At 46.1% G+C, this 65,795-nt stretch overlaps 2 protein-coding genes and 1 long non-coding RNA gene across 14 annotated transcripts; 1 reads left to right on the forward strand and 2 right to left on the reverse strand.

The window, feature by feature from the left end:
• Nucleotides 1-8,652: 8,652 nt before the first annotated feature.
• Nucleotides 8,653-26,514, reverse strand: LOC147959437 (uncharacterized). The gene is made up of 2 exons (XM_087532654.1): nucleotides 26,137-26,514; nucleotides 8,653-9,156 (listed from the first exon to the last, which is right to left on the reverse strand). The coding sequence occupies exons 1-2, from the start codon at nucleotides 26,458-26,460 to the stop codon at nucleotides 8,653-8,655; spliced, it is 828 nt and encodes a 275-aa protein (XP_087388780.1). The 5' UTR covers nucleotides 26,461-26,514.
• A 1,908-nt stretch (nucleotides 26,515-28,422) lies between these two features.
• Nucleotides 28,423-30,984, reverse strand: VAMP727 (vesicle-associated membrane protein 727). Of its 5 annotated transcripts, none has more exons than XM_048685047.2 (7): nucleotides 30,830-30,942; nucleotides 30,690-30,717; nucleotides 30,356-30,602; nucleotides 30,043-30,244; nucleotides 29,828-29,948; nucleotides 28,941-29,003; nucleotides 28,423-28,840 (listed from the first exon to the last, which is right to left on the reverse strand). In XM_048685047.2, the coding sequence occupies exons 3-7, from the start codon at nucleotides 30,552-30,554 to the stop codon at nucleotides 28,697-28,699; spliced, it is 729 nt and encodes a 242-aa protein (XP_048541004.1). In that variant the 5' UTR covers nucleotides 30,555-30,602; nucleotides 30,690-30,717; nucleotides 30,830-30,942; the 3' UTR covers nucleotides 28,423-28,696. The 5 variants fall into 5 exon arrangements, with proteins under 5 accessions (XP_048541004.1, XP_048541007.1, XP_048541001.1 ...); XM_048685050.2 differs by having other exon boundaries at nucleotides 30,690-30,733; nucleotides 30,830-30,912; XM_048685044.2 differs by lacking the exon at nucleotides 30,690-30,717 and having other exon boundaries at nucleotides 30,830-30,984.
• Nucleotides 30,985-44,190: 13,206 nt separating this feature from the next.
• Nucleotides 44,191-54,434, forward strand: LOC147959438 (uncharacterized). 8 transcript variants are annotated; one of them, XR_015611675.1, is made up of 13 exons: nucleotides 44,191-44,545; nucleotides 44,782-45,992; nucleotides 46,509-46,831; nucleotides 47,168-48,919; nucleotides 49,639-49,760; nucleotides 49,878-49,989; nucleotides 51,052-51,191; nucleotides 51,743-52,060; nucleotides 52,725-52,794; nucleotides 52,876-52,926; nucleotides 53,810-53,893; nucleotides 54,001-54,058; nucleotides 54,144-54,434. It is a non-coding gene; the product is annotated as an uncharacterized LOC147959438 (long non-coding RNA). The 8 variants fall into 8 exon arrangements; XR_015611677.1 differs by having other exon boundaries at nucleotides 51,052-51,123; XR_015611678.1 differs by lacking the exon at nucleotides 51,052-51,191 and having other exon boundaries at nucleotides 51,743-51,844; nucleotides 51,958-52,060; nucleotides 54,144-54,433.
• Nucleotides 54,435-65,795: the final 11,361 nt, after the last annotated feature.

Consider the following 65,795-nt stretch of genomic DNA (forward strand, 5'->3'; position numbering starts at 1 on the left):
GGGAATGGCTACACTTCTTGATCCTCATTACAAGAGTTATATGTTGACAACTTGCTTTGCCATGCCGCATGGAATTGATCCATCTTCTTATGAGTGTGTGGAGTTGGTTGGTGTATTAGTTGCTAGACTGCATTCATCCTTAGAGGATTATGAAGTGGAACTAGATGAATATAAACCATGTGAAGAACTGATTTCTTCAGTGAAAGCTCCAGCCATCATGAACATCTTCAATGACATTGTTGCCTTTTGCTATTCCCGTGACAATAGTTGCTTCAGAGTCGGCCTTTAGTACAAGTGGCGGAATACTTAGTGAGAATAGGAGCCACCTAACTCCTCATATGGTGGAAGTTTTGATATGCTCCCAAGATTGGCTTAGAAACAAACAAAAAGGTGAGAAAATAATGTACTTTGTTCAAATTTACAATTTATTTAACTATTGCTAATCACTATCTCGTCATGTGTACAAATTGTTTGTTCTGGATGCTCATAAAGGAGATGTTAGCTTTTGGACTTGCCTTCAAGACATTCAAGAGGGGATACAGGTTAGTACTCACCAACACATTTCCTTGCCAATTGAGTATTTGACTGTACTTTCTACAAGGAAAATCCTAAACATTGACTATATTCATGTTTCCAACTAGGACTTGGCCCTTTGAGATGTAGAGACATGGTCTCGTCGAGTTATATTCAAGACCGAAGACTTATTGCACTACTGGATTGATCAAGTTTTGAACTTGTTACAATGTCAAAACTTTATTGTGATGCTTAATTTGTGGCCTTATGTATGGTTAAATTACCTCCATACTTTATCGTGAGTTTGTGAACTTAAAATAAAGGACTATGCATTGTTGTTTATGTGTTGTTGTTGTTTTTATATGTTGTTGTCTATGCGTAAGTGATGCTATTTGGGACATGTTGCTGTTTACGAATTACAATGTGTTGCTGTCTACAAGTGCTGCTATTTATAAGAATGTGTTGCTGCTTATGACGTGTTGTTGTTTATAAGCATATGATGTTGTTATGACGTGTTGCTGATTATAAATTGTGATGATGGTGTTGTTTGGTTCCTCGCCATAGTTTGCCAAGCTAAAATTTAGCAGCCACAGTTTAGTTGGCATGTGTTTGGTTTTTGCCACACTTTATTGCCCCTATGGCCCACTTGTCATAGAGACAATTTTTTTGCCAACTTTTGCCAAAGTTTGGCGTCCAATTTCTCAGCCACACTTGTGTGGCTTGCCATACTTGAGTGGCTAGCCACACTTTGGCTTGGCCACACTAGTCTCCAACCAAACAAACCCGATATATTGTCGTTTATGACTATTTGTTGCTCAAGTTGATGTGTGCACATGTAGGTATTTTTACCTGTGGATACCCATTTACCCTATCGTGTGATGGGTATGGGGAAAATTTGTACCCGTTGACGGGTGTGGGTACGGGTGATGGGTAAGATCAAGGAGGATGGGTAAGGGTATGGGGTAGCTCCACCCATACCCAAACCCAGCAGGTGCCATCCCTAGTTTCAACGCAATTTGCCGGATAGTCCGGCAATTTGGCCGGACAAATTTCTTCTCTGAATATTTGTTTGGCGTTTCGTCTAGCTAAACATTAAGGTTGTGTTGCTCGGAAGTAATTGACTTTATTTGTTTTGGATCTTTTGAAGATGGGGGTAGGCTTTTCTGGCATTGTACTTTTAGGTAGGAATAGAATGTTGTGGTGATAATGAGTTGAGAAAATCCATCGCAGCCCCCTTTGATCCCCTCTTAATAGTGCGAGATCACTATAACTATAACTCAAGAAAAAACATGCATCTCTATGATGTTGCATGTCTTGAGTCATTATTGGGGGGGGGGGGGGGGTTCTCAACAGTGTACATTTACTTAGTACACGTTATTATTGTCCTATGAGTATATTCTCATCAGTATCAAGATATGATAAAAGGCATGGTTGTTGTCATCGATTGGCCTATGATCTACACAAGTTACTAGTCTCGACGGCGTAAATTTACTAACACAAATGTTACTAGTCCCCTATAAGTATATTGTCATCAATATCAAAATATGATTGAAGCCACGATTATTGTCATGGATCAGCGCAAAAATATGTCGACGTTATTGGAACCCACCTCCTCCCCTCTCCGATCCCTTGTGGGAAATGCTCTGTTACTAGCCACGCCATCATCATGTCATCATTCAAAACTGGAGTAGGCCCCACGAAGGATGCAATCAGTGGTCGCCCAACAACCGAACTCCTAATACTTCACTCGAATCGACAAAATGCAAGCTCCAATCTCCACCCGGTGACGCGTGATCGCGTGAAGTCGATCACCACCATCTCCCCCTCCTGTAGGTATCTCACATCAATGACGACCTCTTCATCAAATCAACTAATCCAACCAACACTTAATCAATAAAAAAATTCAAAACGTAGGCATAAGATTTGCCTCATCCATTAAATAAGAAGAGAGTTTAGAGTGTTACAGGTGACCCACATACACGGCATGACAATTACTCACGCAAAATAATTATCCCTAACTTTTTAGCACCCGCGGTAACCAAAAGCTTGGCCTCCTCTAGGATGATGTTAAGGAGAATGGGCGGCAGTGCACACTTGTGTCGGAACACCCGAGCATTTCGTTTGTTCCAAATAGTCCAAGACACAAGCATAGTGAGGGAGGCCGTGGCTTGTTTGTTGGGGTTATGATTGTCGATTCTCTTATCCCACCATTCATTGACGGAGTCTGCAAGGTGCTAATTGGAGGTGTCCATGTGAGCAAGACCAAGCTTCTGAATGATTGATCTCCAAAGCCTAAGCGTGTAGTGACACTTGAAGAAAAGATGTGCACCCATTTCTTGTTCTCTTTTGCATAGCTGGCAAAGGCCACAGTTTGCCCAACCACGCTTTTCCAACCGTTCGGCGGTCCAAATCCTATTTTGTAATGCCAACCAAGCAAAAACTTCACTTTTTGGAGGTGCCCATACTTTCCAAACCATGAGATCCATGGGGTATAGAGCCACGCCAAGAAATTGAGCTTTGTACGTTGTGGACGTTGTGTAGATCCCATCATTGGAGTGCTTCCAAACAATATCATCTTCGATCTGCTCGTTAAGGTGGAAATCATGCACAAGCATCCATAAGGTGAAAAATTCCCGGATGTGGTCGATGGAGATTATGGTGTCATGCTTGATCTTGAGGATCCATGCATTCCCATTGAGGGCCTCACGCACCCTCCATTTTTTTTTCTCCTCGAAGCATCAAAGATAAGCGGTGCAATATCCTTTGGCTTGCGACCAAGGAGCCAAGGGGAATCCCAAAAAGGCGTTTTGGCACCATCCCCAATGATGATAGTAGTAGAGGCATAGAAGAACTCGCGGTCGTCGTCGGTGCAAGGGTTGCCAAGACCCACCCATGACTTGTGAGGTTCCTTCCATTCATACCAAAGTCATCGAAGACGTAGAGCACGAGCAAATTTGTCGGTGTTGAGCACTCCTAAACCCCCATACTCCTTTAGTCGACAAACCGTTTCCCAATTTATCTTGCACTTGGCCCCGGTCGTCTTGTCCGAGTCGGACCAAAGGAAGGCCCTCTCAAGCTTGTTAAGGCTATCAAGAGTGCTTGACGGAACAATTAGTGGTGTGATGGAGAACACCACTTGAGATGAAATGACCGACTTGAAGAGGGCCGTGCGGCCGATGGCGGTGATATCCTGACCTTCCCAAGTGACCAATTTGCCGGCTGCCTTGTCTTAAAGATATTAGAAATCCACCCTCTTGAGTTGACACACAGAGAGCGGTAGACCAAGATATTTCATGGGGAAAGATGCCCGAGCTGCCATCACGCTTTCAAGAATGTGCTCGAGATTAAGATGATTGCATCAGATAGGCACAACTAAGCATTTCTGGAAGTTTGTGTGAAGACCCGTCACCTCTCCAAAGCATCTCATGATCGAGGCGATGTTGTCAATATCCCTCTTGACTGGGCTGATAGGGGGGCCGGGCAATCTGTTAAGCATGATGTGCGAGGATGATGAGGATAGAAGCGCGGCAATCCAATCCCGAAATTTGGGGGGGAACCCCAGTCATTGTAGAAGGTCAAGGATATAACCCCACTTGACCGAGTCAAAAGCCTTTTTAATGTCAAGTTTGAAAAGAAGGGCAGGGGTCTTGCTCTTGTGAAGCCGCCTCGCAAAATTCTGAACGTACATAAGTTGTCGTGAATGCTTCTCCTTTTGATGAATGCACTTTGGGCGTTGGAGATGAGGTCGTCCATGTGGGGGGCTAACCGAAGCGATAAAATCTTAGCAATGATTTTGGCGATGGCATGGATGAGGCTAATTGGCCTATAGTCAGAAATGCCTTCCGCACCCTCCTTTTTGGGTAAGAGAACAACATTGGCGGAGTTGAGCCATTGCAGGTTGGAGGTGTGTCGGGAATCGAAGCGTTGGATAACCCTCATAATATCATGCTTGATAACTCCCAACACTTTTTTAAAAAAAGTGCCCGTGAAGCCATTCGGACCGGGCGCCTTATCACAAGGCATATCCTTTATGGCCGCCCAAACCTCCTCCTCGGTGATTGTATCAGCAAGGTCATGCAAAGCATGGGGCTCGGTGCCAAGCTCCTCCCAGTTAAAATCCATGTTGCTCGAACCCCCTCTACCCATGACCTCGGAGAAGTGGCCATGAATGATCTCCTCCTTTTCCTCATGCCCGGTTACCCAACCATGCCCGTGCTTGATCCGATGGATGTGATTTTTCCGTCTTCGTGCATTTATGCGGCGGTGGAAGAATTTTGTGTTTGCATCACCCTCTTTCAAATTTGTAATCCTAGCGCATTGGCTCTTCCTAGCCCTCTCAAGCACCGCCAAACTAATCACCCTCCGCTTGAGCCTAGAGCGGAGGTCTCGCTCCTCGGGAGAGAGGGCCCTCTCCTCTTGAGCAATGTCAAGGCGGAGAATCACAAGAAGGGCCGCGTGAAACTGGACCTTTGCCCTGGAGAACAACCTCCTGCTCCACTCCATGAGACGAAGCGATGTTTTCTTTAGCTTGTGATGAAGGACTTGATAAGGCTCTGTGTGGTCCACCCACTTGTCCCAAGCCTTTTGAACCACTTCGTTGAAGCCGTGCAAGGATACCCAGAAATTCTCAAATTTGAAAGACCATGGCCTCCTAGGACCCTTGTCATCCGCCAGTAGTAGGGGGCAATGATCGAAGAGCGAAGACGACAAGGCATGAAGCACATGCGTGTTGAATGTTGCATCCCAAACCACATTGCAAAAGAAGGAGTCTAGCTTGCAGAGGGTCAGATTCTCCCTCTCATTACTCCAGGTGAAGCGCCTATTTTGGAGGTGGATTTCCTTGAGCTCGCAAGATTGCAGCGTAGAACGAAACCGGTTGATCCTACTCAGATTCACATTTCTCTTGTTTTTGTCTCTAGCCCGGTAAATTTGATTGAAGTCCCCAAGAGCAAGCCATGGCACACTCGGAGAAGGCTTGTGGGCGACAAGCTCGGTGAAGAACGCATCTTTGCACGAGTGATCGGTGGGCCCGTAGACGGAGGTGAGAGAGAAGCACACGTCAGTCGCGCAAATCCGAACCATGGCCGAGAGGCAATAAGTAGAGGTTGTTACCCCGGAGACATCGACCACACTATCATCCCAAAGTAAGAGTATCCCTCCTCTAGTCCCGTTCGCTGGGCGCTGGGCGAAATTTTTTAGTTTGTTGCCCCCAAGGAAGGCAGCCACAAACTTGTCCACATTGTCGAGCTTTGTCTCCTGTAAGCAGGCGAGCTAACACGAGGAGGCAGCGATTGTAGCACTGACTGTTGCCCTCCTTGCAGGGCAATTTAGCCCGCGGACATTCCAGCTTAAAGTGTTGACGGGTTGTGACATCATGGAGAACTGAGACAAACACATTGAACGGCAAGGCATTGATGAAACTGCCACATACAACCCAACCAACTACGCAATCTGGTGCCTCTGATACAACTCACGCAAAGGAAAGCAAAAACTAAAGAAGCCACCCTGGGCCTAATGGAAAGCTGGTCTAACATAGCAACTAGGAACTCCCAACAACGTAGTTGACAACTTGGGCTTCCGTCGGCTGTGAGCCCAGGGCCCTGTCCTGGTCGGCCACAAGCTCCGTGGCACCCTCGCCACCATGGTCGATCAAGGCGTCCTCGACGCCGTTGTCAGCAGCATCATGAAGATGGAAGAACTCCCTCATGGCCATAATCACTTCTGGAGCTAGCTGGTCCTTGAACTTGGCTGTGAACTTGTCCAGCGTGTCCACTGTGACATCTTCCTCGTCCCTGATGATCCTGAGACTGCGACACACGAGCTTTTCCGCCTCCTTGGCCGCTGGAGCAGCAGCCTTCTTGTCGCCGGAGCGCCTAATCCGTTGCAGCGAAAGGCCGCCTCTAATGGAGATTTTAACACCGGCAAGCGTCTTACGGTGAACTATGGGTGCCCTGGGCGGAGATGATGCAGGCAAGGCGAGGATGCCCATCTGCCGAGCCTCAAAGATGGGCGCCAGCGTAGCTCCGGCGCCCTGTAGGCTATGGCCACACGACGGAGAAGGCGTGCGGTGCAACGGGCCGTCAGCAACCAGTGGTGGAGTGGGGGAGGACTCGAAGCCAGGAGTTCTGGCAGGCGATGACAGGGGCCGAAGCAGCGTCACGCGTGAGCAGAGCTCGAGCAGGGATAGGCTGGGCTCGCTGAGGAGCAGGGGAGAGCTCCTGTCTTCAGCACACTTTGACCTCGAACTTGCCGGCAGGACTGTTGTAGGAGAGAGCGGGGGGGACACCTGGGGGGTGATGCTCTCCGCTGATCGGCGCCTGGCAGAGCGGGGAGAGGCCGAGCGCAAGGGGCTGCGACCGCGAGCACCAGCCACCAGGGAAGGCAACAGCTCGAGGGTGCGCTCTGACTCGCCGCTGCCCGAGCCTGAACCACGCAGGCGAAAGGCAGCGTCATCTACAGGGGGCGCTGCCAGCGCGAGGGCCGCGGCAGGGTTGTGATACGTCTCCAACATATCTATAATTTTTGATTACTCCATGCTATATTATCTACTGTTTTGGACATTATTGGGCTTTATTATCCATTTTTATATTATTTTTAGGACTAACCTATTAACCGGAGGCCCAGCCCAGAATTGCTGTTTTTTTGCCTATTTTAGGGTTTCGAAGAAAAAAGGAATATCAAACGAAGTCCAAACGGAATGAAACCTTCGGGAACGTGATTTTCTCAACAAACAAGACCCGGGAGACTTGGACCCTACGTCAAGACATAAAAGGGGAGGCCACGAGGTAGGGGCGCGCCTACCCCCCCAGGCGCGCCCTCCACCCTCGTGGGCCCCCTGTTGCTCCACCGACGTACTCCTTCCTCCTATATATACCTACGTACCCCCAAACGATCAGATACGGAGCCAAAAACCTAATTCCACCGCCGCAACTTTCTGTATCCACGAGGTCCCATCTTGGGGCCTATTCTGGAGCTTCGTCGGAGGGGGCATTGATCACAGAGGGCTTCTACATCAACACCATAGCCCCTCCGATGAAGTGTGAGTAGTTTACCTCAGACCTTCGGGTCCATAGTTATTAGCTAGATGGATTCTTCTCTCTTTTTGGATCTCAATACAATGTTCTCCCCCACTCTTGTGGAGAACTATTCGATGTAATCTTCTTTTTCGATGTGTTTGTTGAGACCGATGAATTGTGGGTTTATGATCAAGTCTATCTATGAACAATATTTGAATCTTCTCTGAATTCTTTTATGTATGATTGGTTATCTTTGCAAGTCTCTTTGAATTATCAGTTTGGTTTGGCCTACTAGATTGATCTTTCTTGCAATGGGAGAAGTGCTTAGCTTTGGGTTCAATCTTGCGGTGTCCTTTCCCAGTGACAGTAGGGGCAGCAAGGCACGTATTGTATTGTTGCCATCGAGGATAACAAGATGGGGTTTTCATCATATTGCATGAGTTTATCCCTCTACATCATGTCATCTTGCTTAAGGTGTTACTCTGTTTTTAACTTAATACTCTAGATGCATGCTGGATAGCGGTCGATGAGTGGAGTAATAGTAGTAGATGCAGGTAGGAGTCGGTCTACTTGTCTTGCACGTGATGCCTATATACATGATCATACCTAGATATTCTCATAACTATGCTCAATTCTATCAATTGCTCAACAGTAATTTGTTCACCCACCGTAGAATACTTATGCTCTCGAGAGAAGCCACTAGTGAAACTTATGGCCCCCGGGTCTATATTTATCATATTAATCTCCTACTACTTAGTTATTTCCTTTGCTCTTTACTTTGCCTTTATTTTACTTTGCATCTTTATCACAAAAAATACCAAAAATATTATCTTATCATATCTATCAGATCTCACTCTCGTAAGTGGCCGTGTAGGGATTGACAACCCCTATTCGCGTTGGTTGCAAGGATTTATTTGTTTTGTGCAGATACGAGGGACTCGCGCGTAGCCTCCTACTAGATTGATACCTTGGTTCTCAAAAACTGAGGGAAATACTTACGCTACTTTGCTGCATCATCCCTTCCTCTTCGGGGAAAACCAACGCAGTGCTCAAGAGGTAGCAGGCTGCCGGCGCGCCGCCGCCCACCAGAACGGTCCCTGGTGCGCGCATCCCGCTGGTGCTCTCACGTGTTGCGGGAGAGAGAGCGTCGCAGCATGGTGCCCCATCCCTCGCGCGAGCGGTCTCCGGGACGCCCACGGCGGCCATCTCGGTCACCTTCGTCGTCATCACGCCTGTCTGGGCGACGTTCGGCTCGCCCCTGCTCAGCACGCCGGTCCCTAGGGGCGATGGTGCCGTCGAAGACACGCCGGTACCAGGTGAACTCGTGGACATCCGGGGGTGGAGGGTTGTCGTCGTCGCCGGCCGCCTTGGAGTGGTCCTCGTGGAGATCAAGATGGATGAGGACGCAGTGACGAAGCCCTCGCCGTCCACGGCGACGGTGCCCACAAGCCAGAAGAGTGAGCCACTTCACCTTCGGCATGGCGCTAGGATCAGCCGTCCATGCCCAGAGCGCCAAATCCCTTGTGTCTTCTTTGTGTCGAGAGCGCGGCTCGATGTAGTCGAGTGAGCAGCTGCGACCGATGAGGAAGGCGGCGATGTACTCGTTCCACCCGTGCAGAGGAACACCCTTTGTCGGTGTCAAAACCGGCGGATCTCGGGTAGGGGGTCCCGAACTGTGCGTCTAGGCGGATGGTAACAGGAGACAAGGGACACAATATTTTTACCCAGGTTCGGGCCCTCTCGATGGAGGTAAAACCCTACTCCTGCTTGATTAATATTGATGATATGGGTAGTACAAGAGTAGATCTACCATGAGATCAAAGAGGCTAAACCCTAGAAGCTAGCCTATGGTATGATTGTCGTTCGTCCTATGGACTAAAACCCTCCGGTTTATATAGACACCGGAGAGGGCTAGGGTTACACAGAGTCGGTTACAATGGGAGGAGATCTACATATCCGTATTGCCAAGCTTTCCTTCCACGCCAAGGAAAGTCCCATCCGGACACGGGACGAAGTCTTCAATCTTGTATCTTCATAGTCCAAGAGTCCGTCCAAAGGTTATAGTCCGGCTATCCGGACACCCCTTAATCCAGGACTCCCTCAGTAGCCCCTGAACCAGGCTTCAATGACGATGAGTCCGGCGCGCAGATTGTCTTCGGCATTGCAAGGTGGGTTCCTCCTCCGTATACTTCATAGAAGATTTTGAACACAAGGATAGTGTCCGACTCTGCAAAATAAGTTCCACATACTGCCATAGAGAGAATAATATTTACACAAGTCTAATCTGCTGACGTATTCCGTAGCGTGTCATCACGCCACAGGCAAGCCTTTATTTGAACCGTTTTTACTGTCCCACCTCAGCGCGTTTTGCGAGGCGGTTTCCTTGGCACGTCTTGTTGAAGCAGAGATCGTGTCCCCTTTATTTATGGGATTCTCATCAATACGGATGTGGGTAACCCAATCGTGCCCATTGGTGTGTCTCCTCGATCAAAGGCGAGTCCCAAACGGTCACGGGGAGGGCTCTTGGTATTCAACCTTTTATAAAGAGACCAAGGCCTTACTCCTTTCTTTTGATCTCAATCGAATTCGCCCTTCGCCTCGAGTTCCAACACCCAAGGCCCCAGATTTCAGGCGCTTCGGACCTTCGACGATGTCCGGCTCTGACCTTCCAGGCCGATGGACGCCTTCCTCCGTCACGGAGGAAGACGTGCTAAAGTTGAGAGAGGCCAGGTTTTTGACCGGCGAAATCTCGCATAGGCTGTCTGCTCACGGGCAGGTTATTCCTACTCCCAAGCCTGGTGAGAGCGTGGTGTTCGTGTCTCACTTCCTCCGAGGGCTAGGCTTCGCGACGGATCCCTTCGTGAGGGGGCTCATGTTTTATTATGGGCTGGAATTTCACGACTTAGCCCCGGAGTCCATCCTTCACATCTCATCGTTCATTGTCGTGTGCGAAGCCTTCCTCCGTATTACTCCTCACTTCGGACTGTGGCTTAAGACCTTTAAAGTAGAGCCGAAGATGATTGAGGGACAGCACACGGAGTGCGGAGGCGCTGTTATAAGCAAGAATGCTGACGCTCCATGGCCCGATGGCTCTTTTCAAGAGAAGTTCGGCTTATGGCAACAAGAGTGGTTTTATATCACAGCTCCCAGGAGCACCAAGTGGGTGGCGCTGCCTGCTTTCCGCTCGGGTCCCCCGCCACGACTGGCGTCATGGGTCAATAAGGGGCTAGACTGGGGGTCGGCAAAGGACGTGCCCCTATTGCAGGGCCGCATCCGAGATCTCCTAGAAAGAGACATCAGTCTGGTCGTGGTGACACAGGTTATGTTAATTCGCCGAGTTCTGCCATGCAAACGTCGCCCCCTCCGCCTGTGGGAGTTCAACCCGGAGGACCACGAGTTCTCCAACATTTTCTTGGCATGACGCCTGTGGAGATGTACAAATTGTTCTTCGGACTACAAGTAGTGTGTCCGGATTCTACGCAGGACGCGGGTCTGAGTTGCAATCATCCGAATACTCAAGTAAGTAGCCATGTGCCCGGACACACCATCCGTTAATTTATCACAACATCACCCTTAAAAGAGGTGTCTTTGAAACAGGAGTGGGTAGCGAAGGCGAAGTTAATCAGGTGTCCGGCCCCCCTTCCCAAGACCTCGCCGGATCCCGTGTTAACCAGGATGCTGGAGATCGTGCCTTCGGAAGGAAGCGAAGGGGGGCAAAGAAGCTGCTGCATCCCCGAAGGAGGCTGTCTGGAAAGGAGGAATCAAAAATTCCTCTACTCAGGGGAGGAAGAAGACTGCCTCTGAAGACCCAGAGTCCATGGTCTCAAAGCAGGGGAAGAAATCTTCGCCAGAGGGTCCTGTGCCGGGGGATGCCTCGGCCGTACTATGCCCTCAAGGGGATCAGCCCTCCACCGAGCCGTAAGTAGAGAGGGGAGGTTTAAAATGAGAGAAATCCTTGTTTTATTTCTGAGGAAAATAACCGAAATTTTACCTTGTAGTTCGGATCTCAGCCCTTCTCAGCAGAGCTCATCTTCGGGGGATCTTCTTCCGGAGATGATGGAGAGCGGAACGCCTCCCCTGCCGTACCGCCTTACGAGGCGGGCGATCCTGAGGTATCGTCGCGGAGGGTTTCTCCGAATCCGGTAGGGCCGGAAGGCAGTCATATGGCCCCCCAAGGCCATCCGTGTCCGGTCTTTGAAAAAGGCCATCGAACGAGTCCGGCACCGCCTGGTGCTCGGTTGGATGAACTGAAGGATCTGTTAGGGCGAGCGTCTATCTCAGAGGAACACCGTACGTTGATGGGTATGGTAATTGAAAGGATTTCGTCCACTGAAAGCGGGTTGCACGAGGCCGTCAAGAGTTTACTTACATGTTTTGAGGTACGCGAGGTGATGTACCTTTTGATAGTTCCGCATATAAGATGCGCCCTGTGTAGATAGTAGCCCCTGAGACTCTGTGTGTTGTCGAAGACGACAGCACGCAGAGGATCATAGTCCCAAGTGTAATTTTGCCGCCTTCCTATGTAGGTGGCGAAGTGTCCGGTGGCCAGTCGGACTGATGAATTTGCCGAGCTAACGCGGCAACTTGACGTGGCAGATGTCGACATCGCGCTTGTCAACAAGCGGCTTGATGAGGCACAAGGTATGTAATTTCTCCGGAGACACCTGGTAAGAGGAGCTTGATGCCAGTATCTTACAGCGTGTGTGCTTGATGCAGATGGGGCCGCTGCCATGGAGAACCTTCGGGCGGAACTTGCCCGAGTCAAGGAGCAAGCCAGGAGAAGTGATGCGGCTGCCGTAAAGGCAATTGAAGAGCTGAAAGCCAAACAGGCTGCTCACTACCGAAGCAAGAAGGAAATGGCCGAAATGGCTGTGAAGTTAAAGAACGCTGCTGATGCGGCAGAACATTTCCGAGATCAGAAAGATAGCGAAGTGGAGAAGCTCTTCTGGTCACAATTCAACAATCCGGAGCGTCTGCTTCCGTTGACCGATCGTTTGGCCGAATGGGCCGAACTGAATAGGTTGTCCGGACTCGCCATGAAGGATGTCGTTAATCATCTGTGGCTGGAAAGGCCAAAGCCGAACAGTTATTTTAGCTTGGTGTAGCAGTCCCTTGGTGCCGTGTCGCATATCAATGCGATGAAGAGGTCAACATGCATAGAGGGTGCGCGGATGGCCTTTGCCCGTGTCAAGACATACTGGGCGGAGATGGAGGCCGCCGCTGTTGCAACCCAAGATTCGGACGGAGGCCGAATACCTGCTGAGCACTATTTTCAGGAAGTTCTGCAAGGCGCTCGTTTAATAGATACGCAGTGCTCGAAGGATATTATGTTCGAATAACGTGTATTGTTGTAAAACAATATTTTGATGAATTGTAGAAGCTTTTTATACTTGTGCCTGCAAGTATTATAATGCCTCATGTGCGGCCGTTGAGGTATATGTGTATATAATCTAAAAGATGGCAGTCGTCGGCTTCAGCCCCCACGCATATAATACGGGGGTGTTCGCAGAAGGCGCATTCTCACACTTGATCCAATGTCTTGGTCCATGAAGGAGGTGATAGCGCAGCAAACTAGGCAATCGTACTATAATGCTTTATCACTTTCACTTAGCCATAGGAGTTTGACAGGGGGGCTACTATATAGCCCCTGGTGGCGCCGCGCTCGCCCGAACTCGGGGCGCGTGTGTGCATGGCCGGGAAACGACCCTTCGTTAATGCGGAGGAATCCCGAAGACTCCGATAGGTCATCAAGTGGTTGACCAGTCTCACGCTATATCATGACAGTCAGTTTTTGGCTTTCTCTACTGAGGTGCTCGCCTGGCTGAACCGGGGCACAATCGCAGTAGTTCTCCTAGTGCCGCCTTAGCCGATAGAGCGGAATGTAAGGCAGCAAAACACAGGAGCCGGGAAAACCCAACATTTGACCAAAGACATGATTCGGAGCTGATGCATATAAGGCCAAACTTGCGACGACGAACACTCCCTAAGGTATTCGGTCTTTATAAAAACGGGCTGAGCAGTGCCCATGATAATAAGCCCCTGGTGTCTAGGTACGTGCGAAATTCTGACGTGGCCACATGCCAAGACGCCAGCCTCCTCCTCGGTTATATTGTGAATCCGGGGGATGTGCATCAACAAGAGATAGTGAAAAAGGTTTACGCAGGGTCTTAATCTAAAGAGAATCCTTGGGACGGGTCCCTGCTACACGTCTGCGCCTGTGTCTCCGTTGCGCCGTGTCCTGGACGGGTGTAGCACGGTGTTCATCTGTAAAAGAGAGGAACTTAGTTGAAAGAAGAATAGCCGTGCGAAATATATGTTGTACTAAGTAAACAAAGTATAATTCAAGATGGGGAAAATTGAGCCTTATTGTCGCTTATTTTACATATGCGGAGCCCCTTGTATAGGGGTGTACGGCTACAAAAACCTTTATCAATTATAAGTTTGCTCCGGACTCGCCTAGCCGTGTCCGTGGTCTTAATGACCTGTTAGATGCTTTTGTTGGTGAAGCTGTTTTAATGTGTGGCTGTCAAGGCAGCCGTATAGTCTTCTGCGCGCGAGGAACATTCAATGTTTCCCTTTAGTGAGATGATGCCTCGTGGGTCGGGCATCTTAAGCGTGAGAGATGCAAAATGCGGTATTGCGTTAAAGCGGGCGAAAACTTCGCGTCCCAGTAGTGCTTGATAGCCCCTTGAAAATGGGGCGATGTGGAGGGTTAGCTTTTCGCGACGGAAGTTATCGGGGGAACCGAACATTACTTCTAGCAGGAGAGAACCCATGCAATGGGCATCCGGGCCTGGCGTTACTCCTTTAAAGGAAGTGTTGCTATGGCGAATTTTTGTTGGGTCCATCCCCATTTTGCGGACTGTGTCCTGATATAGCAGGTCTAGACCACTGCCGCCGTCCATCAGGACTTGTGTAAAGTGGAATCCGTCGATTATCGGATCTAATACCAAGGCGGTCCAACCTGCGTTCCGGATACTTCCGGAGTAATCCTGATGGTCGAAGGTGATTGGTTTTAACAACCAGTGGCGAGACTCCTTTGTGATAGGCCGCATGGCGCATATCTCTATAGGCGCCACTTTGTTTTTCCCTTTTTTCACGTGAAGTAAGTTTACTGTTTCGACTTCTTGTGGGAAATTATTTTGTTTCCCGGTGCTCTGCTTGTGGGGTTCGTCATCGTCCTCACTTGGTGTATTGAGCCCCTTGTGTTCGGTGTTGAGTTTGCCGGATTGCTTGAAGACCCAACATTCTCTGTGGGTCTAGTTTGCAGGCTTCCCGGGAGTGCTGTGGATTTGACATATTTTGTCCAAGATTTTGTTTAGGCTAGATAGCCCGCCCCTGTTATCCTTGAGGGGCAGCTTTTTCTGACCCTACCGAGAGCTTTTGAATCCGGTGTTAACTGTCGTGCTCTTCGGGTTGTTTCCCTTATTCCGGCGCTGGTCCTTGCTGCGACGCGGTTTCTCGTTACCATCCTTGACTTCGGATGTACTTGGGTCGCTGGTGCTGCATCTTGCCAACCAGCTGTCCTCTCCCGCGCAAAAGCGGGTCATGAGGCTTGTTAATGCGGCCATTGTTCTTGGCTTTTCTTGGCCGAGGTTTCTGGCGAGCCATTCGTCTCGAACGTTGTGTTTCAAAGCTGCTAAGGCTTCGGCGTCCGGACAGTCAACTATCTGGTTCTTTTTAGTAAGAAATCTGTCCTAGAGTTTCCGGGCTGACTCTCCGGGCTGTTGAGTTATATGACTTAAATCGTCTGCATCCGGAGGCCGGACATAGGTCCCTTGAAAATTTGCCCGAAAAGCATCCTCGAGATCTTCCCAACTTCCAATGGTGTTTTTGGGAAGGCCTTTAAGCCAATGCCGGGCTGGCCCTTTGAGCTTGAGGGGTAAGTATTTTATGGCGTGGAGGTCGTCTCCTCTGGCCATATGGATATGGAGGATATAGTCCTCAATCCAGACTCCAGGGTCTGTCGTTCCGTCATATGCCTCTATGTTTACGGGCTTGAATCCCGCTGGAAATTCATGGTCCAGCACCTCATCGGTGAAACATAGGGGGTGTGCGGCACCCCTGTATTTGGGTGTGCCGTAGTGTTCGGATGTTTGTTGTGTTGCATTGCTTACTAAAGGTTGCTTTCTTGGCCCGTAGATAGATCTGGCTGGGCCATCTTTTTGATGCGAATCCTTGAGTGGGTCGCGTGCTGGCTTGTGTGCAATGCCTCTTGCCGCTCTATATTGGCCATGGGGTCGTTTATCCGACCGGGTGGCTTCCTTATTTGTTGATTGCGGAGGTTCTAAGGCCTCCTCATCAAATTCAGGCAGGAGCTTTCGCTTCGGGTAGCTTTTTGTGTGGCGACTGTCGCCGTATTTGTCTGCGGTGTTGAGTACTTTGCTCCACCTGATTCTGAGTGCATCTTCCGCAGTTTTGAGCTTCCGCTTCTGATTTTTCAGGCTACGCGTAGTGGCGACGAGCCTTTTGTGGAGGTTCTTCTACTCCAGGAACTTGTCCGGCGTGAGGTCGTCCGGACTGTTATCTTCGCCGGGGACGGGTTGTGTGGTTTGTTTATCCAAGTTGCCTTGTTCGGACGGTTGCTCGATGCCATGTTCATCGTTCGCCGGCTCACCCTGCTCTGTGGCTGGGTCTGTATGACCGCTGTCTCTGTCGAGGCGGGGCTTGGAGCGGCGCTTACGCCATCGCTTTGACTGCTTTTCGGAGGAACGACCCTTCGTTGCGTCCTCCCGTTCATCCTCGTCGTTTCCTTTGGGTGTGTCCACCATGTATACATCGTAGGATGGGGTGGCTGTCCAGTGCCCTATGGGCGTTGGTTCCTGTTTGCCTCCTACATCGTCGTCCATGCCGTCGATGTCTTCGGAGTCGAAGTCAAGCATGTCGGTTAAATCGTCGACAGTGGCTACGAAGTGGGTGGTGGGTGGGCGTCGAATTTCTTCGTTGTCCGCATCCCAATCATGTTGGCCATAATCCGGCCAGGGCTCTCCTGACAAAGAGAGAGACCTTAGTGAATTCAGAATGTCGCCGAAGGGCGAGTGCTGAAAGATATCTGTGGTGGTGAATTCCGGCGCCCAATCGGATTCGATTGGCAAGGGCGCGAAGGGTTCGGAGTCCGGAGCAGGGTCCGGCACCTTGGAGTCACGGGCTTCGCAGAGGATAAAGCTGGTGTTTGGCTCGATCGCCGTTGAGACTCCAACCCCCGAGGCGGTGTCTAGCCACCCGCCCTCGATCGGCGTAGTTGGCTCCGAGCTAAGGGTCGGAGCTGTTGCGGGCGCGGCCTCCAGGGCACTGTTCAGCGGTAGAGCTAAGTCATGCCCATCGTGACAGTGCGGCGCGCTTGGTTGTGGCTCGGATCCATCGAAGATCAAGTCTCCGCGGATGTCAGACGTGTAGTTCAAACTTCCAAATCTGACCTGACAGTCAGGGGCGTAGCTTTCAATCTGCTCCAGATGGCCAAGCGAATTAGCCCGCAGTGCAAAGCCGCCGAACACGAAGATCTGTCCAGGGAGAAAGGTCTCACCCTGGACCGCATCGTTGTTGATGATCGGAGGAGCCATCGGGCCTAAAGGTGACGACACAGAGGAACTCTCAATGAAAGCACCAATGTCGGTGTCAAAACCAGTGGATCTCGGGTAGTGAAGGAAATATGCCCTAGAGGCAATAATAAAGTTATTATTTATTTCCTTATATCATGATAAATGTTTATTATTCATGCTAGAATTGTATTAACCGGAAACATAATACATGTGTGAATACATAGACAAACAGAGTGTCACTAGTATGCCTCTACTTGACTAGCTCGTTAATCAAAGATGGTTATGTTTACCTAACCATATACAAAGAGTTGTTATTTGATTAACGAGGTCACATCATTAGTTGAATGATCTGATTGACATGACCCATTCCATTAGCTTAGCACCCGATCGTTTAGTATGTTGCTATTGCTTTCTTCATGACTTATACATGTTCCTATGACTATGAGATTATGCAACTCCCGTTTGCCGGAGGAACACTTTGGGTGCTACCAAACATCACAACGTAACTGGGTGATTATAAAGGAGCATTACAGGTGTCTCCAAAGGTAGATGTTGGGTTGGCGTATTTCGAGATTAGGATTTGTCACTCCGATTGTCAGAGAGGTATCTCTGGGCCCTCTCGGTAATGCACATCACATAAGCCTTGCAAGCATTGCAACTAATGAGTTAGTTGCGAGATGATGTATTACGGAACGAGTAAAGAGACTTGCCGGTAACGAGGTTGAACTAGGTATTGGAATACCGACGATCGAATCTCGGGCAAGTAACATACCGATGACAAAGGGAACAACGTATGTTGTTATGCGGTTTGACCGATAAAGATCTTCGTAGAATATGTAGGAGCCAATATGGGCATCCAGGTCCCGCTATTGGTTATTGACCGGAGACGTGTCTCGGTCATGTCTACATTATTCTCGAACCCGTAGGGTCCGCACGCTTAAGGTTACGATGACAGTTATATTATGAGTTTATGCATTTTGATGTACCGAAGGTTGTTCGGAGTCCAGGATATGATCACGGACATGACGAGGAGTCTCGAAATGGTCGAGACATAAAGATTGATATATTGGAAGCCTATGTTTGGATATCGGAAGTGTTCCGGGTGAAATCAGGATTTTACCGGAGTACCGGGAGGGTTACCGGAACCCCCCGGGAGCTATATGGGCCATAGTGGGCCTTAGTGGAAAAGAGAAGGGGCTGCCTTAGATGGGCTGCGCGCCTCCCCCTTCCCCTAGTCCTATTAGGACTAGGAGAGGTGGCCGGCCCCCTCCTCCTCTTTTCCCCCTCCGCGAATCCTATTCCAACTAGGATTGGGGGGGGGGGATCCTACTCCCAGAGGGAGTAGGACTCTCCTGGCGCACCCATTGTGGCCGGCCAGCCTCCCCCCTTTTGGTCCTTTATATACTGAGGTAGAGGCACCCTAGAACACACAAGTTGATCCACGTGATCTATTCCTTAGCCGTGTGCGGTGCCCCCAGCCACCATATTCCTCGATAATACTGTAGCGGAGTTTAGGCGAAGCCCTGCTGCTGTAGTGCATCAAGATCGTCACCACGCCGTCGTGCTGACGGAACTCTTCCCCGACACTTTGCTGGATCGGATTCCGGGGATCGTCATCGAGCTAAACGTGTGCTCGAACTCGGAGGTACCGTAGTTTCGGTACTTGATCGGTTGGATCGTGAAGACGTACGACTACTTCCTCTACGTTGCGTCAACACTTCCGTAGTCGGTCTGCGTGGGTACGTAGACTACACTCTCCCCTCTCGTTGCTATGCATCACATGATCTTGCGTGTGCGTAGGAAAATTTTTGAAATTACTACGAAACCCAACAGTGGCATCCGAGCCTAGGTTATTTATGTTGATGTTATATGCACGAGTAGAACACAAGTGAGTTGTGGGCGATATAAGTCATACTGCCTACCAGCATGTCATACTTTGGTTCGGCGGCATTGTTGGACGAGACGACCCGGACCAACATTACGCGTACGCTTACGCGAGACCGGTTCCCCCGACGTGCTTTGCACATAGGTGGCTTGCGGGCGACTGTCTCTCCAACTTTAGTTGAACCGAGTATGGCTACTCCCGGTCCTTGCGAAGGTTAAAACGGAGTCTATTTGACAAACTATCATTGTGGTTTTGATGCGTAGGTGAGATTGGTTCTTGCTTAAGCCCGTAGCAGCCACGTAAAACTTGCAACAACAAAGTAGAGGACGTCTAACTTGTTTTTGCAGGGCATGTTGTGATGTGATATGGTCAAGGCATGATGATAAATTTTATTGTATGAGATGATCATGTTTTGTAACCGAGTTATCGGCAACTGGCAGGAGCCTTATGGTTGTCGTTTTATTGTATGCAATGCAATCGCGATGTAATGCTTTACTTTATTACTAAACGGTAGTGATAGTCGTGGAAGCATAAGATTGGCGAGACGACAATGATGCTACGATGGAGATCAAGGTGTCGTGCCGGTGACGATGGTGATCACTACGGTGCTTCGGAGATGGAGATCACAAGCACAAGATGATGATGGCCATATCATATCACTTATATTGATTGCATGTGATGTTTATCCTTTTATGCATCTTATCTTGCTTTGATTGACGGTAGCATTATAAGATGATCTCTCACAAAATTATCAAGAAGTGTTCTCCCTGAGTATGCACCGTTGCGAAAGTTCTTCGTGCTGAGACACCACGTGATGATCGGGTGTGATAGGTTCTACGTTCAAATACAACGGGTGCAAAACAGTTGCACATGCAGAGTACTCAGGTTATACTTGACGAGCCAAGCATATACAGATATGGCCTCGGAACACGGAGACCGAAAGGTCGAGCGTGAATCATATAGTAGATATGATCAACATAGTGATGTTCACCAATGAAACTACTCCATCTCACGTGATGATCGGACATGGTTTAGTTGATTTGGATCACGTAATCACTTAGAGGATTAGAGGGATGTCTATCTAAGTGGGAGTTCTTGAGTAATATGATTAAATTGAACTTAAATTTATCATGAACTTAGTCCTGGTAGTATTTTGCAAATCATGTTGTAGATCAATAGCTCGCGTTGTTGCTTCCCTGTGTTTATTTTGATATGTTCCTAGAGAAAATTGTGTTGAAAGATGTTAGTAGCAAAGATGCGGATTGGATCCGTGATCTGAGGTTTATCCTCATTGCTGCACAGAAGAATTATGTCCTTGATGCACCGCTAGGTGACAGACCTATTGCAGGAGCAGATGCAGACGTTATGAACGTTTGGCTAGCTCAATATGATGACTACTTGATAGTTTAGTGCACCATGCTTAATGGCTTAGAATCGGGACTTCAAAGACGTTTTGAACGTCATGGAGCATATGAGATGTTCCAGGAGTTGAAGTTAATATTTCAAGTAAATACCCGAGTTGAGAGATATGAAAGTCTCCAACAAGTTCTATAGCTAAAAGATGGAGGAGAATCGCTCAACTAGTGAGTGCCCAGATTGTCTGAGTACAACAATCGCTTGAATCAAGTGGGAGTTAATCTTCCAGATAAGATAGTGATTGACAGAATTCTCTAGTCACCATCACCAAGTTAGTAGAACTTTGTGATGAGCTATGATATGCAAGGGATAACAGAAACGATTCCCAAGCTCTTCGTAATACGGAAATTGACGAAGGTAGAAATCGAGAAAAACATCAAGTGTTGATGGTAGACAAGACTACTAGTTTCAAGAAAAGGGCAGAGGGAAGAAGGGGAACTTCAAGAAGAACAGCAAGCAAGTTGCTACTCAAGTGAAGAAGCCCAAGTCTGGTCCTAAGCCTGAGACTAAGTGTTTCTACTGCAAAGGGACTGGTCACTGGAAGCGGAACTACCCCAAGTGATTGGCAGATAAGAAGGATGGCAAAGTGAACATAAGTATATTTGATATACATGTTATTGATGTGTACTTTACTAGTGTTTATAGCAACCCCTCAGTATTTGATACTAGTTCAGTTGCTAAGATTAGTAACTCGAAACGGGAGTTGCAGAATAAACAGAGACTAGTTAAGGGTGAAGTGACGATGTGTGTTGGAAGTGGTTCCGAGATTGATATGATCATCATCGCACACTCCCTATACTTTCGGGATTAGTGTTGAACCTGAATAAGTGTTATTTGGTGATTGCGTTGAGCATGAATATGATTTGATCATGTTTATTGTAATACGGTTATTCATTTAAGTAAGAGAATAAATTGTTGTTCTGTTTACATGAATAAAACCTTATATGGTTACACACCCAATGAAAATAGTTTGTTGGATCTCGATCGTAGTGATACACATAATCATAATATTGAAACCAAAAGATGCAAAGTTAATAATGATGGTGCAACTTATTTGTGGCACTACCGTTTAGGTCATATTGGTGTAAAGCACATGAAGAAACTCCATGCTGATGGGCTTTTGGAATCACTTGATTATGAATCAGTTGATGCTTGCGAACCATGCCTCATGGGCAAGATGACTAAGACTCTGTTCTTCGGAACAATGGAGCGAGCAACAGATTTGTTGGAAATCATACATACTGATGTATGTGGTCCGATAAATATTGAGGCTCGCGACAAGTATCATTATTTTCTGATCTTCACAGATGATTTGAGCAGATATGAGTATATCTACTTGATGAAACATAAGTCTGAAACATTTGAAAAGTTCAAAGAATTTCAGAGTGAAGTGAAAAATCATCGTAACAAGAAAATAAAGTTTCTACGATCTGATCGTAGAGAAGAGTATTTGAGTTACGAGTTTGGCCTTCAGTTTAAAACAATGTGAAATAGTTTCACTACTCATGCCACCTGGAACACCACAGTGTAATGGTGTGTCCGAACGTCATAACCGTACTTCATTGAATATAGTACAATCTATGATGTCTCTTACCAATCTACCACTATCGTTTTGGGGTTATGCATTAGAGACAGCTGCATTCACGTTAAATAGGGCACCATCTAAATTCGTTGAGACGACACCATATGAACTATGGTTTGGCAAGAAACCTAAGCTGTCATTTCTTAAAGTTTGGGACTGCGATGCTTATGTGAAAAAGTTTCAATATGATAAGCTCGAACCCAAATCGGAGAAGTAAATCTTCATAGGATATCCAAAGGAAACTATTGGATACACCTTCTATCACAGATCCGAAGGCAAGACTTTTGTTGCTAAATTCGGAAACTTTCTGGAGAAGGAGTTTCTCTCAAAAGAAGTGAGTGGGAGGAAAGTAGAAAACTTGATAAGGTAATTGTACCTTCTTCCTTATTGGAAAGTAGTTCATCACAGAAATCTGTTCCTGTGACTACTACACCAATTAGTGAGGAAGCTAATGATGATGATCATGTAACTTCAGATCAAGTTACTACCGAATCTCGTAGGTAAACCAGAGTGAGATCCGCACCAGAGTGGTACAGTAATCCTGTTCTGGAAGTCATGTTACTAGACCATGACAAACTTGCGAACTATGAGGAAGCGATGATGAGCCCAGATTCCGCGAAATGGTTTGAGGCCATAAAATCTGAGATATGATCCATGTATGAGAACAAAGTATGGACTTTGATGGATTTGCCCGATGATCGGCGAGCCATAGAAAATAAATGGATCTTCAAGAGGAAGACGGACGCTGATAGTAGTGTTACTATCTACAAAGCTAGAATTGTCGCAAAAGATTTTCGACAAGTTCAAGGTGTTGACTGCGGTGAGATCTTCTCACTCGTATATATGCTTAAGTCTGTCCAAATCATGTTAGCAATTGCCGCATTTTATGAAATCTGGCAAATGGATAAACAAAACTGCATTCCTTAATGGATTTCTTAAAGAAGAGTTGTATATGATGCAACCAGAAGGTTTTTTCAATCCTAAAGGTGTTAACAAAATATGCAAGCTCCAACGATCCATCTATGGACTGGTGCAAGTATCTCGGAGTTGGAATATACGCTTTGATAAGTTGATCAAAGCATATAGTTTTATACAGACTTACGGTGAAGCCTGTATTTACAAGAAAGTGAGTGGGAGTACTACAACATTTCTGATAAGTATATGTGAACAACATATTGTTGATCGGAAATAATGTATAATTTTCTGGAAAGCATAAAGGAATATTTGAAAGGAATTTTTCAAAGAAAGACCTTGGTAAAGCTGCTTACATATTGAGCATCAAGATCTATAGAGATAGATCAAGACGCTTGATAAGTTTTTCAATGAGTACATACCTTGACAAGATTTTGAAGTAGTTCAAAATGGAACAGTCAAAGAAAGAGTTCTTTCCTGTGTTGCAAGGTGTGAAATTGAGTAAGACTCAAAGCCCGACCACGGCAGAAGATAGAAATAGAATGAAAGTCATTCCCTATGCCTCAGCCATAGGTTCTATAAAGTATGCCATGCTGTGTACCAGATCTATTGTATACCCTACACTGTGTTAAGCAAGGGAGTACAATAGTGATCTAAGAGTAGATCACTGGACAGCGGTCAAAATTATCCTTAGTGGAATAAGGAAATATTTCTCAATTATGGAGGTAACAAAAAGGTTCGTCGTAAAAAGTTACGTCGATGCAAATTTTGACACAGATCTGGATGATAAGTCTCGATCTAGATACATATTGAAAGTGGGAGCAATTAGCTAGAGTAGCTCCATGCAGAGCATTGTTGACATAGAAATTTGCAAAATACTTACGGATCTGTATGTGACAGACCCGTTGACTAAAAATTATCTCACAAGCAAAACATGATCACACCTTAGTACTCTTTGGGTGTTAATCACATAGCGATGTGAACTAGATTACTGACTCTAGTAAACCCTTTGGGTGTTGATCACATATCAATGTGAACTATTGCTGTTAAATCACATGGCGATGTGAACTAGATTATTGACTCTAGTGCAAGTGGGAGACTGAAGGAAATATGCCCTAGAGGCAATAATAAAGTTATTATTTATTTCCTTATATCATGATAAATGTTTATTATTCATGCTAGAATTGTATTAACCGGAAACATAATACATGTGTGAATACATAGACAAACAGAGTGTCACTAGTATGCCTCTACTTGACTAGCTCGTTAATCAAAGATGGTTATGTTTACCTAACCATATACAAAGAGTTGTTATTTGATTAACGAGGTCACATCATTAGTTGAATGATCTGATTGACATGACCCATTCCATTAGCTTAGCACCCGATCGTTTAGTATGTTGCTATTGCTTTCTTCATGACTTATACATGTTCCTATGACTATGAGATTATGCAACTCCCGTTTGCCGGAGGAACACTTTGGGTGCTACCAAACATCACAATGTAACTGGGTGATTATAAAGGAGCATTACAGGTGTCTCCAAAGGTAGATGTTGGGTTGGCGTATTTCGAGATTAGGATTTGTCACTCCGATTGTCAGAGAGGTATCTCTGGGCCCTCTCGGTAATGCACATCACATAAGCCTTGCAAGCATTGCAACTAATGAGTTAGTTGCGAGATGATGTATTACGGAACGAGTAAAGAGACTTACCGGTAACGAGGTTGAACTAGGTATTGGAATACCGACGATCGAATCTCGGGCAAGTAACATACCGATGACAAAGGGAACAACGTATGTTGTTATGCGGTCTGACCGATAAAGATCTTCGTAGAATATGTAGGAGCCAATATGGGCATCCAGGTCCCGCTATTGGTTATTGACCGGAGACGTGTCTCGGTCATGTCTACATTGTTCTCGAACCCGTAGGGTCCGCACGCTTAAGGTTACGATGACAGTTATATTATGAGTTTATGCATTTTGATGTACCGAAGGTTGTTCGGAGTCCCGGATATGATCACGGACATGACGAGGAGTCTTGAAATGGTCGAGACATAAAGATTGATATATTGGAAGCCTATGTTTGGATATCGGAAGTGTTCCGGGTGAAATCGGGATTTTACCGGAGTACCGGGAGGGTTACCGGAACCCCCCGGGAGCTATATGGGCCATAGTGGGCCTTAGTGGAAAAGAGAAGGGGCTGCCCTAGATGGGCTGCGCGCCTCCCCCTTCCCCTAGTCCTATTAGGACTAGGAGAGGTGGCCGGACCCCTCCTCCTCTTTTCCCCCTCCGCGAATCCTATTCCAACTAGGATTGGGGGGGGGGGGAATCCTACTCCCAGAGGGAGTAGGACTCTCCTGGCGCACCCCTTGTGGCCGGCCAGCCTCCCCCCTTTTGGTCCTTTATATACTGAGGTAGAGGCACCCTAGAACACACAAGTTGATCCACGTGATCTATTCCTTAGCCGTGTGCGGTGCCCCCAGCCACCATATTCCTCGATAATGCTGTAGCGGAGTTTAGGCGAAGCCCTGCTGCTGTAGTGCATCAAGATCGTCACCATGCCGTCGTGCTGACGGAGCTCTTCCCCGACACTTTGCTGGATCGGAGTCCGGGGATCGTCATCGAGCTGAACTTGTGCTCAAACTCGGAGGTACCGTAGTTTCGGTACTTGATCGATTGGATCGTGAAGACGTACGACTACTTCCTCTACGTTGCGTCAACGCTTCCGCAGTCGGTCTGCGTGGGTACGTAGACTACACTCTCCCCTCTCGTTGCTATGCATCACATGATCTTGCGTGTGCGTAGGAAAGTTTTTGAAATTACTACGAAACCCAACAGGTAGGGGGTCCCAAACTGTGCGTCTAGGCAGATGGTAACAGGAGACAAGGGACACAATGTTTTTACCCAGGTTCGGGCCCTCTCGATGGAGGTAAAACCCTACTCCTGCTTGATTAATATTGATGATATGGGTAGTACAAGAGTAGATCTACCACGAGATCAAAGAGGCTAAACCCTAGAAGCTAGCCTATGGTATGATTGTCGTTCGTCCTATGGATTAAAACCCTCCGGTTTATATAGACAGCGGAGAGGGCTAGGGTTACACAGAGTCGGTTACAATGGGAGGAGATCTACATATCCGTATTGCCAAGCTTGCCTTCCACGCCAAGGAAAGTCCCATCCGAACACGGGACGAAGTCTTCAATCTTGTATCTTCATAGTCCAAGAGTCCGGCCAAAGGTTATAGTCCGGCTATCCGGACACCCCTTAATCCAGGACTCCCTCACCCTCCATGCACAGGCAGACGTGGTGGAGCATGTCTTCGTTTTCGGCGTGCGCCTCAAGCCTCCACTCGTGCACGTAGATGCGGTAGCCGGCGCCGGGGAGGTTGCCGCGGGACACAGCGTCGGCGCAATGGTGCTGGTGCATGAACCGGATGAAGAACTGCTCCGGATAGTGCTTGACCACCTCGACGTCGGCCGGGCGCGCGCCCAGAGCCAAGGCCAGCTCCGTGGCGACCTGCCTGCACGGGACGTCCTGTCGCGCGCCCTCCAGCCATGCCACAGTGGCATTGGTGGAGAGCAAGGCAGACTCCGCCTGCATGTCGGGAGTTGCGGGGACGACGACGTAGTCCACCTCCGGCCTGACAGAGGCGTCTCCGAGGCGTGGCATGGCTGTCCGAGGAGGAGCAGCCTGCGGAAGCGGACGAGGAACCTCCCAGCCACGACCAGGACGCGGCACCGCCAGACCTGAAGCAGCGGCAGGGCGAGGCAGAGGTGGTGGTGGTACTACTGGGCCGTCAATGAAACTGAGCGGCTTCCACTGGTTCTTGCAACCACACGACATGTGCCCATTAAGAAGGCAGCGAGAGCAGCGGATGGGCTCGCGGCAAGTCGAAGCTCTGTGTCCGCGGGCGATGCACCGACAACATCTGCCCAAGAGCCAACGAGGGATGGGAGGCGGCTTGAATGCCGGAGCGGCGAAAGCCGAGCGGCGCGGACCATTACGTGACACGACGAGCTGCCCGCCGCCGGTCTCCTCGCCAGTCGCCTCGACCTCGCGCCCCGCGCACGTCCTAGCTGCCGGCATTGAAGGCGCGGCCACAGCAGGACAGGAGGAGGCCAGCTACCCCGTCTCCCCGCGGTAGACCTGGCCATGGGCAGCCCGGCCCGGCCGGCCCGGCCCGACGCTGCTCCCGGGCCGAGCTCGGGCCTAGATTTTGAGCTCGGTGGCCTGGCCGGGCCGGGCCCGGGCCCGTCATTTTTGCAGTTTTTTGAAGGGGCCCGGCCCGAGGCCCGAGGCCCGGCGGGCTTTTGCATGTTCGGGCCGGGCTTGGGCCCAAAAACTAGGCCCGATGGCCCTGCCGGGCCGGGCTCGGGCTTGGCTAGGCCCGGCCCGAAGCCCGGCCCGGCCCGAGGTTTGGCCAGGTATACCCCGCGGTTAAGGTGAGGCTCGATTTGAAAATGCGAGGTGCCCGCGGCAGAAGCGGCGCGCATGGACCCAGCCAGGGTGCGGCCCGGAGGCACCACAGCAGGCTGCGAGTCGGGGACGAGCTTCACTTGGGTAGAACCACTGATGAGGCCATGACCGCGGGCGGCGGATCGAGATCTGAAAGCGCCGAGGTCGGGGGAGCCGGCAGAGCCCGCGGCGGCGCGGGCCGGGCCGGAGCACCAGCCGGGGCTCCGATGGGCGGCGGCGGCAGGGGCATGAACCAGGAGGCGTTGAAGCTACCGCAGCGCGACCCGGCCGTCGCCGCCGGCGCGGGCGCGCGAGGGGAAAGCGTGGGTGGGCACATGTGGAACTCCGCTGTAGTGGGCACTTTTTATCTTCAATAACATTTTGGAATAAGGGAAGAAAGATAAAATGTTCATGTGATCACACGACGGACAAAGCTTAGACCCGTGAACTAGAACGTACAACCATCCTATGACCAATTGGATGTCTCATGAGAACTGACCGTCGCTCGGGTGGCTAGCAACGCGGGTGCACTCACTGCCCACCAGCACTCAAGTCCTGGACTGGTGTTCTTCACAAAGGTTGATGTCACCAGCGAGGGTTCGAGTCTCTCATCCCCTATATAAGACACGGTGGAGTCCCCCATCTGTTCACTTTCACTTTCTTTTTGGGAGTAAGGGTCAGCTCCCTCGATACCGCGATGCATATACTCATTAAAAAAATGAACACAAGGAAGGTGCCATCAAGCGCCAAAGTTTCATTCAACTCATAAGCAGAATACAGCATGAATTACAAAATCCTGCAGCTGAAAGGCGAGGAGATTGCAGAAAGGGGCAAGAACTGTTGCCATGAGTAGAAGAAGTACAGTAGAAAACAGGTTCTGTTCTTGAATTGAGAACCTGATGAGCACAACTATAGGCAATGCCATTAGTATTCCTAGAGATATGGTAGGTAGACAGCATGCATATGACCGGAGGTATCCTGCAGAAAATTGCTGATAGGCGCTCGACTTCTCCAAGTTATACTCATAATTTTAATATGAAATCCCAAATACACCACCGTGATATATCTTTGGCGCTAGGTGCAACATGGATCGTCGTCAAGAGGATCTGAGCAAAGCAAGGTCCAGGCAATAAGCTTGTATTTCAGAATGTACATATAATCGAGTGACGTCCCCCTCTCTCATAAAGCTTACACAAGTACTCCAGATCCCTATGGTCTTATGGAACATAAGGATGGTCTATGAGGAATTAAGGGTCTCACACCACATAACTGTGTTCGGAACATAGCGAAAGCATAATTTGGTGGTCATTATATGCACATGACACGGTAAACAGAACATCAAATGACAAGGAAAAAAGGGCAAATGAAGACTCTGAACTCTCTAGCACTTGAAGCCCCTGCAAACCATTAGCCAGAGGATGAGGATCAAAAATGCGATGCCACCACCGACCATCAGCTTAAACCTCAGGTTCTGAAGCCACATCTTGCGCCTGAGCTCTCTGCCATGCCTATGGAAGCTGTCGGCCTGAAGTAAATTTAACAATGCAATCCTCAGTCAAAGTTGCTTACACATATAGGATTTTAAACAAGAGGATACATGTACACAAGGCTTGTTATATCCATACCTGCGACTGTAAGGTTTCGGTCTTGCCCACCAAAAGTTCAATCTTCTCGCCACGATCTAATATCTAAGGAATGTCCAGCACAGTCAAAGTAAAGTCAATGACATGAAATATATGAAGCATGAAAAAGAACTGTTGAATTGATGATTTCAGTTAGATGATATGAAGTTGTGGCTATTTTCCGCTTTGCATTGCTTGATCTCTTGCAAAACGGTAACTGAACAGGGCACTAGACTTGGATCTTTGCACATCCACCCATAATAATATATGCCCCAGGACATTGCAGTTTGCTTGCCTTACGTGCAGAGTGAAGATATATATGAAATAAATATTAAGAAACCTCAAAGAAAGGCATAAAATCAATGGATAGATTAAAGAACACAGCGTAACTTTGTCAGAGGAACATCGATTGTATATAATCCCTTGCCAGGAAACGGTATATCTTCAAATAAAATAGAGGACAAGATCCAATAATTACTGTTCATATTGTACTAAATCTCATCACCACCTATCACTGCCTATTTTAAGAGTACTTATTTTCATTTGAAAGTGCATCAACTCCAGCTCACAGTAATATTAATGAAGTATTACTGTAAGACATAGTTTCTGCACAAAAGCACATGTTACTTTTATGAGACCCATGTACTTAAAAATGCTAAAATATAAAAACAGCACGTTTATATCACACCCTTGTACAGCAAACTGTACATAAAAGAACATGTGATAGTCCCTAGTTAGCTTTATATTCCACTTAAACAGTACAGATTAAAATTCCAGTGTACAGTGTAATAGATTTAGAAATTTGAGATAACTGAGACTAAATTTCCCAACAGGGAAGTGTGTGCAACAGACCATCGCTCCGGATAGAACATGTTGGTTTAAATGCATACCTTCTCGATGTTGTCCATCATGATCCCTTTAACCTCTGAAAGATGTGATTTCACCTTAGAGAGCTTGCTAATTTCCTCTGGATGATTAATACAATACTGCATGTGATCCTTCAACCTTGGCCTGAACTCAGGACAGAGAGAAAATAATAAGAAGCACTTCCATGGTAATGAGAACACCAAAGTATATATAACCCAACAAGCAAACAATTCCATACCCGAATTCCCGGTCAAGATTGTAGGCGATGCTAAACCGGTCCTCAAACAGGAAATCGTCCTCATCCGCATCATCAGCAAGCGGGTGTTGTCCCTCCTCATCGATACTGGACCCATACCTCTGCATGAAGTCTTCCCTAACCCTCTCTAGGAACACAAACGGCACGCTCCTTCCCAACGCCTCTTCGGCCACCACAAGAAACACTACACACATCCGAAGTCAACTCAACAGGTTCGAGCGACACTGACACCGCACATGCTTTTCACAAGCAGGCTTGCAGATGCAGTGAACAAAAGAGGGATTCGTGAGCATACCAAAACCACGGTCAACGAGGAAGTTGAAGGTGTGGCCATCGCAGGAGTAGGTGGACCTGGTGCTGTTGGAGGGCAGCTTCTGGAGGCACTGCACGGCGATGGTGCTGAAGTTGCCGGAGAAGGCCGTGTGCTCGGCCAGCACCACGGAGCCCTTGGCCACGAAGCTGTATATCAGCGTTTGCTTGCTACCACCGTTCATGGCTCCTCCTCCCTCTTCTACCTCCCGAAATTAGCCACCGCAGAAGCCCTAATTCCCAACAGCACTAATCAGCACAAAGATTGGCACGAAACAGGAATCGTATAATTTGGTACCGCGTGGCACCCAGAAACTAACCTCGATTGACCCAGATTGATGGGGAATACTAACACAGGATTTCACTCAAACCAAAATATGAATCGGATCAGATCTCGGGGTGGGGGATCAAACTCGAAGTGAAGGCGGACAGGGAGCTTCGAGGCGGGGTAGGGGAGTACCTTGTAGAGGCTCGTCTAGCGCAGGGGTTGGCCGTCCTCCTCCTCCTCCCCCTCGCAGTGAACGTGAATCGACCGGAAGAGGGCGCAGCGGTTGCGGGTCTATTCCGTCTTGTTGCGTTGCCTTAGTTGAGAGTTAAGTTACTTGTTTGCCCTTCCCGTGGAGACAAAGGCAACGACACGTTTTTCTTTTTTTTTGAAAAGGACGGCAACGACAAGGTTGTGGCAGGGTGACATAGAGCATCTCTTGCACATCCACTAAAATTCAAAACCTTAAATTTAGTTTGCTGTACGTGCTAAATTGATTTTACGGATTGGAACCTCTTCAGCCGGAACAGAAGCAAAAAGAATTTGTTCGGTTGAAACTTCTTCAACGGTACTGCATAATTCAAAAAAAAAAAATCACACAAGAATTTGTTTGAGATCATCACAAACGAAGACGAGTTCATCACATACCAAAAGGATTCTTACATTATCGAACGGATTACATAGTAATAATCTTTTCCTATCTTTTCCTAATTCTAATCTCTCCCTATATATATATACATATATATATATACATATATATATATATATATATATATCTTTTCTCTTTTCCTAATAATAAAGCAGTTATTGTTTCTGATCGTCCATCATTAATACTTTTGCAGAAAAGCCCCTAAAATTTATACGAATAAACTCACAGTCCGATCAAGTCAACGCGAACAGCCACGAGCGATAGAAAAATAAAACTCCCGATCGCATCTCCACCTCCAGCGCGCCGCCACCCTCTGCCGCGAGGCGCCGGCCCCAGCCCCGCCGCAGCGCGCCGCCCCCGCCTACCCTGCCGGCACTCCTAACCCAATTGCCCCCCACGCCTGTGGCGTTCTACCGCCAGCGACACCCCACGCTGCGGCCGTTGCCGGCACGCATACCCGCGGGCCTCCGTCTCCCCTGCTGCCGCCGCTGCCCCGCTCGTCCAGCGGGCCGGCCCCGTCCATGGTGCGCAGGGGCTACCCACGCCCTCCCACGCTCGCGCGCGCCTCCTTCTGCCCTTCCGCCGCAGATGACGCCGCGTCCTGCAGCTCCACGGATACGTCCTCCACCCTGCCGACTTCTTTGAGCCTGATGCGACCCCGATGGTGGCCGCGCCCTGCAAGAGCCCGCTGCTGCTCGGCCCGACGTCCTGCCGTGGCGAGCGCTTGACATTATTGTGTAGGCCCTAGTATAATAGGCATGACTCTAGGACACATCCCCCGCTCTCATTCCATGACCTTTATTTGAACAAACCGTCCCTACACGTGTCACCGCCTATCCTCCTTCTGGCCTTCCCCGATCATGGCTGAGTTATCCATCTAGTCACATCACGTCTAGACATTATCAATGCCAAGGGGATGAGCTTGACCACCTCACGACATATTTGTCGTTTAACCCTGCCAGGGAAAGGGGATGTTTAAACCAATCTCTTGTGCGGGAGATGATGGCCGCCATCCGTGGGTCCCTCTCCGCACATGTTTCATACACCATGCCTCATACTTTCAGTCGCTCTGCACATGTCCCATCATGCCTGCTTCACATCACACATGCTTGCAACTAATATATTATTACACAAAAACACATTAAATGGCTATAAATAATGGAGTTGACAAAATATCGCTATCCTAGTCATGTTCATACACTAAAATGGCAGACCAATAACTCATTCATAGGAAATTGATCCCCAACAACAGAAATTTCATGATTCTTACATAATTCTGATTTTTGGACCCTTAAATCAACCACAAAAAAGTGCTTACCAGGAAAAAAAATTAAAATAGTGCTTACCAGACATACAAACTTTAGCGTTTCTTATTGAAGTGGCGCTAGATTGGTAGCATTTGTTGGCCTTTGGCAAATCAAACACATTGGAAGTTCAACTCATTTTTATTGAAACCATTGCCATTGTGATTTTGAAAACTCGACAACATGGAAGATTCCAACCATGCGTTGCTACACCTTAGAAAATGTAGCTTTGCAAATAATATTTACAAAACAGTGATGAATTAGCATCTGAAGCTCTCTCCTTGTACTCGACAAGAGAAACACTAAGCATCATTGGTAAAATATGAATCAACGCATGTGTCAGATCCGTCTCAAGTTTCACCTTTTCCTGCTCTTCCAGTGAGCAAAAAGGCATGTGCATTTGCCTCAGAGTAACAAAATTACAGCCTTTAAATCGAGCTAAGACCTATAATGATTATTAATAATGTAGTCCCACCTAATTCTCCTGTACATATCATGTTAACTAAGTAACGGTACACATATGCAAATATATAATATAAAAATTTAACCAACAAATAATGATATAGTCTTACATTTAGCGAAATGTTAAAAAATAGCATAAATCATAGCTGATAACAATATAATAAATTCTTGTGAATGATACTTTGGCAGTACATGGGAACCTGAGATCGTATTTACCCGTGACATAATAAAATCCCTCAGAAGAATATTTCTGAAAAAAATTACATACTATGCACATTCATATGGAAAAGGATCACTCAACATCACCAGCTAGCTAGTAAAAATGCATGAGGAGAAAAATCTGAAAATAAGTAAATTATTTGAAAGAACTTTTCCCCGTTCTTTAACAATAAGAACAATCATGGTGACATATTAGAGCTTATTCAGGACATCTAATTTTTTTACTGAAGAAAGTGGTACATGTTTCAGCAAACTTGTTGAATTATGCATACCATTATGTGTGTCATCTCGACCTACAATGCTTGGCGAGGATAAGCAGGCCTACCACAAAGTCTGCGGTGGTGGCCGCGAGAGCGACGATCGGGTTGCCCATGGTGCGGCCCTAAGCTACAGAACACGCCCACGACTTTGCCGCCTCCACCGGAGAGGGTGCGGCAGTAGCCGCTTGTAGGGTATAGACGTGCTCGTCGCACGGGATCACCTGGGGAAGTATCGGTCCAAGGAGGTGTGTGCCCCATCCACCGCTTGAAGGAATGTACATGAAAAGATTTAATTTTCCAGGACTGAGCTTTCACGACAAAACATTGTGAAGTGAGCAGGAGCACTAAACAGGGTGATCATCCCACCTTGATGCAACAACTTGGGGCAGATTGGTAGCACTTTGGTACACACCATTGACTACCAACCTATGCGAGTCAATCTCGTGCCATCCAACTTGAATGATCAAGGCACAAGAGGAAAGAACAGACGTCTATCATGCAACGAACACACCAAACAAAATTAAATCTCTCCATCAGTGTTCTTACCTTGTCATGTCCGCCAGGCCGGTTTAGGTTGGGCTTTCACTTTCACGCGAGGCAGCATGGCCCTCCCTGCAGATCTCGATGCGCCGTTCTATTCTTCAGGAGTCGTGTCCGATCCAAAATTTTAGCAGCCATCGCCGCCTTCTTTTTGTTCGTGAGGGAGATTTGGCAATCGACATGATGGGCAGGCCGGGTCACTTGGCCAAAGGCTAGTGTTGGTTCTGGAACCACGGCCGATGGTGGAAGCACGCGTGCCGCGGGGCTCCTCTCTTGCTCTGCTTTGATGCTCAGACTCGACGTAGACAGATCGACCTATCGGCGATGTGGCCGATACAGCCGTTAAGAGAAGTAGGCCGACAGGCTATGTGTCGCCTGACAAAGAGCAGGAAGACGATGGCCTTGACGCCACCACGCACGCCTCCCAGAACCACCTCAGTGTCATTCTCCCAACACGGAGACAGCGGATTCCAGCGATTTTTGTCGAGGCCTCGAGGGCATCCATCGTCGGCACCGGCACCTCGCTCGTCCTATTCGCTCGTTAGGCAGTTGCATGAAGATCGAGCTTGATCATCCAGTGCCCCCCGTCCTCCCTCTCCTTCAGATTCACCATGAACTCGATTCGCTGATTGGCAATTAGTGCGAGGGTTTTCGGCGGCGAGGCGGGCAGCGTGGTTTGTCAGGCCATAGGTTGATTGCCGCGACTTCATGCTTGGCCCAGCCAACATTGCAGGGTCCATCAAAGCCACTTTGAACACGTACGTGCAAACTGTTGGTCAGGAATCCTCCTGTTGGTCTCGTATATATATGGAAACGCAAGACATCCGATCTGATTGAGATTTTGATCTGGAGTCCCTTATTATCACACCTGTTGTGTCTCTTTTTGTTTCCAATGGAGATGCCAGTTTCCAAAAACTGCTATTTGAAGATGTTTTTTTTCTAGTTCGTGAAACGTTTTTTTGGTTTTTCAATTCCTTTGCACGTACTTGAAACAGAAACCAAGATCGAGGGGATAAACACGTTTTTTTTTATTTTTACCAACTACGAAGGTACAAAAAAAGAAGATGACGGTGAACCCACGGAGTCAATCCATACTTTATTATTAGGGAGAGATATATCTTTCCTCTTTTCCTAATAATAAAGCAGTTATTGTTTCTGATCGTCCGTCATTAGTACTTTTGCAGAAAAGCCCCTGAAGTTTATACAAATAAACTCGCAGTCCGATCAAGTCAACGCGAACAGCCACGAGTGATAGAAAAATAAAACTCCCAATCACATCTCCACCTCCAGCGCGCCGCCACCCTCTGCCGCGAGGCGCCGACGCCAGCCCCGCCGCAGCGCGCCGCCCCCGCCTACCCTGCCGGCACTCCTAACCCAATTGCCCCCCACGCCTGTGGCGTTCTACCGCCAGCGACACCCCACGCTGCGGCCGTTGCCGGCACGCATACCCGCGGGCCTCCGTCTCCCCTGCTGCCGCCGCTGCCCCGCTCGTCCAGCGGGCCGGCCCCGTCCATGGTGCGCAGGGGCTACCCACGCCCTCCCACGCCCGCGCGCGCCTCCTTCTGCCCTTCCGCCGCGGATGAAGCCGCGTCCTGCAGCTCCACGGATACGTCCTCCACCCTGCCGACTTCTCTGAGCCTGATGCGATCCCGATGGTGGCCGCGCCCTGCGAGAGCCCGCTGCTGCTCGGCCCGACGTCCTGCTGTGGCGAGCGCTTGTCGTCGGAGCTCTGGTCGTCGGTTCCACAGTCGGGCGGTTCCACATGGGGGCGCCTATCCCGTTGTGCACTGATCACTTAATTTGGCTCTCTCGAGGTGCCCGGCTCCGGCTGCGAAGATGATGGCGGCGCCTAGGCCACAGCAGCCACATGGGATGAAACTAGCAGAGATGAAGAAGGCGGCGGTCGTTGGGAGGAGAAAGGTTGCCGGGAAGCTGGAGGACATGCACCAGCTGCGGCTGCTCATTTATCTATCTGAATTTTCTGCAATTCAGATCCACCAAGGAAGAGATGGACGAGGCCGTGTTGCTCCTTGCATCTATCCGAATTGCTATATGAAAATGAGAGTTACTGGTGATATTGACCAGATTGGAAATTGGGAGCTTTTCATATAGCAATTCAGATAGATGTTCTTGCTGACTATATATGAATTGCTATAAGTGGGGTGGGGGTGAAGATGTTCTTGCTGTCTATATATGAAATGAAAAACCTGATGAAGATCCTTCCGAGGTAAGGTTCTTTTTGACTGTTCGTTCTTTGAACTATTTTTCCGTCTCCTTATATTCATGTCTTAGTTCTTGTTGGGCTGTATATGTGTGAATCTGGCCCACATGGCCCATGTAAACCAGTATATGTATTGTACAGACTAGAGAGGAAGAGAGTTATCCAGAAATTTCCCAAACCCACCACACTTCATGGTGTCAGAGCACAGGCGGGAGGCGATGCTGGGTTCTGTAGGTCGCTGGCGGTGAATCGGCAGCGGGGGGAGGAGCTCCGGGCACCCAGGGTGGTTGTTGGCGCGCGTGTGCTGCGCGGGGCACTGGAGGCGGGACCGGTGGCGGTAGAGGCGCGCCTGGAGAGGGCCGGCGGGCGCGGCTGCGTGCGAGCGCGCGGGCTGCCTGCGGAGCGCCTGGAGGGGATTGGAGGCTACAGGCGGCACTGCTCTCTCCCGTGAAAAGGTGCGCGCGCGCGAAGTGCTCCTGGTGCTGCGGGTGCTACTGTGTGTGGCAGAGGGCAGAGGAAGGAGGCGGCTGCGCCAGGGGAGAGGCCAAGTACTGGCTGGTTTGCTGCTTGTGCGGCTGGCTTGCTGCTGCTGGAGAAAGACTGAGAATAGTCTGCAGTTGCTGCGGCTTGCTGTTGGTGCGGCAGAGGGTGCTCTTTGCACTGCTGCTACTTGTGGCTGCTGTGTGCTGGAACTGCTGTTGTTTGCAGAGGAGAAGGAGGAAGATGCTGTTGTTGCTGCTTGCAAGTGTTGCTGCTGACTCTGTTGCTGCTGGTGGTGTACTACAGTGGAGTTAGCAGAGAAGAGGAGGTAAGAGCTCCTGGATTGATTTGGTGCTGCTGTGTGAGGGGCTGCTAGATAGCGTACTGAGGAAGAAGGAAAGTTCTTGCTTGCTGTGATTGAGGCAAGACATGGGAGAAAATCAGGGACTCGAGAAGGCAATTGAAAAATTGGCTGAGCTCCTAACAGCCAAGGTAGGAGCTGCAGCATCTCTAAATAATGCAATTGTTCCTCACATTGAGCCAATTCAGAAAATTGACTTGATGCCAAATGAAATTAAGCTGGAAGGCGTTAAGAATTATTTGAGCTGGTCAAGAAGGGCGCTACTCATCTTGAGGACTAAAGGGTTTGAGGGCTTTGTCAGTGGTGAGGCAGAGGAGCCAGGAGACAAGAAAACTTCAGAATGGAGGACATGGAGCAGTACTAACTCTTTGATAGTGGCATGGTTGTTGAACTCCTTATCTCCAACCATTGCTGCAACTGTTGAGACTATCTCAACTGCTACTGAGGTATGGAAAAATCTCTCAAAATTGTACTCAGGTGAAGGGAATGTGATGTTAATAGCTGAAACAGAGGAGAGAGTTGGTGAACTCAGACAAGGGGAAAATTCTGTGATGGAGTATGTTGCTGAACTGCAGCGTTTGTGGGCTGATTTAGATCACTATGATCCTCTGGATTTGCCACATGCAGATTGCATAGCAGCTGCTAGAAAATGGATTGAACGCAGACGAGTGATGCAGTTTCTCAAAGGATTGAACTCTGAATTTGAGGCGAGACGTGCTACTTTATTTCATCAACCTACTCTACCTGCCTTAGAGGATGCCATAGCAACAATGGCACAGGAGGAGGTCCGATTAAAGTTGATGAAGAACAATACAACGACTCCATCTCATCCAGCCTTCATAGCAACCGACTATAAGAGCAGAGAGTGCTTCAACTGCGGTGAGAAGGGTCGTTTGATTCGTTCTTGCACGGCTCCATGTAGGAACATGCGTGGAAGGGGGAGAGGATATAACCGAGGTGGATTAAGGGGAGGCTGAGGCCAGGGATACAAGTGTTGGAGTCCCAGCGAGCGGAGAACATTTGTGAGCATGGATGTGACATTCAGGGAGTCTGAACCGTTTTATGGAGAAAAAACGGATCTCAGCTCGTTATTTGACTTCGACTCTCCTAGCATGAGTGGTGCTAGTCGAGAGGGCGGGAGTGAACCACCAAGGACAAAGGAAGATGAACCACCGAGAGTTGTGGTTAGCTCAATTCCATGTCATGCAAGGGAAGAGAGATGGAGAAAGCCAAATGAGGAAGAAAATCTAAGGGTGTATACCAGGAGGCAACCTATGACTGAAGAGAAATGGAGAAAGCCAAATGAGGAAGAAAATTTAAGGGTGTATACCAGGAGGCAACTACAAGATGAGCAGCAACAACAACAATCTCCAATAGCAAGTGACACACATGTGCAGGGGGAGCAACAGGCTCCAACAAGTGTTGAAATTGTTGAATTGTCTGATGGTGAGACATGTGCCACTCCAACTCCATCTAATGTAAACGATTCAATGAACTTGCCTATTGCCTGGAGGAAAGGAACCCGAGTTGGAGCTGGAAAACCTCCAGAGAGGTATGGTTTTGAGCATGACATAGTTAATTACGTATCATATACATCTCTGTCTCCGAGATACAAAGCATTCATTGCATCATTGCAATCTGTGGTGACTCCAAGAGATTGGAAAATGGCAAAGCAGGATCCAAAGTGGTACGAGGCAATGTTGGAGGAAATGAGAGCACTTGAAAAGAACAAGACATGGGATATTGTACCTCTTCCAGCAGGAAAACGACTGGTTAGCTGTAAATGGGTGTATACTGTGAAGCAGACTCCTGAAGGAAGGGTAGAAAGATACAAGGCAAGGTTAGTGGCTAGGGGCTATAGTCAGACATACGGGATTGATTATGATGAGACTTTTGCACCTGTCGCAAAGATGGGCACAGTGAGAACCTTAATTTCTTGTGCCACTAACTTTGGTTGGGCTTTGCATCAGTTAGATGTAAAGAATGCATTCCTGCATGGTGATTTACATGAGGAAGTTTACATGGAGATTCCACCTGGTTTCTCAAAGCCCGAGACATCAAGAAAGGTATGCAAGTTAAGGAACTCTTTGTATGGCCTCAAACAGTCTCCATGAGCATGGTTTGATAGATTCAGACGTGCTGTGTGCAATATGGGATATAAACAGTGCAATGGGGATCATACAGTATTCTACCGACACTCAAATTGTCAGATTACAATCCTTGCGGTGTATGTGGATGATATTATAATCACCGGAGATGATGATGTGGAAATATCACGACTGAAGAAGAGCCTGAGCAAGGAGTTTGAGGTAAAGGATTTAGGCCAACTGAAGTACTTTCTTGGTATAGAAATTGCTAGATCCCCTAAAGGAATTGTTCTGTCACAACGGAAGTATGCTCTCGACTTGCTTAGTGATACAAGCATGCTTGGGTGTAGGCCTGCTTCAACACCTATTGACCAGAATCATAAGTTATGTGCTGAATCTGGGGAACCAGTGGATAAGGAGAAGTACCAGAGACTTGTTGGAAGGCTCATCTACCTATGTCATACACGACCCGATATCTCATATGCAGTGAGTGTGGTGAGCAGATACATGCATGATCCTAGGAGTGGACACTTAGAGGCTGTCTATCGAATCCTCCGATATCTGAAGGGTAATCCAGGAAGGGGGCTATGGTTTAAGAAGAATGGGCATCTTAATATAGATGGATACTGTGATGCAGACTGGGGAAGTTGTTTGGATGACAGAAGATCAACTTCTGGTTATTGTGTGTTTGTTGGGGGAAACTTGGTGTCATGGCGAAGTAAGAAGCAGCCAGTGGTGTCCAAATCAACAGCTGAAGCTGAATATAGAGCTATTTCACAAGGCTTGAGTGAGATATTATGGGTAAGAAATCTTCTCTCTGAGTTAAAGGTAATAAGGAAGGATCCCCTAAGGTTATGGTGTGATAATAAATCAGCTATCAGCATTGCTAATAATCCAGTTCAGCATGACAGAACCAAGCATGTCGAGATAGACCGCTTCTTCATCAAGGAGAAGTTAGATGATGGCATAATCAGGATAAGTTATGTGAGCTCTAGAGAACAAGTGGCTGATTGTTTAACTAAGGGTTTAAGTGTCAAGGAGTGTAATTCTGCGTGTGACAAGACGGGAATGATAGATATCTATCACCCATCTTGAGGGGGAGTGTTGGGCTGTATATGTGTGAATCTGGCCCACATGGCCCATGTAAACCAGTATATGTATTGTACAGACTAGAGAGGAAGAGAGTTATCCAGAAATTTCCCAAACCCACCACACTTCAGTTCTATTTTTTATGTAGGCGTTTCAGATGTACCTCTTCTCGCACTGAACAGGGCCATCAATGGAGCAGTCAAAGAAGCAACACTGCAGTAGCAAAAACAAATCATACGTGGCACTCTCCCAGTATGCGTGCCCAGTATATTTCAAAATGGTAGTAGCTTCTTGTTCTTCAGAAAGTAAATGTAAACATCTGTTGTAAGATTCCAGTACATGTAAGATTTTTATATGAGATAGTAGCTGTGTTATATTTACAAAACAAGGTTCTGTACTCCTAAGTCTAATGATTTGTGCCTCACGTCTGAATTCAGGTAAAGGCAACCGCTGCTAGCTTCTCTGCCACAGGTGCGAAACCAAACGTAATCCTTTGCCGAAAACAATTGTACTAAGCAGTAACACAATCACCTTTAGGTAGGGGTGAAGGCAGCAGTCAATGGGTCATCTCCATACTCCAGGTTCAGCACTAATTACTGTTTGATTAGTGTGGTATTGCCGAAAACAATAGTACCAAGCACTAACACAATCGCCTGAGTATATTACATGGGTATAGCACTGATTACTATTTGACTAGCATCAGGTTTTGAATGTAAGACATTCAAAGTCGGGCTGTAAACTCATTGGGGTCGTTTCTTATCATCAATGGGGACTGCATGTTTTGAACAGACCATTTTTATCCCATATCCAATAGTTCTGATGGCAAATAGACACTGCTTTACTTTAACTTTTTTGTATGGAGGTGTCCTTTTAGTAAGTTAGGAAATTGGAAGTGGTATGTTGCTGTTGCATTTCTAACACTAAAAGTTGTACTTGATAATGATACCAGGTGGCATCTTGAGTATGTGTTATTTTCTTGAAATAATCACCATTGTTTTGTCACTTGGTCTTTATCTTAAAAGATGGAGTACATATTGGCATACACTAGAACATAGTAACAGGCTTGACGATCAAAACATCTGTATTAGCTAAAACCAGATGGACAGTGAGTTTATATAAAAAAGAATTGTATCCCCATCTGCTTCTCCTGTTCATTGTATCCACAGATTCGGTAAATCAGCGTATTGTCTGCTTCTCATGTCCAGACTTGGTAGTTCACATCATACTTGCCAGCTGTGTATAACTGACTGCTATTTGATAGCCCCGTTTACATGATAGATGAGGCAAGGGCCAAGGAGAGGGGAATTGAGGACCAGAAAGCATAGGAACAGATTTTGCCGCATCAGCCGAGACGATAACCAATGGATAAAAACAGAAAAGAGGGAAAAGAAGCGGAGGATAAAGAGTTGACCAATGATCCGATCCGTCTTCACTTCAAGGGTAACCCTGTACTTAATCCTAAGATCATAGGTTGATGTTTGGATTGAGAATTACTGTCCGGTTAAGGCAACTGCTAATTAGAATCTGAATACAAAGGTTTTAAAATCAAAACTAGGTATAAACAGTTTAGAATTTGATATAGCAGTAAAAGCAAAGTTGTAGAGCATCTGAAGGAGGCAGTAGTCTGTACTCCCTCCGTCCCACAATGTAAGAATATTTTACAAGCAAGGCAGTAGACAGTACTACTGAATGTTGATTCCTCTTTACATAAGTGTAAGTGCATGATTGGTTTTGAGAAATAGTTTTATGCGTTATTTTGATATTCGCGTCTCTCCTGATCTGCTTGTAGTAGAAACAAATTAGTTGGTGTGGGTTCCCTATATTTTAGTGCTAACTACTATCTATATCTCGTGGTAACAACATATGTTAGTCAGCTGGGTGCCCATATATTATCCATAACTACTGGAGCTTTTACACTGAATTATTGTGATGAGCATGAAATGGCAGTCCATTAAATTCATTGTATGATAGTGTTCTCGCACATATTTTTCTATGTTGTCTCCTCCCCAACCCACGTTTGGGTATTGCTAAATGTTGGCGAAAATTGTTTCCTTCGTGTTCCGTCTATCGATCATTATCCACCTGAGACGAGAGGGACACGAACTGCCTTAATCTGCAGCATGAGACCGCTCGATTTTCCAGAGAATCGTTGGAATTAGAACAAGCTCATAACAGGATAACGTGGAATACACACACGCACGCGCGTCGCACATGCCCGTGCACACACACATGGTGGGAGGGATGGAACGGGTGCACGATATTGTGAAATACGGAGTAGTTCTTTTCATCGTTGTAAAATATTATTATGCTTTAATCAATGTGTATATATACAATAATTTTTCAATCCATGGCTACTGCCAAACGCCCCGTCCAAATAAAACGCAATCAATCTGCACATATCGCGCGATGCAACTAAAAAGAAAGATCGCCAGATGTGCAACTGAGGGTGGTGGAAATCTTGAACTGGGGAGGAGGAGATAATTTGATGAAGGAGAAAAACAAGAAGAAAAGGAAGAAAATAAATAATAAAGAAGAATAATAAAATGTCCATGAGAAATAGTCCCACCTTGCCCTGTTAAATCAATTCTCATCACTTTATATACGTTTTAAAGTTCTTTGTAACATCAAGCAGCCACCTCATGAAATATAAACAATGAGCTGAGAAAGAGAAAGGAAGCGAAACCATGATCCTGAAAGAAAGGAAACGAAACACCATGCTCGGACACGTCAACGACGAGACGCGGGGCTGCTCGGACACAGTGGCGCGAAGATGCGTTGATGCAGTCCTGCACGCCGGAGTTATAGGCAGACACGGCAAGGACGACACCGGGCTGCTCGGACACAGTGGCACGAAGACGTGTCCATGCAATCCTGCACGCCGGAGTTGTAGGTGGACATGGCATGAACGAGACGCTGGGCTGCGCCGGAGTTGTAGGCGGACACGGCGGTGAAGACACATGTTGATGCAGTATTGCACGCCGGAGCTCGTAGGCTGTTGTGGCATTGACCACCCATCAACCCACGTACAAACTTTGATTTGCTGCCTAAACACGCACGTACACCAATGGCCTAGATACAACTTCTAATCATCTGCTTCTCCAATTGATTTTCCCATCCATCCAAAGCATTCCTTTTCTTATTTTGCCTAAAGTTCTTAATTAAAAAATAGTACATCAAACCGCAAAAAAAAAACATCAGGATGATCCCTCTTAGTTCATTATTAAAAATAGACAATTAGCTGCCTAGAATCATCTTATGTGCATATATCGGTCAGTCATAAGCATTTCTCTAACCAAAAATCCAAAAGTACCAATGTGCATTCTCTGTGAAGAATTTTTACTTCGCTATTTCCTGTGTGTATATATAAAACAAATGGCTATTTTTTTGGAGATCGTGTTATTGTGCAGCAAGTTTGTGCTCTTATGCATAATTACTTCTTCTAGCGAACGTGGTATTATGGATTGTGCTTCTTTTACGTAAATGTTGTAGTTAAAATATGCACATGTCTAACCATTTTCCCAAAACAATTGAATAATAAGAACCAGTATTTTCTCCCGTTGCAAAGCACGAGCATTTGTGCTAGTATATATATATATACATATATACACACACACATACACACACACACACACACATATATATATATAATCCCTATCCCTATCTATCCCTAATTTTTCCCTTTTTCCCTACTAATAAAGCAATTACTGCTTCTGGTCGTACGTCGTCGACGCTTTGGCAAAAAGCCCCTCTGTTTTGTAGTATTCAACCTGCAGTCCTTTCTTAAGTGAGAAAACGTTTCGTTCAAACATTTTACAAATAAATCCTTATAGTTTACCATATTCAACCCACGGTCCTTTCTAAATTGAAAAAAAGCACGCCAGAAAACACACACGAGAACGGGCTCTCCTCTCCCTCGCCTCCCGATCCCAACCGCCAGGCGCTCGATCTGGTGCCGCGCCGGCCATCCGGGCGCGGCGTCGATGGATCTGGCGGCGGGTGCGGCGTCTTGCTCCGGTGGCAACGGTGTCCTGCTGATGCAAAGAGACCAGGGCGTGAGGGAGAGAGGAAGAAAGGAGGAGAAGGGGCACAAGGTGAGGGAGGCGGTCGCCGGCGGCGGCGGCTCCGGTGACCGGCCGGAGGGAAGGGAGAGGAACTCATGTTGAGGCGGCGCGGCTTGGTGCACGCTGGTTTCTCCGGATCGACCCCCTACTCAGATCTGCACGCCCCTGATGATTGGAGGTAGGGTAATCACTCTCCTCTTTAAAACTAGATCGTTTTCTTCTTTGGTCTGGAAAACATAAATCCTTAGACACCCAACGGTATGTTTCAACATGTTTTTAGCCTTGATTTGATGTAAAAAGGATCTAATTTCTCTTCCCGCTTATGTTCTGGATTTCATCTTTTCTCCTTTCTCTGATTTACTCATACACGACTCCTGACTTGCTGCATGTGGCTGCTGAATCTTCCTACTGCAGGTGTGCCTTTCACATGTTCGTTGAGTTGCAGCAACAAGGACAGATGGCCATCTTCACAGGTTATGCCCTTTACTGTAATTTGCATTCAGTTATGTGCAGTAATAATGCCATATTTGTTAGCCTACTAGCTGTTTCCAGATTTTTGTAGACATGATTGACTGCTTCTACACAAAAGGAGTTTGTCGAAAATAAGAGCAATCCCATTGTTGCTACAGAGCCCGAAGATTCTTTGCCTTTCTTTGAACTGTTTGAGTTTTTTCTTTCATATGGCTACAATTATTTGATTGGTCCATGTAGATTTAGGCAACATGAGATGAGCCGATGATATATATTGTAATATAGATGTCTATTGCTACAAGTGTTGATGTCTTGGTGATGGCAGGTTTTGCAAGTAATTGAAATGCTTTTTGAGTAGAGGATAATTAGAGATATAATGTTCTACCTGATCTTGAGGTATGTGAAAGTGAACTCGGTGATTTTGAGTAATTCTAAGAGTATACATCTCATCTATCAGGTATCCTTTTTTGAGTAATGCTGAGAGGATACATCTCATCTATGAGGAATTAATCCATCTCGTTTTCTCTGTGTTACCTTGTTCTACAAATGGCTAACTAGGTAATGATTATTGATAGCTAATGACATGAGGGAGAGGGGGACAAGCCCCTTTAGCTACTGCAATGCGGTTGTGCATACAAATGTGCTACTCATATTCCACTGTTAGACGAGCTAGGCGCGAGAAGCAGGTTCAGAATTCAGCTCCATTTGATTTACATTTAGATCATCTTGCTGCAACACCATCACTTTTCTTGATAGCAAACAACAATTTTTAGTAATCATATATAGCTTTTCTTTGGTTTGTTTATTCTATTATACCATAGATATCATGAGAAACTGTTAATCGCTTAAGGAGGGTGTTCTGTTCACTCAAAATCAACTGCCTAATGGTCTGATTAGTTTATGTATGTGAAAATTTATTTTAATAATTATAGTTGCAATTTCCAGTCAAGGCATATGTTCTTTTATACTTTTATAGTGAGTCTACAATAGGTTGAATAGATTCGATTTCTATTTCCTTTCCTTGTCGTCGTCCACTTAGGTTATAAGGGGAGCCAGAGAGGTGAGGGAGGTGACCAAAGCGGCAGCGGCCTTGGGGTGCCGAAGAAGAGTGCGTAGGAGGATGGAAAGGGGCTCTTATACGACGGCTGGAAGAGGTAACCTAGGATTTCGTGGTGCTCTACTCTATACCTCATGCTCGGATGATTGTACTTTTCGTTTTGACTGATCAATTGGGTTTAATTCTGTATGAGTTGGGTAGCAGCTTGAGCTCAAAAGGTTCTCTACTCTATCCAAATATTCTGCTAGATTTGATTAGAATTTGTGTTTATTAAAACATGCACCAAGAGGATCTAGGCCAAACAATGACAAATTATGCAGCTGCACCTAAACATCTTAATACCACAAGATGGTCACTATGGAACTACATAGCTTCGGCTCGTCACTGGTTACCATAATTTGTAATGTGGCGATTGATGGATGTGCGTAGATAGATTATATACCTACATGGTACTTTCTGGGTATGTGTATAGAGGAATCCCTCATGTATTTAGATTGTTTGCTTAACTATTACTCTTCTCTATTTTCCGACTTTGTGATAACTTAATATAAATTACATTTTGTTTTGAAATAAAAAGATATGTGATGGTAATTGTGTTGTGTTCTATCAACAGAACTATGCTCTCCTAAACCTGAATGGGCCAAAAGTGACAAGACAGACAGATCTAGCAGTCAATTATTCTTCAGTTTCGGTTGTGATGTTTCAACATGAGTTCAGAGCGTTAATGCTTTGCTGATGCGAGGAGGTGAAGTTGTATGCTACCAGAGTGCAGATATTTCTTGGTATGTTTGCTTTCAAGAAAAGATGGATGTGTGTTGTGACTGTGACAGATGGTTCTACTGGATATGTTGTTGGGTTTATAACAAGAAGCATTGGTAAGGATATCAAAATACAAGAGAATGCTGCAACGACCAAGGTGCCATATATATATCGAAGGTGCTCGCAAACTTCCTTCGACTGGTGTGGCCCTATTGCTTTCTTATTATAATGATAGTAGAGTTCAAAAGTTCTAGATGGCAGTGGTATATCAGTATCTTATTTCACTTTCATCGCTTCTATAAAAGCTAGATAAAATGATCTATATCACTAGAATCTATTGCCTTGCACATACTCCCTCTGTCCGGAATTATTTGTCGTAGAAATGGATGTATCTAGACATATTTTTAGTTCTAGATACATCCATTTCTGTGACAAGTAATTCGGGATGGAGGGAGTATTTGTCTACACAAACACTTGCATTCCTTTTTACACTGAATTTCCTTTTTGTTACAGGAGGATTCAGAATATGAAGTTACTGGAAACATTGTTGGAAGTGTTGGTCCTGAGAGCACAGAAAAGGATTCATCATTTCTTATAAAAACATTACAATTATTCAAAGAAGCTTTGATTAAGGAGGATGACACAAATGTTGCTGAGATTGAGGCCTTCTTACTTTGCATTGATGTCGATGATGAGAAGAACTCTCTTATGAGGAAAATCGTTGCTTTGAATTATTGATAACCGTGAGAGATCGTGTCTTGAGAGCAGGTGCAGAATCTGAATTCTACAGATTGAGAGCAGGTGCAGATTCTGAATTCTGCACACAGAAGACAGAACAGAGAGCTGGTGGCAAATGTGCAAGGGGAAGTTATGGAGAGCTTTCTTTGCTAGCTGAATAAGTCTATCAGGAGTCAAGGCCTGTTTTGTTGGAGGCTTGATGGAACTTGCCTGGCCTGATAAGTAACTGTGCGCGCGGTCGTCCTGGGTGCTTGGCTTGAGCTAGCATGCCGTGTTGTTATCTTGGTTGAGGCGGCTGGAGTTAGCAAGGTGATTAGTCAAGGGTCGTTGTCGATGCCATCTAAAAAATAGGTCTTAAAACTTCATATTTTCTCAGGAAAAATTCGTATGAATTAATGAATATCAGGCTACATTCAGGCGATATTGTTTGTCAGGCACAGCGCTCAGGGTAGCAACCACACATTTAAGTGAGCTTTTGTTGAAATGCGTTGGTACTTTAGTTTTTAGATTCTGTGATGATGGTATGCATAAATACATGAGCTCTTTCAACCAGTACCACATAGTATTAATGAGGTAACAGAAGCTTGCAATTCCATTATCCTGCATCTGCCCAAGTCTAGAAGGTCAGATAAGTTGTTCCGCAAGATAGACAACAATTTTTTATGAGTCATCACAGTGGGCCGAGAACTTGTTGATGAAGCCAATGATTGGGATGATCATAGTGATACGGCATCAGACGTAATGCTAGATTTAACCCCAGACAAATGGGCAAACATGAAAAGAGGAAAGATGTCAATGCATGAGCCAGAGGGTTCCAGTGGTGAATATTTTGGACCAGAAGTTATGGATGTTTGACGCGAAGAAGCCATTCTTTCCCATGTTTACATATAAGATATATCAGTACATCCCAATTGGTAGGGCCCCTCCACTGATAAGCTGGATATCCTTTTAACAAGTGGCTCGGAGAGAATAAAGCGTTAGATTTTATCATACTTTTACAGTTTAACATGTCAAAGAAGGGAGAGGAGACACCAGCAGATGGCAAGATGGATGAACTGTTGGACAGTGTTAGCCTTAATTACCTAATTCCTAATGAAGTGGAAAACTTTATGACCAGCATAGAAAATGTGCAACACTCTTCTTCTGAGCATGAAGGGCAGAATGATGATTTCGAAGCAAATATCATTGAGCAAGATGATGAACACATTGGAAAGATTTTACTAATCTTACTGTTGCATGCAAAGACATTGGTGATGTCATATCAGAAGACCCACAGAAGGTTTAGGTTTCCGAGGGCAGGCAGAAATAAGTGATAGCTATGCCGATATTCTAAATAATGGCAACACATATTATGTAAACATAGTTCTGCAGTATTTTCATTGTTTATCAGAGCTCAAAGAAATCTTAATAATTTGTGAAGACGTATGAGTGCTCGGGCTGATGTTCTATGGTTGATTTCGGAATGTGTAAGAGCAGGGCGAATGGTTCCTCAAGTGGGATCGTACTCTGAGGGGAATGGTTCCTCAAGTAAGTGTTGCTTTTCTATTCCAAAGCTAGGCTTTCCAGATAACCATTATCATATGAAAATTCATGATTTCTGATCACTTAGCTGTAATCCTATAGTGGAACAAGTACCGGAATTATTGCATGGCAATGGCACCTTAGTCTTTTCATGTCAAAGTAGATTTTCTGATGCGCTTGTGCCACCTATTACTATTAGTCTTACCTCATCCATGGTAATATTTTAACCTGCATATGAGTATCAGTTATATCTTTCTATCCGAAACAGCCTTCCAGCTACCCTTTCAAAGAAGTAAACTATGTGTGAATATATACCCTTTGTATACGCAACTTTAGAATATGAAGCCTCTTCTAACTTTACAGCATACATCCTCATTGATTTATCATTGATAAATCAACCTAGAGAGGATGATTCTATAGGGTTGCCTGATCTTTTATGATTGAACATAAGGAACAAATGAACAACTCAGTATTGAGTCTGAATAAGCAAAAATGTTGATCAGAAACACAATACCAAGTCATACACTCACAAACCAATTCTGGAAATGGAATTGTAGTGTAAACCAGTGTGATCCTTCACAACTTAATGATCAACATATATCCAATCGGAGTTTATTGTTCAGTATGGTTCGAGTCTTGTTGGTAGGCATTGTTCAATAGTCAACATAAGTCCAACATTGTATTTCGAATGATCAGTCTAACTTCTCCATTGAAACATGCGACAGATATTCAGTGAGCAAAAAGGGCAGTGGAAGGCAGCAACCCAACCCCAGGAGTTCCTTTGAACCCTTCAGCGTTAATACAATTATGCTTACACAGATCATGAGAAGTAGGATGCTATAAATGTGTAAGTTGATGTATGTGTGCAAACATATCACTCTGACAAAACCTTAGGAGTAGAGAGACATTCAAATTTGATATTTTTACACACAAGATTTATATGTTGTGTTTGTTTAAAATGCAGAATATTGGGCCATTTCCAGCCTCAACAAAGCAAACCTCCTTTTGTGGACGTTGGACTGAGATCAGCATTACAATATTGACCGCCAAGGAACTCTAATTGAAGAAACTGGAAGGTACTGATATACACTCTTGTACTAACAACAGCATTGCTTGATAAGCTGTCTTGTACCCCTTACTACCATTCGTGATGGTCTGCAAACTATGATTTATGAGCCAATATAAGTTTAAATAGTTGCTTCACTTGGCAGCACAGAAGGTGGTTTAGATTTTTTTTTGTTATATTCTAGTAATAAAGAAGAATGCCCAGAGCACAACTTATGCAGAGAGCAATTGATTAACTGTTATTTATCCAGTTAAACCAATTATGGTGCTTAACAAGTGATATGTTTGGATTTTGTTAGCATTTTGTTAAACTTAAACCGAACTCCAACCTACAAGCAAACTATCATGGGTTAATGTACTGGTAATAGTAGTTCACAAACTGCAATATCCAAAGGGGTTGTGTAGTTGCTTGTGTGCAAAACAGCATAATTATGTACAGTAGGCCTCAAAAGAATAACTATGGTTGTGCTACAGCTATGTGGTTTCAACACCTATTTTTGCTGTTAATTTGCGTAACATATTTCAAATTCATTGGACGTAGAAGGATAATTTTGTTACTCTCAGCCATTATTGTTGGTTACAAATAGAGTGACAAATTAAAGGCTCATTTCCCCTCAATAAGTGTTCCTTGCAAAATGATATTTTCCAATATAATTTAATTCATGGGCTTCTTTACATCAAATATATTGTGTACTGGGATGATGGAGTTGGTCTGTGTTTGCATTTCATAATGCTTTCTTAAGAGGCTTTTTATGACACCCGTACATAATTATGGTTGGCATTTTGAAGGATTGTTGTATTTGGTTACCTGTATTATAATTATTCTTGAGTGAATTAAATCAGAAGCTATTTTTATCAAAAAGCAGTTTTCTTTCCTATGAGGCTATGATGGCAATCATAATTTTGATAGTATACCTCAACCAAACATACTTTTGATAGTATACCTCAAGCAAACATAACAACTATTACAGTTTTAGAGAAGATAAAGATCCAGATTTGTTCATACCTAGAGGATCTCGCCTTCTTGATGCTCTTTGCTTACACAACGTACTCCTTGGGAAGTTTTCCTCCAGGTCTGGCTGTTGTGATGGCCGAAGGAAGAGCAGGGAGGGGGGAGGGATGGCAAAGGAGGTTCACATATATAGGTAGGCCATGGAGGATAACTGGCTAGCAGATCATGGCCTAATCTAGCACTACCATATATACCTGATAGGTGCAGATCTATTTCCTTTTTCCATCAAATGCACACCAGTTAATAAATTAGGCATTGAGGGATGGCACAGGAGGTTACCATATATTGGTAGGCCATGCAGGGGAAGGCTGGGTAGCAGATATCTTTCCTTCTTTCAGATATATACTTATGTATCGTGCATATATCATTCCTTTTTTCATCAAACGCACAACTCTTAATAAATTAGAAAAGATGTCAGAAACGCACAACTTATCATTGATTGCATGCCACTAAGTTACTGCTTAGTTTATATGAGGTATAAAATTTTCCCATATAAAAACAAAATATCTTATTTGCCTATTTAAATATTTGATCTATTTTTAATATTGTTCAATTTGAAGAGGTAAACATGAACTTTCTATATAATTCATGTGTATTTAATCAGTTCAACGTGTACTATAAATCAAGTTCAGTTAAAAACAATTAATGATAAATATTTTGTTTCTGAAAGATGGCAATTAACAGCCTTCTGATTTTGTTGTTTGCACATTCAAATGACAGATGCACCTAATGCATCATCTATCTTTTGCAAGGTCGGCATCGACCGAGTATGAGCGGCTGTAGGTCACAAGGGGGCGTGGAACTGATGCAGGCCATCTGTGACAGAGCAGACTACAGCGACTTTGCATAGCTAGGTACATACTCTACACGACTACATGGTAGCAACTTGAAGAAAATTATTCCTTTTTGCTTCCAAGACCAGATATCGTCCTCGCTGGTGTATTGAGGCGCCGTGACCCGGCCTCAGTCGCAGGGCCAGGGCGAAGCCGTATCCCCGACGCCCAAGACACGGCCACGGTGGTGTAGCCTGTGGTGAGACATACCAGACTCTAACGACTTTGCCGAGCCAGGTACACCCTCTACAGGACTACACGGTAGCAACTTGAATTTTTTTTTGACTTGATTAGTATAGTAGCTTAGTAGTAGTAGGTTCCAATACTTGCAAGGTCATGTCGAACATTCGTAGCACCGGATATGCAAGCCTAGGATTATATATGCGTGGGGATCTGTGATATTGTGATTGGTCTTATATATGTTAAGCTTTATGATATTTGCACAAACTGTATAAGACAAACTGACTGTTTGATTTGTTAATGTTTCTTTGACGAGCGAAGCAAAATGCATCATTGTCTTGGTTGGCTATGATCCAATTAGCCAATCCAAAATTCATATATCTCTACTCCTAGTAAAACAGTACCAGGCTAGTCTGTTTAGTAATAAGAGCCATAGAGATTATGGTTTTCCAAATAATTTATAACAAACACCATGAAATTAATTAAATGAGAACCAAAACCTATATTGCTTGATGATTTCCTCATTTGAAATATTAATAATGCTAACCTCAATTATGGTATAATTGCATTGATTAAAAAAAACAATGGCGTTAAGCAAATGTATAAGTTCAAATGTTTTTGGGTTTTGATTATCAGTCTCTATTTTTAATCAAAATTCTAATGAATATACTATATTGTCGTGGCGGCTCATTGATTTCCCTGTTCAAATTTCTGTTTTCAGTGCAAATGTGTTTGTTGATCAACTAAACTTGGTGAATGTACAATCAGGGGGAGCCTTGAAGCCTTCTCATGTAAGAGTATGCTCAAATAAATTTTGATAAGTGAGTCCATTACATCATTCTAATAGTGTCAAGTTACACTTTAATTTGCAGGCAAAGCATGCAGCAAATTATCGTTGGATTTCAGAAATACTTGAATATGAGGTACATACTTTCCATCACCCTATGATTTACGACAAATGCTTTTATTTTAGTGCTGATGTTGCTAAGTAGGCATTGATGTGATAGTTACATATAGTTCGTATTGCCAAATATATAGTTCGTGACTTCATTGGACGCCTTGAGCTTGCCAGCCAGGCAGGGAAGTAGTTTTAGGCGGGAAACAGTCTTCTCGTGGGAAACAGAGATGCTGTTGGCGCCAACAAGTAAAAGGGGGGAAAGAGAGGGAGAGAAACAACCCCCAATCCACACACACATCCTCCTCCTTCTCTGTAACCTCTCATCAACACTAGTAGAAAAAGGGTCAATCGTGAAGCACATTAGTGCCGGTTTGTATTTGAGCTGGCACTAATGTATACATTAGTGCCGGTTCCAACGGCTAGCCGGGCCGCTTTCATTAGTACCGGTTCGTGGCTAACCTTTAGCACCGGTTCGTGCCACGAACCGGTACTAATGAGAGTGGTGGCAGGATGTTGCCAGAGTGGGGCCCCTCCAGCACCTTTAGTACCGGTTCGTGCCACGAACCGGTACTAAAGGTCGTCCTATATAAACCCTTCGTCCACCAGCACTCTGTTCTTCCCCCTTTCCCCTCTCTGGCCCTCTCCTCTGTTCTTCCCTTCTTCCTCTCGAGTTCATCACAAAATTTGCCCAAAATTTGTCAAGATTTGAAGGCCCTCATCCATTCAAATGATCACAAAGGTTAGCAACTTTGTCCTTTCATCTCTCATTGCTAGATTAGCTCTTGCATTGGTTTATATAGTGATTAATTTGTGAGTTTAGTAATTTGGGAGGATATATATATATATGTGCTAGTATTTGATTTATATGCAATTTGAGGTCAAAAATAACACTTAGTTTGCATATGTAGGTGTGGTTTACTTAGTGCCTTCTAAATCTCCATCGTAGCCACCGTCGATCGCCCGCACCGTCCCGTCGCCGGCACCACCTTGTGGTGAGCCTCTTGTTCATGAAATTTTATATAAAAATTGATGTTTGTGATTTGGATATATAGTTACTCGTATAATTATCTTACCCGTACGTTGTTTGTTATACATATAGTGCCATGGTTTTGATATCCGTCCCCGTCGGCCCTAGTCCTTGTTATGATTCGGATGTGGTATGTATATTCTCTTTTAAAACTAGTTGCATTTTGTGTTTATGACAAATTATGCCCATCAAGTTGACATAGAAATTTTTTCTAGGAGGTATCTGAACCTGAAATTCCAACCGACCCTATTGCTGAGAGGTTAAATTTAGTTGAAAGAGAAAACGAGTACTTGAAAGAAAAATTGAAAAGAATTGAGGGGGAGAAGATGGAATTGGAGTTGCATGTTGCCGATGTCGTCGATGATCACAAGATCAAGATGGAGAAAATGCGCTTGAAGATTAGAAAGATTAGAAAATATGCCATCGATAGTGAGGCTTGGTATCATTATGCTGTTGGATCCATTGTTACCTTAGTTGCGATCTTGATCGTATTTGTTGTTGCATTTAAATGCTTTAGCTAGAGAGTTATTTGTTTGTTGCATTTAAGTGTTGTATGAACTTTATGTATGAACTTGTATTAATTTGGTCTATTCGGTGTTGTGTAATGAAGATGAGCCGGCAATGGATGTACGATGACCGATGCTCTCCCCAGTTCGTTGAGGGCGTGCGTACTTTTCTGCTTGCGGCTGAGGCAAACAAGCGGGCGGATGGTTTTATGCCTTGTCCATGTGCTCGCTGTAAGAATGGTCACAATTACTCTACGTCAAGAACCATTCACGTCCACCTGTTTAAGACCGGTTTCATGCCCCATTATAATGTTTGGACCAAGCACGGAGAAAGAGGGGTTATGATGGAAGACAATGAAGAAGAAGAGGACGACGACAGCTATCCTGGCCATGGGTTCCCTGAATACGATGATACAACAATGGGGGAAGAAGCTGAGCCGGTAATGCGGGAAGAAGCTGAGCCGGCAATGCGGGAAGAAGCTGAAGAAGAGGCATCAGATGAGCCCGTTGATGATCTAGGTCGGGCCATTGCTGATGCAAAGAGAAACTGCGCAAGTGATTTGGAGAAGAAGAAGTTGCAGCGCATGTTAGAGGATCACAAAAAATTGTTGTACCCGAATTGCATAGGTGACAAGAAAAAGCTGGGCACCACACTGGAATTGCTGCAATGGAAGGCAGAGAATGGTGTATCTGACAAGGGATTTGGAAAGTTGCTGGTAATGATAAAGGATATGCTTCCAGAGGACAACGAATTGCCCGAGAGTACGTACGAAGCAAAGAAGGTTGTCTGCCCTCTAGGGTTAGAGGTGCAGAAGATATATGCATGCCCTAATGATTGCATCCTCTACCGCGGTGAGTACGAGGATTTGAACGCTTGCCCGGTATGTGGTGCATTGCGCTATAAGATCTGCCGCGATGACCCTGGTGATGTCGAGGGCCGGCGCCCCAGGAAGAAGATTCCTGCCAAGGTGATGTGGTATGCTCCTATAATACCACGGTTGAAACATTTGTTCCAAAACAAAGAGCATGCCAAGGCGATGCGATGGCACAGAGAAGACCGTAAGAAAGACGGAAAGTTGAGAGTACCCGCTGACGGGTCGCAGTGGAGAAAAATCGAAAGAAAGTAGGGGAAGGAGTTTGCAGATGACGCAAGGAGCGTATGGTTTGGTCTAAGCGCAGATGGCATTAATCCTTTTGGGGAGCAGAGCAGCAACCATAGCACCTGGCCTGTGACTCTATGTTTGTATAACCTTCCTCCTTGGTTGTGCATGAAGCGGAAGTTCATTATGATGCCAGTGCTCATCCAAGGCCCTAAGCAACCCGGCAACGACATTGATGTGTACCTAAGGCCATTAGTTGAAGAACTCTTACAACTGTGGAATGGAACAGGTGTACGTGCGTGGGATGAGCACATGGGGGAAGAATTTGACCTAAAGGCGTTGTTGTTCGTGACCATCAATGATTGGCCTGCTCTCAGTAACCTTTCAGGACAGACAAACAAGGGATACTGCGCATGCACGCACTGTTTGGACGATACCGACAGTATATATTTGGCTAATTGTAAGAAGAATGTGTACCTGGGACATCGTCGATTTCTTCCGAGCAGGCATCCCGTAAGAAAGAAAGGCAAGCATTTCAAAGGTGAGGCAGATCACCGGACGAAGCCTCGCCACCGTACTGGTGCTGATGTACATGATATGGCCAAGGATTTGAAGGTGGTCTTTGGAAAGGGTCCTGGTGGACAACCTGTTCCGAATGACGCTGACGGACGCGCACCCATGTGGAAGAAGAAATCTATATTTGGGACCTGCCCTATTGGAAAGACCTCGAGGTCCACTCCGCAATCGACGTGATGCATGTGACGAAGAATCTTTGTGTGACCCTGCTTGGCTTCTTGGGCGTGAATGGGAAGACAAAAGATACACCTGAGGCACGGGAGGACCAGCAACGTATGCACGGAAAAGACGGCATACATCAGGGTCATGCAAGCTACACTCTTACCAAAGAAGAGAAGGAAATCTTCTTTGAATGCCTGCTCAGTATTAAGGTACCGTCTGGCTTCTCGTCGAATATAAAGGGAATAATAAACATGGCAGAGAAAAATTTCCAGAACCTAAAGTCTCATGACTGCCACGTGATTATGACGCAACTGCTTCCGGTTGCATTGAGGGGGCTTTTACCGGAAAACGTTCGATTAGCCATTGTGAAGCTATGTGCATTTCTCAATGCAATCTCTCAGAAGGTAATCGATCCAGAAATCATACCAAGGTTACAGAATGATTTGGTGCAATGTCTTGTCAGTTTCGAGTTGGTGTTCCCACCATCCTTCTTCAACATCATGACGCACGTCCTAGTTCACCTATGCGAAGAGATTAACGTTTTGGGTCCTGTATTTCTACACAATATGTTCCCCTTTGAGAGGTTCATGGGAGTCTTAAAGAAATATGTTCATAACCGTGCTAGGCCAGAAGGAAGCATCTCCAAGGGCCGTCAAAATGAGGAGGTCATTGAGTTTTGTATTGACTTTATTCCTGACCTTAAGTCGATTGGTGTTCCTGAATCGCGGCATAAGGGCAGACTGGATGGAAAAGGCACGCTAGGAGGGGAACAAATAATATGTATGGACGGACATTCTCTCACTGAAGCACACTACACAGTTCTACAGAATTCCGCCTTGGTGGCTCCGTATATGGATGAACACAAGAATTTGCTACGCTCCAAACACCCGGAGCGGTCTGATGACTGGATTACATGTGAACAAACCAGGAGTTTCGCCAGCTGGTTGCAAGCACGTACCATGCATGACACCTCTATTGAAGATGACCTGTACTTGCTGTCCCAGTTACCATCTTCGAATATAATGACTTTCAAAGGGTACGAGATAAATGGTAATACATTTTACATGATCGCCCAAGATAAGAAGAGCACCAACCAAAACAGTGGTGTCCGCTTTGATGCAGAAACCAAGACGGGAAAGGAAACATATTATGGTTATATACAGGACATATGGGAACTTGACTATCGACGTGGTTTGAAGGTCCCTTTGTTTCGGTGCAAATGGGTCAATATGACACAAGGCGGGGTAACGGAAGACCCGCAGTACGGAATGACAACAGTGGATCTCAACAATCTTGCGTATGCAGACGAACCATTCGTCCTAGCCAATGATGTGGCACAGGTTTTCTATGTGAAGGACATGTCTACCAAGCCAAGAAAAAGAAAAGATAAGGAAGCGAATGCATCGTACGATGAGTCAAAGCGGCACATAGTTCTTTCTGGGAAGAGAAACATCGTGGGAGTGGATGACAAGACAGACAAGTCAGAAGATTATGAAAAGTTTGATGAAATTGCTCCATTCACAGTGAATATTGACCCGAGCATCCCGTTAAATGATGAAGATTTTCCATGGCTACGACGCAAAGGGACACACGCGAAGAAAAAGTTTCACACCCAAAGATCTGGGATGTGATCGGCTTAGCTATCATCACTTTCTTCTGTGTTTCACACCCAGGAGGGAATCTCTGTAATAGTTAGGGTAGCTAGTTATGTGTTTTGGCATTTGAAACGCGAAGAAATTTTATGTGCAAGCAAATTCTTTCATGCATTTATTGATTTTTTCAGCTAAATGACCCTGAAATTGAAAAGCATTTCAAATGAACTCAGAAAAGGATGAAAGTTGGCATGGTATCATAATTTCACCCACATAGCATGTGCAAAGAAGTAGAGAGGGTTACCGCAAAAACTGGATACACTTCGTGTACAAAATGGACAATCTGTTTCGAAGTATCAGGGTTTCGGACGAAAACTCATTCGTTACAAAGGCATTTCATTTTTAAATAACTTAAGCATTACCAAATTGAATATAATGATAAAACACACTAATATTAAACATAAGAAAAAAGAATCACTGGAAAATGTATTTTAAAAGTTAAGTTATTCACAAACTAGTGATTCACACAAATTTCAAATAATTCAAAATTTAAACTATTCAAATTTAAAAACTACCGGCACTAACTGAAAGTTTCTAAAAACTATCAAAAATATTCACAAAGAAACTCTAAATACAGCAAAAAAAACTAAAAATAAATAAAACAAAATAAATAAAGCAGAAAAGAAAAAACTAAATGAAAAAAGCCCACCTACCGGGCCACAGCGGCCTGCATACGACTAGAAACCCAATCTGTTGTTGGGCCAGGATGCAAACCCGCAAGCCCAATAGGCCCCACAGGGCAGAGTAGCAGAGGTAGGCCCAGAAGGTCTGCATTAGAGAGGAGTTCGAGACAGCAGCGGCGGCGGGGCTTATAAGCAGGTGTGAGCGCCCTTCGGCTAGCGAGGTGGGACTAAACTTCTGCGCCCCTCGCCTGGCAGCGCAACCCCTTTAGTACCGGGTCGTGGCACCAACCGGTACTAAAGGGGGGCCTTTAGTACCGGTTGGAGCCAGGAACCGGTACTAAAGGGGGGTGCTCCCCCCCGCTTGGCCTGGCCAAAACAGGCCTTTAGTACTGGTTGGTGGCTCCAACCGGTACTAAAGGTGTCCCCTATATAAGAAGCACTTCGAAAATTTTCAGTTTCTCATCTCCCACTTCTCTCTGCCGCCGCCCCGTCCCGCGCCGTCGCCGCCCCCGTCGCGCCGTCCCCGTCGACTCCGCGACGCCCCCGTCCTCGTCGCGTCGTCCCCGTCGACTCCGCGGCACCCCCGTCGCCATCCCGGTCGCCGATCCCCTCGCTTCGCCGTCGTCGTCGCCTTTGGATCGACCTCGCCCTCGCCGTCGTCGTCGCCTCGACCTTGCCCGCGCGCGCTGTGAGCCCCTCCCCCGGCCCCTCTCCTCGTCTCCAATCGATCGTAGCGCACACCTGCGCCGGCGCCGGCGCCGACCGTGCGCACACACACGCGCGCGCACACACACACACTACATGCACACACACACACACTACACACACACTAGACGCGCACACACACACAATTTTTCTGTTTTTAGCTTTTAGTTTTTTCTGTTTTTCTGTTTTTCATACCAAGTTTTAGATGAATTAATTAATTAGATTAGATTAATGTCAAATAGTATGTAGAAATGTTAGTTATAATATATATAATGTCAAATGTTATAGAAATGTTAGTTATATAGAAATGTTAGAAATTTTGGAAATGTTAGTTTTAACTAGCTAGATGAATTAGATTAATTTCAAATTGTTAGACGATGATCGATGTTTTTTTAGTTTCTTATATTTTTAGTTACAAAATTTAGAATTTTGCATATATGAAATCATCACAATCCATCATTTAAAAAATGTTACTTTACTTTTGCGGCATATAGTATTTTGTTGTCGACGATGCCCGGCCCGCATCCTCGCCGTCGACACGTCCGCGACGACGTCCTGCTTCAGAGGACCCATGTCCGGGACTGGGCTCCGCCGGGCTGGCACTGGGAGGTGCTACCTTCAGGGGCGCGACGCTTGGTGAGGAACCCGGCCCCGGGTCCCGTCGTCGACCCTCATCTCCTTTGGTGGCATTCATGTGGGCCACTTTCGGTGCGGAGGGAGCCGGCCCCGCCGGAGGTGGTACGTCGCCGTGTCAGGGAGGAGGACGAGCACGTCCATCGCTACATGGCTGCTATGGATGTCAGGTTCTCCAATACCTGGCAGGTTCTTTGGGGAGATCACCCGAGCTATGATCCAGTGATGGTTCCTTCTCTTTGGGTGTCCATCGCCCGCACCTCAGGAACCGCGAGTGTCCTAGATTACTCCGTACTATTCGATCTTTATTAGCGCTAGCTAGTGATGTATTCAATATTATATCTATTATTCGAGATGATGTATTCGAGATTATATCTATTATTCGAGACGATGTATTCGAGATTATATCTATTATTCGAGATTATACTAAATTGTTTTATATTTCTTTTGGCATAGTTAAATAAAAGCTATGGCGGACAATACCGACAGAGATAGAGAACAGACCATACTCGATATCATACGCGGGCCAGATGATGATCAGAATGAACAAGATTTTGATGGCTCCGAATTTCTAAACAACACCGGAGAGGGTGATATGATATTCGATCGCGACGACCGAGAAGATGAAGTCATGAACTACGACGAAGAACATGTTGATCCTGAAACAACAAACACCGGCGAGGTATATATATTTATATAAGCAGGAATCTAGTGATCATCGCATGTTTTAAATGAGTTGAAGATATATTAACGAATCGATCTTTCTTCTTTCAGCCATCCGGATCGAGCAAATCTTCAGGCAAAAGGACGAAACGAGGCCCGAACAAAAAGTTGAAGGAGGGCGTAAAGTACAATATCGAGGCAATCAGACCTAATGGCGAACCATTAGCGCCTAAGAAGATTGCGGACAAGTTCGTTCGTAAGTGCGGAGTTATTGTGAAGGACCAACTCCCGATCTCCCTTCAAGAATGGAGAAAGCCAGCAAATCCACGTCCAGATGTTACTTTTGTCGACGAGAAGCAAAAAAATCTGCTTTGGGATACTCTCATGGAACATTTCACCTTACCAGATAATTTCACAGAAGCAGACGTGCGGAAAGTCAAGGACGCTGCTTTTAGGAAGATGGCGGTTGCATTCAAGAACCACAAGAGAATGACGTGGGAGAAGTACGTCAAGGGAGGAAGGAAGACTCCAGTATTCGAGGGGATACTAGAGAATCAAAGTGCTCAATGGGACGATTTCGTGAAATTCAAGGATTCAGAATTAGCTAAGGAATGGTCGAGAATAAACAAGGCCAATGCCGAAAAAAAGGATAAGTTCCATAAGCTGGGGCCAGGTGGCTACGCGGTGGCAATGCCTAAGTGGGATAAGTCTGAGAAAGAGATGGAGGATGCAGGTGTCACTCCGGTTAGTAAGAGCTGGCCCCCCAGGTGCAGGACTTGGTTCTATGCGCATGGGGGGAGTTGGACCCGAAGACAGGCAATGTTTCGACGAAGGCATGTCTGAACGGAGCCGACGATGCGCTACTTGTTGCAATAGAAGAGGCTCGATCGGGGGTGTTCCAGCCCAACAGAGAGAACGACGAGCTTACGCGTGCCCTAGGAAATCCTGAACACCCGGGAAGAACACGAGGCAAGGGCGCTATTCCGTGGTATGAGGGGTTTTCGGACTGGAACGCCGACTACAGAACCCGTGCGAGAAAGAAGATTGTGGAGGAGAAGAAGAGGAAGATGGAGGAGGAGCAAAGGAAGCTCGACTATGAACGCCTTCAAGGCCTAGAAGCAAGTCAAGCGGAATTGGCAGCTAAATTCCAGCGGCAGCAGGAGCAGATCGACTCACTTAGCCAGCAAAGGGGGTCTCAGCAGCTGCAGCAGCTAGCGGATGATCCAGCATTGGATACCACCGCCCCATCCATGCCGAGAAGCAGCGTGGGTTCCGCCCCGGGCGATGCAGTAGTGCTGGATAGATACCCCGTGGATGACATCACGGAGAACACTAACTGCGAGCTACACTTCAAAATGAAGAACATATCCATGAAGGTGGCGGACGCCGTTGCTTTTTCAAATTCCCCCGAGGCAACCTTCCATTGCAACCCGATTCCAGCGGGCTATGCTCGTGTCTTGGTTGATGAGGTGGTGGACCAATATTCGGGGCTAGAGCTTGACATTCCCGGAGATGATGAGGAGCACACACTCGGAGATGCCAAACATCGTATCATCCTATGGAGAAAGGATTGCATCATTTTTCGAAGGCCACCGACACCGCGTCACCCGACTCCTCGTCGAAGTCCGCCACCGAGTCAGCAGACTCCCGCTCCTCCAAGTCCACCAACGCGTGAGGCCACTCCTCCTCCTCCAAGTCCGGCAAAGTGTCAAGCCACTCCTCCTCCAAGTCCGGCACAGCTTCAGGCCACTCCTCCTCGTCCAACTCAGCCCCGTCAGCCGTCTCTGCCGCCTCAGCAATCGCAGAAGAGACACCCCGCAGCTATGGTGCTTAGCGGTACCAGTCGAGGTCATAGTACAGGAAGTACAGGCGGAGGCAAGCGATATAAATATGGTCCAAACCTCACTGCTCCTCTTCCTGTGAGGGCTTACGACAGGACCGAGGAGCAAATCAATGCCATAGTGCGGGCAGAAGTCGACGCCCATTTTGGACCGAAACCGCCACCGCCGCCAAGGGAGAAAGTGCCTGTGGAAGTAGTTGACCACTTTATTCGTATGGCTCAACCACCAGCTCCTAAGCCTGTTGACACAGACTATGAGCGCCACATCAGGAAGTTACATCGACAACGTCTACAGAAGGAGGCGAGCTCGAGCTCGAGCAAACAACAAGCAGCTGTCGAAAAATGCGGGAAAACCGTTGCCCAGCTGGGAGAACAGGCGGCGCAATCGACCCCCCCCCCCCCCCGCTTGTTGTGCCGACAACACGTGACAGTACGCGCGCCCAATATTATTGTGGCCAAACAGTTTACGTTCCCGAGGTGGGCGATGTGGTAATAACCCAGGAGCATATAATGCAGGCTGAAGAACTCAAGATCACTGTTGGACAACTCCTCGAGATCGAGGACATGCCTGTGATTACAGAGGAGGAAATAAAACGGAAATATGTCCGGGGCCAACCTTTGGTCAAGCCAGAAGATGTCAAGAAGCTCCCAACGAGAATGTATGAATTGCATCAATGGTACATGGACATTACCAAGAGATCCGATCGAGAGTCCCTAATGGTGCATGTCAAGAAGGATCATTACTACCATGAGAAAGCTGTGGCCGTTGAGTATTCTGAACTGTTTCAGTTATACAATCAAGACGCACTCGACAAATCTATCGTCAGTTGCTATTGTCTGTAAATGATTTCTTTCTGTAATTAATTTAAGTCTCAAGCTAGCTGTAGTGATCCTTTTGATCAATCATTACCTGTAATTATCCTCACTATATTCTTTTCTGTGGTATTATGCAGGATGAAGATGTATGAAATGAGAAAAGGTGGACGCTATGGCATTGGGTTCATTGACCCAAACACCGTTAATCAATACACATGGAAAATGAGCAAGTATTATGAAAAGCAGGTAGAGGACAGCATGCTAGAGTTCTTGAAGGGCCTCAAATACAATGAAGATATACTACTTCCTTACAACTTCGAGTGAGTCACACTTTCTTGTACTACAAATTCTCTGTTTTTGCCTACTAGCTAGCTACATGTTTTTGCTTACATATACCCGCTTAATTAAGACATGCAAACGTGTGTGCATGCATATTTCACTGGATCTTGTGTATCATTAAAGTTGACGCCGGAACAGTTGAAATACTGGACTCGCTACTCAAAGCAAATAGTGACTACAACATCTTGTATGGGATAGTCAACAGGTAATTTCAATCATTATTAACTATATATCTCGGCCTATTTAGTTCGTCATTTCATGATATGAACTATTTAATAACCCCTTTATTCATTTTCTTTGTCGGCGGGCAGGGCTTGGGCAAGGTTCATCAGCGTCACGGAAGGCGAATGGAAACCACAGCTGAAATGGTTTCGATCCAAGGTAAGTAATTAAGTAGTACTAGCTAGCTAGCTAGCTGCCATCTCTTTAATTATCATGCTTGATTAATTATTATCTGATCAAATTAAATTCTATTCTCGTAATAAAGGCCCTGAAGCAGGCACAGGGGACTAATCTGTGTGCATACTGCGTTTGCGAGAACATTCGCATGATGGCGTCCGAAAGGAGCAGATCTCAAAGACAGGAATGGGTACGCTTGTCAGAACACTATTCACAATTTTTACACCATTATCGATATCTAGTCACACAACTAATACACATGCATATTGATCTCCTTCTTAACAGTTCAAAGAGGTGTGGGACAAGCTCCTAGAAACGGAGCGCGTAGAAGCACTTCAAGAGGAAATAGCGGGATTTTTGCTCGACCAGGTCATAAATCCGAAGGGAGAATACTATTACCCGCTACCGCCCCCATCGAACATGTCATGAACCACTTCCAATTGTCATCGTGCTCCGAAGGCACCAATTAGGCTAATGCCACTGGCTCCGAAGGCAACATGCATATGTAGGAGAAATTGTATATAGCTATACATGTGTGTATGTGTAAATTAATATGGTGGTTTGTGAGACATTGATGATATATATATATGATTGGTTCTACTAGAAATTCTATATATATATATATATGCATAACATGTACAATGTGTAGTACCGTAAAATACCAGCAAACGAAAAAGAATTAAAATGGAAAACACAAAATTAAATGAAAAAGAAATCATAAAACCAAAAATCCCCCAAACATTTTAGTACCGGTTGGTGTTACCAACCGGTACTAAAGGGCTCCCGGCCCCCGGAGCTGGCTCGTGCCATGTGGTTGCCCTTTAGCACCGGTTCGTGCTGAACCGGTACTAAAGGGGGGGGCCTTTAGTGCCGAAATGTTAGTGCCGGTTCCGAAACCGGCACTAAAGGGCCTTACAAACCGGTGCTAATGGCCCGTTTTCTACTAGTGCAAGCAGATCTGCTCCCTCCTCTGCAGCAGATCCTCATCCCCTACTCTCCACCAGAAGCCACTACAAGCAATTGTATTGGCTATGATCTTTTTATAAGCTGGCACTATCTCCACTGGTGTTCTTCATTTGGAATATGATGGTATGCCTGACAAAACATGATCCTAATCTAGTTATTTTACAGTAGAGAAAGATCCAGCCATATGCTCTCTGATCGCGCAGCCGACGGAACGAAGCCTGTCCGAGGCAATGGCTGAATTTATATTCACCTGCACCATGAAGCGTGGCTAAGACCTACTCTCGACCCGGATGCCGTACCCACTACCTCGGCTTCTTGCTCGTTCTCTTCTTCCTTACAGTATTCCTGCTGATCTCAAATTCCTAGCGTGGCAGAGGTCAGAGCAAAGGGCGAGGGAGAGGCGCATGGTGCCGGCAAGCGAGTGCAATAGGATAAAGGAGGAAGAAGGAGAACTCCTAATGCGCCACCCCCACGCCATCAACGACCGCTCGTCGACGTCCAAGACACTCATGATCAATATCTAACCCACGTCCGCCTCCACATCCTTCTTCGGTTTGCCGTAGGTGACCTGAGCGGTGGGGGCGAGAGTTAGTTGCGGTTGGAGGCGCTGGAAACCAGTGGGGGTTTTGAGGGAAAGAGCAGCGAGAGGGGGAGGGGCACGGGGATCTCGGGAAGATCGGCAAGGGGAGTGATCCTCGGCTTCATTTTTCGTGAATGGAGCGTAGCACGGCGGGGGAATATTCTTCCGCTCGGCAGAGTATAGACCGTCAATTAATTGCTATGTGCAATCCTAACCTCCGTTTTAGGCCGTTAGATATCATTAAGTGGGATAATCTGATGGCACCAATTAATCTTGGTACACATAATGGGGTGGTTATAGATAAGAA

Source organism: Triticum urartu, chromosome 7A, assembly GCF_056163025.1.
Source record: "Triticum urartu cultivar PI428250 chromosome 7A, HENAU_Tu73, whole genome shotgun sequence".
Lineage (NCBI taxonomy): Eukaryota > Viridiplantae > Streptophyta > Magnoliopsida > Poales > Poaceae > Triticum > Triticum urartu.

Coding starts and splice junctions, on each gene's coding strand:
- LOC147959437 (XM_087532654.1), bottom strand. CDS start 26,460: ATGCAGGCGGAGTCTGCCTTGCTCTCCACCAATGCCACTGTGGCATGG. Junction 9,157..26,136: donor TGTGCATGGAGGGTGAGGGA/GTCCTGGATTAA, acceptor ACACCGACAAAG/GGTGTTCCTCTGCACGGGTG.
- VAMP727 (XM_048685044.2), bottom strand. CDS start 30,554: ATGAACGGTGGTAGCAAGCAAACGCTGATATACAGCTTCGTGGCCAAG. Junction 29,004..29,827: donor TGATGGACAACATCGAGAAG/GTATGCATTTAA, acceptor GACATTCCTTAG/ATATTAGATCGTGGCGAGAA. Junction 28,841..28,940: donor CCGAAACCTTACAGTCGCAG/GTATGGATATAA, acceptor AATTTACTTCAG/GCCGACAGCTTCCATAGGCA.